This window comes from Solanum verrucosum, unplaced genomic scaffold (genome assembly GCF_900185275.1).
Source record: "Solanum verrucosum unplaced genomic scaffold, falcon-dt-bn FXZP01000022.1, whole genome shotgun sequence".
Lineage (NCBI taxonomy): Eukaryota > Viridiplantae > Streptophyta > Magnoliopsida > Solanales > Solanaceae > Solanum > Solanum verrucosum.
In genome coordinates this window covers 771-72,859 of record NW_026020086.1, presented here as the reverse complement: position 1 = coordinate 72,859, position 72,089 = coordinate 771, and the positions used below count along the sequence as shown (strand labels likewise).

At 34.8% G+C, this 72,089-nt stretch overlaps 3 pseudogenes; all 3 read left to right on the top strand.

Moving 5' to 3' along the window:
* Nucleotides 1–1,321: 1,321 nt before the first annotated feature.
* Nucleotides 1,322–2,248, top strand: LOC125824610 (uncharacterized; annotated as a pseudogene).
* A 36-nt stretch (nt 2,249–2,284) lies between these two features.
* Nucleotides 2,285–3,081, top strand: LOC125824688 (uncharacterized; annotated as a pseudogene).
* Nucleotides 3,082–14,320: 11,239 nt separating this feature from the next.
* On the top strand, nt 14,321–64,503 carry LOC125824391 (histone-lysine N-methyltransferase ASHH1-like; annotated as a pseudogene).
* The last annotated feature ends 7,586 nt before the right edge of the window (nt 64,504–72,089 follow it).

Genomic DNA, 72,089 nt, shown 5'->3' with positions numbered 1-72,089 from the left:
AAGCCTTGAAACCCTAGCTTGAAGGTAAACAATCAAGAAAACCTTTCTTGAGATTCTCGAGTTAGTTTCTTGAAATCTCTATGGCCAAAAAATATGATTTTCATGAGTGAAGATGAAAATCTGATTGTTTTGAGCTTTTTATTTGTCAAGAAATTCGTTGATGGTTTTCTTGGAGGTAAAAAGACAAACGATTATTTTCAATATATTCCCGTCGGCTAATACGTAACCGCACTGTATAGGTTACTAAAATAGTCATAACTTTTTACTCAAATATTGGATTGACGTGAAATTGGTGGGATTAGAAAGTAGATTCAATTACCTTTAATTGGATAGGTTATGGCTGACGTAAATCTTAATATTCTAAGAGATATGGTCGTTTAAAGTTGACCTAAGTAGAATCTTACATCAAAACTTAATGAAACTTCAAGAACACTTGTCAAGAACTCATCAAGAACTTAAATCCTTAAATTTCAAGAACGAAATTACGCTGAATAAATCATGATTGGCATGTGGGTGAAAGAACCCAACACTATGGAAGCTTACATACCTCTTAGGGATTAAACCCATGGCGAAATTCCGCAACAAGATGCAAGAATCTCGACGAACGCTTCGACCCTTTCTCTTTTCTCCTCTTTTCTCTTCTTCTTTTCTCTTCTTCTTTCTCTTCTTGTACTCTCAAAACCCTAGGTGTAAACTAGGATTATAAAACTGAACCTAATAGGATTAGACCCTTAAGACTTTACTAAAAATGAATTAAATCTGATTGGGTAAGGAAAAGACCAAAATACCCCTCTCTATTTTCGGCTAACCTTCCTTAACTGGGCAGCCTATCTTCAAAAGCCATATCTCACTCATCCGACCTTGAAACTTAGCAAACTCGGCTGCGTTGGAAAGATAATTCAAATATCTTCGCTACGGTATCTGGTAGCACACCTAAATCATTGTGATCTAGGAGTTATGGTCGTTTGAAGTCGACCCAAAACTCATACTTAAGCATAACTTGCAAAATTTCAGATTTTGCTATTTCCAATTTAATTCTTTTTGAAACTCAAGGTGCTGCATAGTGACCTTAACACTTAAGAAATTTTAAATTCCTTTCAAAATCTCACTCACTATGAAGAACGGTTCGAGTCTTAGCTCAAAAAAATTTTCTGGGGTGTTACAGTAGGACAATGAGGTCAAATGCAATCAAGTAAATAGTTTGTACATACAAATACATAACTGTATATTTTTTTTAAACTATTCCTATATTGATGTGTTATGCTCTATATGCTGATGTAGTTATACGCTGGAATGTATTTATGATGAATGTGAGTGGTTAATGAAAGCATCAAATATCAACAAGTCTGGAATGTTTAGGATCTGAGCATTTAATACAGATCATACTTGTCCTTTGAAGGATAAAGTATATTCACAAAAACATACAACAAGCATGCTGATTGGTGGGATTTTTAAGCCTAAGCTTGTTGATCACAAGAGAAAATATACACCTTCTGATATTCAGAGTGATGTGAAAATATATTTGGGAGTTGATATTACTTACTCGTTGGCTTGGAGAGCTAAAGAGAAGGTTTTGATATCCTTGAGGGGAACCACTTCTGCCTCTTACAACAAACTTCCTGCATACTTGTATATGATGGATCTTACATATAGAAAACTGAAAAAAATGAGTTCTTATATCTTTTTGATGCGTTGAATAGTTTCATACAAGGCTTTGATCATTGCATGCCTCTAATCGTTGTTGATGGAAGTCACCTAAGAGGACCGTATAATGGGACGTTTGTGGCTGCTAGTACAATGGATGGAGAAAGTATGTTTCATTGTGTTTTTGAATGTATATTTTTGATTTTTTGTTAACTTGTATATAAATAAAAATGTAGGACATATTTTTCCACTGGCCTATGGTATCATTGATTCGAAAAATGACGCCGCTTGGACTTGGTTCTTTGTACAACTAAGGGAGGCTTATGGGGAAAAGAGTAATATGTTTGTTGTCTCTGATAGAAATGAGAGCATTATAAAGGCAGTGACAAGAGTGTATAATAATGTGCCGCATTATGTTTGTATGTGGCATTTGTGGGGTAATGTTGAAAAGAAATTTAGAAAGTCCTCCAAGGAGCTAAGTCCTGTATTTTATACAATGGCAAAGACATGCAATATACTTGAGTTTGATAGGCTACTTGATATTGTAGAAAAGGTTGATGTAGGTGTTAAAGAATATTTGGAGCTAGATGGATATGATAAGTAGTCTAGGTGTCATGCAGAAACTCATCAGGGATGGGCTATGACATCTAATAATGCAGAGAGTATAAATGCTGCACGAGTGTCTGCGAGGGAATTAGCAGTTTTTTAATTATCTAGAAGAGGTTAGACTGATGTTTGGGAGATGGAATCATGACTACAAACACGAGGCAGCATGCACATTTACTCCGTTGATTGGAAAATTTCAGAATATACTGGTAGAAAATGAAGCAATGAGCAAACAAATAGGGGTATGTTTTATGTATATCTAATATTGATAAATCAGTACTTAATTGTTTTAAAATTGTATAAAGACAGTTATGCACACAGTTAGAATTAATACATATACAATTGCATAAACTTATATATATACATAAATCTATTTGTATGAAACAGGCTGTGCCGTCGACTGAATATATACACAATGTGACTGATGATGGTAGGAGTTTTGTGGTCTGTTTAAAGAATAAAACATGCAACTGTGGAAAGTTTTAATACGAAGAAATACCATGTGAACATGCTTGGGCTGTACTGAAGCGGAAAATTCTAGTAGCTGATGGATATTGCTCGGATTTGTATAAACCAATGACAGTTTTGAAGATTTATGAGATACCGATTTATCCATTGCCTGATGTAGCAGAATCGGTGATACCTAAATACATAATGTATGATGAAGTTCAGCCTCCGAAATTCAAAAGACCTCCAGGAAGGCCAGAAAAGAAACCTCGTACAAAAACAACACGTGAATTGCTTGGTCTCAAAGGGAAACATACATGTAGCACATGTGGAGTTGCAGGTCACAATAGGTGTTTATGTAGAAATAGCCCTCAAGAAGTTTAATGAGCTCTTTCGATTATATTGGAGTGTAATATTGGATTTTATAGACACTTGAATGTTATTCGCAACTGGTTTTGTGTTTAAAACTATATGAGTTGGAATGGTGATGATGGAATAAATTTGTTATGTCCTATTAACAGTAAGCATTTTTGTTCTTCTTTTTGTATTCATGCTCTTGTATATAGTATGAGTTATCGTTGTATATATTGTCCATCATATACAGAAATTGTATATGTATAAGTTATATTGAACTTATTATTCTCTTTGTATTTATGCTAGTACAAATAATTCTATGTGTATTTGTTCTATTGAAATATTTTCTTTTTGAACAGAAAATGTATATGTACACTCTATATTTATACTTTATGAACGATTGTATAAGTTGGCTAAATTTATACATTTAATGTATAAATATATTTTGTTATTTAAGTGGTTTGTATATTTATACTTTATGAATGATTGTATAAGCCTAACAATGTATATGTATATACTCAACATAAAACATACTCCTAGATTTATACAGTTAATTTATAAATATACGTTGTTATTTAATTGGTTTGTATATTTATACTTTATGAACGATTGTATAAGTCTAACAATGTATATTTATATACTCAACATAAAGCATACTCCTAGATTTATAAAGTTAATGTATAAATATACGTTGTTATTTAAGTGGTTTGTATATTTATACTTTATGAACGACTGTATAAGCCTAACAATGTATATATATATATATACTCAACATAAAACACACTTCTAGATTTATACAGTTAATGTATAAATATCAAACGAGTATATTACAACCAAAAAACTGGAAAGTTCAAAACATTCAAGGTTATTATGCATGCCATTTGCATATACAAAAGAAAACAAAAATTTAGTACTACTGTTCTAATTAATTGTGATCCTTTCACTGCTATCGCAATTTCTGTGAATCCTGATTGACCTTTCTGGTGCCTCACTATGACTAGTGGCATCGACTTGGATCTTTTGCATTCCATAATTCCACAATAATGCAGCATATCGAATACGTGTGAACTCTGAATCGAAGGAATTTAGAAACCCATTTCCATTACTGATATGGTCTGCATAAGAAGCAACATATAGTCCACAATTGCTAAAAATAAAACACATCAAATTTTATGGTCAGTATAAAATTAACAATAACAATAGAAATAAAAGTAACCATAATAAAACTTACAGGCTTATTTCAGTTTGTTATGGTATATCCTTGACATAAAACATTTCAAACAAGTCAAATTCAGAGTGGGACTTGTATTTCGGGTGTGAAGATATGTCAATGTCTTTCTTCCCGTAAAAACCAGACTTAGATAGATACATGGGAATAAGCTGTGCATATTTCTTGATCTCATTTTCAACTTTTGAATCGTGTAGTGCACCACAACTAAGAGAATCATAGATCTGTATACATCTATCATTAAAGGACACAACGATCAAAATTCAGTGAAAGATCTCCTTGACGTTAACAGGAATGAGAATGTTATCAACTGTGTGCCAAGGTGCAACAACATGCATTCTGTATCCATTAATGTACTCAAGAATCGACTCCTCCATACTATCCTTATTGATATTACTTTCAAAGTTATAATAAGCATCCCAGATGTTGTGAATCAAATTATTGAAATTGCAATCGACAGTGATAAATTTGATCAATGTGTTGTTGTCAGAGTACTTGTCTCTTTTGTGTATGTAATACAAAATGACATCTATGTGCTGTAAAAATAAGTAGTTATAATTTGTATAAAATTGTCATTTATACAGAATATATCAATTGTATAATGAAATAAATAATATCACACTTATCGAGTCATCAAACAATTGATCTTTGTATGCAAGCTTATAGAACCAGTTCTTATTTTGGACAGTGACAGTTCCAAAATGAAACCACATTTGTTAGGCAACCTTTTTCTTTTTGTATAGCTCTTCTTTGTCCTTCCTAACAAAATCAAAATCAAAGTAGAGCTTTATACAAATATACTTATATATAATTAAATCTGTATATTTAGTAAGTACAAAGCAATTTACTTTGTGTTATGCTTAACAAGCAGACTTTCATTTAACTATTTCCAGAAATGCATATACAAAGTTGTAAGATCCACATCTGACATTGAAACAAATAGATGTTTCAAATCAAACGTGAAAGTAAACCTTGATGAACTACCTGAAATGTATAAAGTCATAAATAATCATTATAAGACTAACATTTATTGGTATGTCTGTATTATTGTGTAAACAATAAATTTTCTTGTACCAGACTCTGATCCGAATGATGTCACATAAGGCGATATGTTGATTGGGCCTGGACGCCTTTCCCTAGGAATTGGTAATGGTGTGTGCTCGTCCACAACTAACAAAGGATGTAACACCATGCTTCTTTCTGGATTACAATTTGATTGGTCATCATGTACCATCTGAAGAGGTGCTGGACACATGAAAACTTCTTCAACAACTAATTTATTGGCATCAGATGATCCTGATTTGTTTGTGTCTAAAAATTCTTCTTTTTCCATCTTTTCAGTTTGGTCATATATAACATTCAATAAATCCTGCTGTTATAAAATAATAAACAAAAAAGAATTCAAATGATCAGATTATATACAATTATAAAGTCAAATTTATGAAGATAAAAATTGAGAACTACATACAAATGGTGAATTGTTGAAGTCTGCTCGATCATTCATGAATTGGGACCCCTCTTTGTTAACTTTAATTGGAACATCTTGACAATCCTCCTTCTAAATATATAATAGATGTAATATAAACAAATATTTATATATTATAAAAAAAAAAAAATAGTTGTTGACAAATTCAAACCTCAGAAGTGTTTTGAACCTCAGAAATGTTTGGAAACTTTGAAGTGTTCTGAACCTCAAAAGTGATTGGAACCTTAGAATTGTTGTGAACCTGCAGCAAATATTACTTGGTTTATTAATAATAGTTATGTCTACATAATTATACAATTTGTTATACAAATTGAATGTTGATATTAAATTATACAACTGACAATTATACATGTGTTGGATAGTTAGTTAATTGTATATGTATACTGACCATATCTGTATACGTATATGTATATGTATGTTATTTATTTGAAAAAAATTAAACTGTATATGTATGTTTAGTTTATTTGTATATAGCAATTGATAATGTTGTTTATAACACAAAATTAATAAATTACCTGTGGCTTAGGAGTATTGAATTGTTGACATAAAGGGCTAAATCCTGAGTGTCCAGCTGGAGACTGTAAATGTGACTGATGAATACTAACTTATGGATTAAATGATGGGACTGTTACTCACATAACCTTCTGCAGAAGATTTAAGAAAATATACATTATATACAAAACTCCATAAAAGTTTGAATGATCAACAAGATAAATAAGTATAATACCTCTTGATCATTTAGATCATTATAAACAGATTGACAGTTCAATTCAAAAGGTAAATGTCGAGAAGGTTCTTCGGACTGATCGACACTGACTGTTGGCACTTTACATGTAACTTCTACACCATCGCCCTGAAGTGAAAACATTAATTGTATATTTGTTTTTTATGTATAAAATCTATGTATTGATTTCTATTAACAAATCTTATCCTCCGCATTCTTGGTTTTGATAGAATCCAACACAACTTTGAAGTTCTTTTCAATTAAGTTCCTTAAATTAGTAAACTGTTTCTCCATCTGAAATTGGACATATATAAGTAACTTTAATGTTAAATATACAAATTAAGTAGTAGTTGAATAAAAATAGAATTAAAAAATCAATATCGATATTTTGAATTGATCAAACTCATCACGCGATATACTAAAATCATGTGACTTGCTGGTGGATGGTATTTCAGAAGCAACACTTGATTTAATCTCAACATTTTGCTTAATGCCTGTATAGGAATCAACATTAGCACGTTGTTTAGCTTGCCCCTTCGGAAGTGGTGACTTGGGTCTTTTTGGAACATTGGCATGTCGAGGAAACTTTCTTAAATAAGGATGCTTTGAAATAACCGTGGGTGGTGTCTTCTTCTGAATAAGAGTGACTGTCTGCCTTGATTTCTTCTTAGGAGGAGACGAACAAATATCAACTTTTTCTTTTCCTTTGTTATTTTTTGGACGTGGAGGATCCTGAAAATCATCGTCCGAATCATTTGCAGCTGATATTTCTGTTGGAGATTGATCTGATTGAACATACTCAAGAGGCAATTCAAGAATCTTAAGTTCCATTGAAGTTGGAGTTAGATTCTGAAAAACAAGCTGCAAATAATAGACACGTTCATATTGACATATTTATTTATAAACCATTCAAATATGATGTATGCATTTGTATAATTTTGTGCAATTGTATATGTCTAAATGAACATTATACAAAAGGTTTCCTTATACAAATGCAAAAACTTATACATAAACAATACACAAAATTATACCGTGAACAACTTAGACATACATATATACATTGCACAAACTTATATGCGTACTTATACAATGTATAAGCTTCTAGATATTTTGATGGGATCTCAATATTTATATAGTTCACAAACTTATAGGTATATTTATACGTTGGCAAAAACTTATATATATTAATACATGGAACATATTTATACATATATTTTCCTGGAGCACAAAATGATACATATATTTATACAATTATATATTTATACAGTTATAGATATACTATATTTATACAGAGCATAAACTTATACATATATTTTTACAGTGCATACCTGATTGTTGTCGTCTCTGAACATGCCCTTCGCAAAGTACTCTAGACGAGGGAAATCCTTTTTGGTCTTCCAGTTGAGGATCCTAGGGATGTGGTCAGATACTATAACAACAATTTCCTCATCAAAATTCGAACAACATTCATAAAACCATACTTGCAAAGCAAGTGGGAAACCATATAACCTGTAATACTTCCCATCATGTTTAATCTTGTTGTGCAAATGTAGAATCAGAAGGTCAAAAGCCTTTTTGCCCCATGGGTAGTCAATGTATATGCCCGATTCAACTAAATCAAAGTCTTTCCTATCAATTACAGTAGTTGTTGGTTCTTCAGAAAGGATGAATGAGTGTATGTAGAACAATATAGCAAACTTCACAGCATCATCACATTATCCCCCCAAACCTTGTTAGAAAAATTGTCAACCAATTGTTTCTTGGTGATGACTCTTCCGACACCAAAATACTGAGAATAATCCTATTTGGTTCTTCAGTATTAAAGACAAAATCATTCTCATTGTCTGAACATTTTAACCCATATATGATAGCAAAGTCACGAATGGTGAATCAGAGAGCGGTGTCATTTACATGTATCATGATTGCATTTTTTGAGCTACCCTCAATCTCTCTAAAAAACATGCACCTAATAAGTTGTGTTTGAACATAACACCTACGGATGCTAGACAATTGGGCAAAACATGTGGTTCCACAAAATCGATTATACTGAGTTTCAGAAAGCTTTTCAGCTAACACATTCATTCCTTCAATATTTGTGTAACACTGCATGTGGGGTGTGCGTGTTGGTTCTCTTTTGCCTAAAAACTTAACAGACTGAAAAAAATGCATATACAGTTTTACTAAAATATACATGTATACATAACTAAGATACAAATACAAATATCAAAATGTATGAAATAGATTTTAAATGAAAATAACCTATACAAATTTTCTAAAGAAAAAATACATTATACAAACTGATTTCAATTGTATAAATGTTTATATTGTATATATAGATAAATTGTTGTACCGCTACTAATACAATAACTATTGATATTATACTTATACAAACAAATTTAGATGTATAATTGTTTACATTGTATGTATAGTGAAATACAAACAATTTATGTATGTGTATAAGTTTGTGCAATTGTATATATCTAAATAAACATTATACAAAAAAAAGTATCTTATACAAATGCAAAAACTTATACATAAAACAATGCACAAAATTGTATCAAATGTATAAATGTTTATACTGTATATATAGAGAAGTTTGTTGTGACACTACTAATACAATAACTATTAATATTATACATTATACAACCAATTTCAAATGTATAATTGTTTACCTTGTATGTATAATTCTATTTTATACATTTAGTTTGGATATTAACATAGTGACTATACACAACTATATAAACAAACAGATACAAGACATAAATCAACAGAGAAAATATAAGAATAATATAAATCATAACATATTCAAAAATAATGATTATACAAATACCTCATCATGCTCCAATGAGCCAGAAACAATCACTTCCTTTCTTTTGCGTTGTCATCTGTATAATTAGTTATTTTTTCTTTCCTTTTTTTACTTGACCCAGCATCAGACTGATCTTTCTTACCTCCCTCCACAATTCTGATGTTGAATTGCTTTGATTTTGTACTCATTTCCTTCAATCTGATTGGGTCATTTTTCAATTTGGATCTGATCTCTTGCATGGCGTTAGATTTGGACATTGAACCTGCAACCTCCCCAAAATCTTGAGTTAGACCTAAGGAAAATGATGGTTGTTCAACACTATTTTCGCCATGCAAGTGTATACCTCTTGTGAATCTTTTAGATGGAGACTGAGCATCCATTGTTTGAATGAAAACTCTGTATGGATGATGAACTGATGTGAAAAATAGCTTGAAAAAACTGGAAAAAAATAAACAAAAATCTAAATTAATCAATTGAGATAAGTTTTGGTGGTACCTGAAATTTTTGAAACCGCAATTGAGAACGTGGTGATGAAGATTTGAATTTTTAAACTGATTTTGGGGAGAAAATTTGGGAGAAAGTGAAGGAAATAGGAGATATAAACGAGAAGAAGAGATTGTATAAAAGGGAATAACGTCAGTTTTTTTATTTTTTTACTTATACAAATCGGTGGGGCCCATTAATAGCAAACTGACCGAGACCTTTGCTCCTCAAAGGAAATAAATGAAACGGTAGCTACTTTATTTATTTTACATTAATAGTTTGCCATTATGTACACTTGATTAATTACTCTCTCCATTCACTATTCTATAAAATCTGATTTTGAAAAAGAAATCTCAACAAACAAATTAAAAATAAAAGATGAAGAAAAATTCAAAAATAATCTTAAAAGTTGAAGCTTAATTTTTTTAAATAGTCATCCAAATGCATTTCAATTTTATTAATTACACAAAATATTTAGGAAAATTGAGGTGGGAAAATTTTAATTTTTAAATTTTTTGGATCAATTGGTGAAAAAATTTGGCTCCAAAATAAATTAATTTTTTTTAATAGTAATCCAAATGCACTTTAATTTTTGAAATCTAGCATATTCATTATTTAATGAAAAGTTGACTAAAGAAAACATTAAATAAGGGTAGAAGGGTAAAATCACTTAGTTTCTTAATGCAAGTGCAATCTAAAAAGGTAACATATAAAAAGGAACGGAGGAAGTATCAATTGTCATAGTTGGGCTATATTTGTCCTTTCCCCTATTAAATTATTACATATAGTTTTCATCACTATTAATATATGTATTTTTAATTCTACTTATTTATTTCATTATAAAACACTATTGCCTTATATACTCCGTTAACACTATTTCTTTTCACGAAAATGATATTTTTCATAGGAAATTTGCTACATAGATTATAAATTATAAAATAAAAATATGATGATTTTAAAGAAGTAAAATACAAAGGCAAAAATTGCTAATGCAAGGGTAGAATAAATTAATTAGAAAAAAGAGAGGAGGGAATATCTATTATTTTAAAATTGGAGTACTAGTTAACAAAAATAAACAAATAAATAAATATGGAACGACGTCGTAGAGGTATTCAAAATTTCGTTGTTAAAACTTCAAACAAAACCCATCTTTTGTCCTCTACCTTAAACCCCTTGAGAAAATCTGTTTTCTTTCTTCACAATAAATACAGATTGTGATAATCTCAGTTTGTTTGTTTGTGTATATATACGAAGACATGAATGGCAATTCAGTTTTTCGGAGAAACCTATTTTCAGAAAACATTGAGTCAAAGGTATGCTCAATTTTACATTTTTTTTCATGATTTTTGGTGTTTCTAGCACTTCCCAGTTGTGATGTTGGATTAATTGAATGAAGCAACTTTTGAAAAATTTGATTTATGCAAAAAAAAAAGAAGGATTTTTATGGGTTTAGTTTTTTTTTTTTTTTTTAATCTTTTTGTTGTTCAAGGGTTAATTCTAGTTTGATCTAAAAAGTTTTGTTGTTCCCTGCTTTTGAGAAATTTGATTTATGCAAAAAAAAAGAAAGGATTTTTATGGGTTTAGGATTTTTTGTTGTTGTTCAAGGGTTAATTCTAGTTTGATCTGAAAAGTTTTGTTGTTCGCTGCTTTTGAGAAATTTGATTTATGCAAAAAAAGAAAAGAAAGGATTTTTATGGGTTTAGGGTTTTTTTTTCATTTTTTTTTGTTGTTCAAGGGTTAATTCTAGTTTGATCTAAAAAGTTTTGTTGTTCACGGGTTAATTCTAGACATATACCTAGTTTTAAAGAGTTTTTTTTTATGGTTTACAGGCATTGGTAATTCTGTATATGAGATATTTTTACTTTTAAATTATTTTATTTTTTGAAGCTCTTTTGTTGGTTCAGATTCTTGGTTGAAGGGAATTCATACTTTTCGAATTTTTATTAATTCGTCGGTCTCATTTTTCATTTCTAGAATATGAAGCACAAAATGGACTATTTTTAGTTGATATATAGGAATGCACACCCAATAATGGCTACTTTTTTTTTTTTTGGTTGTGTGTGTGATATTGTGCTTGGATATGAAACTGATGAAAACCTTTTACTTTGTTGAGTTTTTGGAGTTTCCAGATTTCCGCAAGAGGTTGGATAGATGTCGCATTCAGGCAAAGACAACAATGTGGTACGCTTAAGTTCATGTTATTTGTTACTATTTCTCAAGCCTGTTGTAAAATTCAAAAAATGTGATGTTGCATGGGCTTACTGTGTGTTCTTGAGGAACTATTGTATTTCTAAGCTACTTGCTCCAAGCGGCAATAAGCTAACGAGGGAAAGAGAGAGATAAAAGAAGATCCATTCAAGGAGATCTTAAAAGTAGAAAGAAAGATGCAGTGGTCGTACTTTCTTTACATCATGTGAAACTTGGAGGCACATGAAATATTTAATACAAGAGGATGTAAACTTAGAAAGAATGAAGAACGACACACTTTTTGTTTCCCGCTTGTGCACGTTAGAAAATGACTAAAGATACCTCTAACTTTAACTTCTTGAGAACAACATATATGTTTGCCTGTATCATTCTCATGGAATGAAAGCTTTTATTTGATATTTGTATTATTAGATTAACACTTTGAGGTTGCATATGTGGTTTATGGAGAAATTAAAACCAGAAGTGGTAGCATACTCGTATTGCTTCCCACCTCTGCCGAAAGAGAGACAATTGTGGAAGAGAGTCGTAACTCTAACATGTGTGTAAGGCGATGTTATCAAATGCAATTGTGCAAAAAAGTAATGAGGTCTATTGGAGCTTTAAGCTTAATTATATTACGATTTTAATAAGGAAGCAAACAAAAAAAATTGAAGTCGAAGAATAATAACTATATGTACAAAGGAATTAATTGTTTTTCACATTTAAGTGAATTTTATCTTCTAGTGTTGCCTATTAAGGACCACACCCATTTGTAGTAAGGTATACACCTTAGTGTCTTGATGACTGCATTGATGCACCAACTAAGCAAAATGCGGCGCTCAACCTATTTTTTGCTCAACTTTAGAGCTTAACTGCACCTTAAATAAGTCTTTGACAACACATGCATGTGCATACAATTTGCTTTAGCTAATGCTTAAAGTAATTTTAGTCATTTGCTCTTTAGGGTAAACTTGATGCTTCCAACTAGAGAATTCAAGTGCTTATTTTCATTAACAGAGAATCAAATTGAATTGGAAGTCATAAGTCATGTTAAGAATCTAAGTAACACGCTAGTAGTGGTGGCTCTCAAATGTTGAGTAATCTTCTAGATTATGGAAAAACATTTTACAAATTGTCCATACATACCAAACCATCCATTTTTATATAGAATTCCACTTTGAATATAATATGTTTGATATTTCTTAAATATCATATATGAATTTTAGAGTCAAGATATGCGTAAGCTAATTGGGTACCATCATTATTAATCTATCAAAAGGAAAAGAAAACATAATATCTAACTTTTGGCGTTTGTTAAGTGTCCTATGGGTAAAAGAAATGGACTAGTTTTGGACAATCCTCACCTCATGACGTAGATATTGGGGTTGAGTTATGTTTAGGTTCATTTTGTTGATGTGATAGTAGAGTCAGGTCTATCCCTATTTTTGATTTATCTACTAGCTCTCAAATTATATTGTTTACGTTAAAAAATGTGGTATAATTTTCTAGTTTTGGACACCATAAGTGAATAAGTTTTGGGAACCACCAACAAATTAGAAGGTATGACAAGCGAAGAGGAGAGGAGAAAAAAAGAAAAAGGAAAAGGAAAGAAGGAAAAATGTGGTAAATTTTTCTTTACCTTTTCTATCATGCTCTTTAAAAGAGTTCATCTCATTCTCTATATCGGGTGGCAATAATACCGCTTCAAAATAGTACAGGGGGTTAATGAGACCCCACTATAGTTAAAGGTCATAATGAGCAAAAACAAACTACTGTTAGGGGAATCTTATGTATATAGTGTCGACGTGTCTAACTCTCTTATGAAAAAACTTAAGCTATTAAAGAGAACAAATTCTATTTACTTAATTATGTTTCAACACCCCTCGTCACGTGCAAGCATGAACCATATGTACAAGCTTTTTGATAATGGGTTGTAGTGAGGCTCGAGTTCACCGCCTCTATATGCGCTAAACCATGTTAAATTGTGTAACCACCTCATCTAAAAGTTTAAGATGTCACATAGATAACACTTTAATTTATTCACTTATTTACGTAAAACATATGATGCAAGAGAAAATAATGATAGGGACAAACACCGGTTCTTTTGAATAGAGTATTAAAATAACTAGAATAAGTGAAAAATATGAAGTATTGCAAAAGTCAAATTAAAAAATCATTTTAAATTTGTGATTGAGATGCAAAGATGGAGTTTAAGCTTCTAGTTCGTGTGTAGTGCCTATACTAAATTGGTAGGTTTTTATTTCCTATTTGACAAAGTTTCCTTAACAATTAATATATCGTATTGACAAAAACAATTTTATTATTTAGTGTGACCGTTTCAACGTAGAGCTCATGCATGATAAGTTACAAGCTTTAGTGGCAATTATTGCCTTGGTGCCTGTACTGAAGTTCCGCCTAAGTGAGACAAAGCGTCCAGTTGCAGTGCACTTAACTTCAAGGTTTAACGTAACAACTATATTTGTTGTGACCTTGGAGTGGAGTTCCAATATTCTTCAGGCAAGTCAAATTAGGAACCTAATTGATGAATAATATTTTTTTATAACCAATTAGAGTTGACCTTGAATTTTGAATCTTGAAAATGCAAGCATGATTAATGACTCCATGCTACTGATCCTCTTTAGGAGAATTGATTTAATCATAATTTGACCAAATTCTACTACAAAAATGATGATTTGGATGTTTGTCTAGCTTCTTTGAACATTTCTCTCTCATTTTCTTCTTTCTGCCATTCTTGTTAATTTTCTTTGTCATTGTTCCTCGATTAGGTGAACATTGGTTAAGAAAAGGTTTTACACCCCCATCAATTTTTAGACCTGGACCAATGATTTTGCAATCGGATTTACATCTTAATATGTTTATCTACTTCAGATTAGCAAAGTGATCATTGAATAACTTGGATGTAATTATGTGGTTGTGTTGTTTAAAGAGTAAACAAATTTGTAGCTTTCTCATATGGGATTCAAGATGTTGTTTCCTTAAATGTTTCTCTTACTAGTTCAACAGATAGAAGCTAATTCTAGTAATCTCAAATGATCTTCTCAAGTATGGAGAACTTATCTTGGTAGACCTAGTTATTAGTGGCTTTGACTAAATTTGGACTTACGAATTTTCTCCACAGAAAAAGTGTAGTTTCAAATTTGGTGATAACTAAATAAAAAGAGAATAATTGACAATCCTACGAAAAAATGGTATACTATGACCAACACAGTCAAAATAAAGCATTTGAATAGTTCATTATATTAAGTTGATAAAAAGCTTTTTATAAAATAGTTTTTTAATAAGTTTTTAGATTAATAGTTTTAAGTACGAAATGGTGGAGAGAACTTTTGAAGGTGTAGAGATGATGAATTTTATTAAGTTGAGGAGAAGCCTCCTATCCATTATTTTCTCTTGGTGCAACCATGAAGTCTCATGTAGAAGATTAGGTGATTTTCGGAGATAAGCATATATTTTATAGGGTTTTCCTTTTGGTATACTTCTTGTATTCAAATGCCTTTTGACCCAAACATTAATGAAAGTATTTACCTTGCGAAAAAAAAGTGTAAATATAGAAAATTTAGTAAGGCATTACATCACATATGAGATATGAACGTAAGTGAACTTATTAACTTGAATGCTTGTATAGATAATTTTCCATTCTAGGAAAGCCCTTTTTAGATGGATACAAAAGAAAATAGATAAATATTATTAGAGAAAAGAGGGTGCAAGAATCAACTTTTATTATTGATGAGTTAGATCCTAGCATTTCTTACTTGGTTCACAAATTATTTTTCCTATTTAAGTCTTGCAAGTCTCAGCAACAGTTTCCTTGAGTGAAACTGGAAAAGATTGAAGGGTTTAGATCTAAAGGTTATCGTTCCTGTATGATGTATTCTTCATTCCAAATGTGTTAGATCATTTATGTGTCGCCTGTAGTGATGATGACATGTAACAATGTGGATATGATTTTGTGTGACTCTATAGACTTCTGAAATCATGAGAAGACAATACCCAAAGAACTGATACAACAATATACCTAGAGAACTAATGATAAAAAAATTCTTTTTTTGATATGACATCAGAACTGGTGGTAAGATTAGTGCAATAATTTGATCCTGAGAATGTCTCACTGGGTAATGTTGTTGTTGGATCCGGAGAATATTGGTTGATAGCTGTACTAGTATAAAAAGACTAGTAAGTGAAGATATTAGTGTCTTCTGTTGAGTACATATATGAGTTTCATCATTTTTAGTAGACTCAGGTGCTGTAAATGGTATAGAATTATTTAAACAAGTGATATTGAGTCAACACATGTCTAGACTAGACTACTTTTATTATTGCCCTTCATAACTAACTAGTTCGAAGCTGTAGTTCCTCAATAACTGATCTTTCTCAACAAAATCTAGTTTGTCCTCTCAACAAACGTGGCTTATTGAAAGATGTAGATGAAATATGTAAATCATTTCGACACTCTTTTGGACTATATTGACTCCTTGCAGCTGGAAAGAGCTATAGTCATACACGTTCTACTATTCTAGCACCATATTAGTGCTGCTATTTTTATTAATAAAATTTACGTATAAAAAAAGTGGGCTTATTTAATACCCTTCTGGTTTGGAATTACAATGTTATGGTTTCTGCATTCAATTGTGCCTTTTCTTATCAAGTTACTTCACCTGCCTTTCCATCAAAACATGGATGCACACATCGATGACATGGTGTATGTAATCCTGTATGATATTTGATTATATATTTGCTAAAATAATACTGTATAATAAATGTAGACCCTTTGCTTATATACGTGATTTTATATTACAATATGTCATTCTATTAACATTAAGTAATGATGACTGTACTATAATGTTTATGGCTGTATAATAAATGCAGACCCTTTGCTTATATACATGATTTTGCATTACAATATGCCATTCTATTTACATCAAGTAATGATGAATTCTTAACTTTTTTTTTGAAGGTCCAACTTCCTGATGGAGTAACACCATTTATGCATATTAGTCAAAATGAATTTTTATGGCGAAAGTGAGTTCAAAGCCTTTCTTTGTTTCTTTTAATGATGATTTTCCTGCTAGTTAATTGCATTCTTTCTTTTGATAAACCTTGAACTTTGAAGTTCACTTTTATACACTTGTTGCTTATACTTCTGAATTATTGTTACGCTGTCTGCAATTGTGAGTACCACTTGGATGACATATTGATTATGGTCGAAACAGTTAGTTTGCGTATCTAAGATCTGGATACTATAACTATGCAAAAGAGATTGGTTATTGCATTATGTTAACATTACCATTTAAAAAAAAAGAGATTGGTTATTGCCATTGTTTTCACTTCTAAGATAAAGCTTTCAAAAACAACTAATAAAAAAAGAGATTAAACTTCGATAAACATTGTATCTTTTTCCATGTAGTGCCAAGGATGCCGTGGGATTATGAATTCAATGACAAGAAAATGAGTGAAGAAGAAATTTGAACTGCGGATTGTGATTATCTGGTCAAGCTTAAAAGGAAGAACTTTTTGTGAGTTGAAACTAATGTTGAATAATGCTTATGTTTCATTTTTTTTCTTTGTTCTATAAGATGAGACACAAAAAATTAGTTTCTTTTTGTGAAAGAGAAATAAGTTCTTGTTTAATTCCTTGGAAAGTTTTTGTGTCCTACTTCTTATTATGTAGTTTATAGCTTTTTGACTTCCAAAATTGAAGCTTCTAATGTTTTAGCTTGAATCCTAAAAAATCACCAAAAAGAAGACAGAGAAAAGTTGTGTCCTAAATGATGCATACCTTGATTAGTTGACTTTGAGTTGGAGTTGAATGGTTTTCAATTATCATTGATCTTGGCTTTAGGTAGTCTTTTTTAATTGCAATTTTCTTATGTCTTATAGGCATAAGAAATCGAAAGAAGAGGATATTGCTATATGTGAATGCAAGTATGATGCAAGTGATCCTAATAGCGCGCATGTGTAGGAAGATGTTTGAATTTATTAACAAACATTGAATGTACACCGGGATACTATCCGTGTGATGACACTTGCAGAAATCAGGTAAATTAGATAATTCTCTTAATTAGTTGAATGTTACTCTGTTGTTTTCTTTATTAGTATACTTTTACAGTGGTCTTATCGATTTCTAAATTTACAACAAATTTTATGGATAGTGCACCAAATTTGTGTTACAATCATGTGTTGAGAAAGAGTGGAAGTAGTGGTATTTTAGAACTTTTATGATAAGCTCAAAAAAGTCCTGTCATGCTATTACCTTTCCTAATTATTTTTTTTTAACATTTTTTTTCAACTTTGATCATTGATATGGGTAAAAGTACAACTTTAAGTTGGCATCCCAAACTTTGACATGATAAAGGGTAATAATAGTGTAGGACTGTTCTACTAAGTACCACCAAAAAAGGGGGAGGGGGGTGTCCAAATTAGCTCAAAAGCTAACTGAACACATGCATACAATTTAGGAGGGCTCATAAATAATATTGGCAGGTTACATTGATTTAGTGCTAAAGGTTGGGAAATCCCATCTATCCATATTGGAGAGACCTCTAACTCCCTTAGAAAGGATAAAAAAATAGTTGAAGAGAACTCCTAAAAAAGCAATGACTCAAGTTGGCGATTTTTTCAGCAGGTTTATTAGCATCCCTAAAGCAATGACTAATGGTAACCATGCTCTTCAATTAATTTCCTGGTATTGATCTTCCACGGTGGGTCCCATTCTCTTTTAATACATCTAGTTAACAACATGGAGTCTGTTTCAACCCAGACATTAGAGAAGCTTCTATTAGCACACCATTTAAGGCCATAAAGAAGAGCTGCCATTTCTGCGATGTTACTCGTGCCAGGTTCCAATTGATGCAGTAAGCAAACACGAGGTTTCCCAATGAGTTTCTGATCAGACCACCTCCACCACAATGGCCTTGAATGCAACTACCATCACTGTTGAGTTTTACATACATATTAGGAGGTTTTATACACTTAACTATGGTAGTGGTTTTGTGGTGAATTTCGGCATCCAAAATGTAGTGTATATTTCTCCAAGACTCTTCAGTGTTAGCTTTGCCAAATTTCTTCTTAGTAATCTGCACAATGGTAAAAAGAATGTTAGCTTTAGATCTGTATAGATAAGGCTTAATAGCATCAAATTCGTTAGAGCATCTTTCTCTCCATATCTCCCAACAAATTATTGGGGGGGGGGGGGAGAGCATTAACAAAATTAGCAATGGGGTTCTTTGTAATAGTATTCCACTAATTGAGGATGCGGATTTTAAGAGTCCTATGGGTGAGTCTCACTCCCAGTGGACATGCGATCTCACACCACACTTTTCACTTTTCTAGCAAGTTCACCCTAACAGAATATGTGATTCACTGTTTCCAAGTTGTTGTTCTCATTAGTTGCAGCACAACAATGACATCTCAGGATAATATTAATGCCCCACTTAGCCACTTTCTCATCAGTAGGAAGCCTGCTATAAATAGCTCTCCATGTATGGAAAGCCATATTAAATGTAATGCTATTATTCCAGATCTTGTTGGTGGCATTGTTGTGCTTTCTTTTCTTTCTAATAATATCCCAACCAGAGTGGAGAGTGAAGTGGCCAGAATTGGTGTTTTCCCAAATAGCTTTTGTCATTTGTGAGGTCATTGAGAATAATCCCCAAGTTGATGATAGAGATATGCCCTTCATTGTTGGGGTAGAGCAAGTGCAAGGGTCTTAGAGCAGACCATTTATCAAACCAAAAATCAACATCTCCTCTTCCAACCTTCCAGTAAATATGTTGCTCCGCCAATGACTTAACTTCACAGAAGACTTTCCAATTTTGAGAGTTGCTAGAGGACCATTGAGTCTTTATAGGGTGTCGATTCTCGAGGTACTTAGCCTTCATGTAATCTCCCCAAAGAGAAGAAGAGGTTCTTAGGTTCCCCCATAGCTTAGCCTTGAAGTCCATACAAACATCTGGAATTTTCCTAAAATTAGCACCACCTTATTCAAAGGGGTGGCTTAAATTATCCCATGCAATCCAGTGATGTTTTCCCCCAGAATCATTTCCAGACCAAAATATTGTTTTCAATGAGCTCAAGGGTACCTTTAGGAGGGTTGGTAGCACTCAGAAGATGAGTAGGGAGAGCTAGTATAATATGTCTTATTAAGGTAGCTCTTCCTCCAAAAGATTGCAATTTGTTGTGCCAACCTCTAATTTTATTAGTAACCTTATTGACAATGTCTGAGTAAGCCAATTTATTCTTTCCAATGATAAGAGGACACCCAAGTTACTTATGGGAAATTCTTGATATCTCATGCTAGTGTATCTTTTTTAGTCTATTGATGATGATAAGACTGATTTGAATTCTTGATATCTCATGCTAGTGTATCTTTTCAGTCTATTGATGATGATAAAACTAGATTTGGATTTCAAGAAGAAGCTACTCTTGTTCTTGTTGATCTGTTGACCTGATTTTAGTTCATACCTGTCCACAATGTCAGTGATTAGTTTGATAGATCTCTTGCTACCATCGCAAAAAATAATGGTGTTATCAACAGAAGTTAAACGATTAATTTTAGGACTATTATTGCACATATAAAAACTCTTGTTAGTAGTGTTATTATGCAGATTGTTAAGCATTTGAGACAACAATTCAACGCTCAGAACGAAGAGGAAGGGGGAAAGAGGATCTCCTTACCTCAAACCCTTAGAAGAGTTAAAGAAACCATGACGACCTCCATTTACCACTATAGAATACCAGTTGTTGGAGATGTAATTATGGATAAGGTAAAACCAATGCTCAGAGAAACCAAGATGCCTAAGAACAAGGCAGAGGTAAGTCTAGGAGATTTTGTCATAAGCTTTAGTCATATCTAGTTTCATCTCTACATTGCCCCCTCTGTTAGGTTTGCCAATATCACTAATAATTTCTTGGGCAAGAAGAATGTTTCTAGTAATGGCTCTTCCTTTGAGAAAGCTACTTTGATTCCTGCTCCCAAGGCCTAGCTCGAGTGGCAAAAGGTGGAAGATTTGTGACTTAGGTCGCATGTTCAAGTCCCACACCATGCAAAGAGATGCCCGGTATTTGAGTGGAGGGCCCATTATTCACCGAGTTTAGAAGACTGTGATTGGTTCAAAGTGTGACGGGTCACAGACGAATTTTTTGATTATCAAAAAAGCAACTATGATTCCTGGAGATAATTCGAGGAAGGATAGAGGTCAATTTGTTAGTCAATATTTTAGAAATAATTTTACTAAAAACGTTACACAGAAGGATAGATCTCAAATCAAAAAAAGATTGGGGGTGATCAATCTTAGGAATAAGAATAAGACAAGTATGAGTATAGAATTTTTTGGAAGGATATCACCAGCGAATAAAGCAGTGACAACTTTATGGAGATCTGATGCAATGATGTTCCAAGTAGTTTGATAAAAGTACCCACTTAGGCCATCCAGTCTAGGAGCACTATCGAGATCTAGAGAGAATAGACAATCCTGAAGTTCTTTGAGTGTTGGAAGGGTGCAAGACATGTCATTGTTCTCTTTTGTGATGCAATTATGAAGAATATTAAGGGAGCTATAATCAGGGTTAGTATTGTCATAAGTAAAGAGATTCTTGTAAAATCTGATAGCCCCTTCAGCAATTTTGTCATTTCCTTTCAGGCAGTTGTTGTGTTCATCCATAACTTTCCTAATGTTCGACCTTTTTCTCTAGTCTCTGATGATGTTGAGAAAATACGCCGTGTTGGAATCTCCTTCAAGCCATTTTGACCCTAGATTTTTGTTTGAGGATAGACTCTTGAAGTTTGAGAAATCTAGTGAATTCGGCCTTGAGCCTAGAGATCTCTCTATCTTGTTATCTCCGGTGTTTTTGGTTACACTGTTGTCTTCAAGAGCTTGAATTTGGCTTTCAAGTCTCTTAGGTTCTTCGTAGAGGTCCCCAAAAGCCTGTCTAGACCAAGAATTCATAGCTTTGCAAGTCTTGTTGATTTTCTGGTGAAGGATATACAGGGGGTTCCTATTGACTTCTTCAATCCAAGAGTTTTGAACTATATCCAAGAAGTCCGAGTGATCCCCCTATATATTCAAGAATTTAAAGTATTTGATAGTGAGAGGAGTATCATTATTCATCTTAACCAAAAGTAGAGCATGGTCCGAGCACGTTCTGGATAAGTGAGTAAAATTAGTAGCATTATACATATCATACCATAAAGAGTTATAGACAAGTTTATCCAATCTTCCACAAATAGTGTTAGGGGGGTCTTTACTGTCGCACCAAGGATATTTAGAACCTGAGAAACCTGCATCTTGATGACCACACTCATTAAGGCATTCAATGAAATCAAGAGTTTCTTCCATTCTATGAAGTCTTCCTCCAAATTTGTCATAACTGGATACCACCACGTTAAAGTCGCCTGTTGCTCCCTAATGGTCTTGGGTAGTGTTTGCTATAACTCTCAATTCTGCTCATAGGTTTTTCCTCAGCTCCGTGCATTTGGCATAAATAACTGAAAGGAAAAAAATTTGGTCAACATTATGAATAACTTTGAGAAAAACATGTTGCTCCCAATCATGAATAACCTCATCATCAATGTCATTCAACCAAAGGATCCAGATTTTGTTAGAACTGTTGTTGTATGCCTGATGAAAACCAAGTTTTCTTCTAAACTTATCCATTTTATCACAAGCAACCATAGGTTCTTGTAGGCAGAGGAGAGGAAAATGAAATTGTTGTTTAAAAAGGAGTAATATTTCCAAGGAACCGTTGGATCCTATTCCCCTAATATTCCATGATACAAAGCTAACCATTGGAAACATTAGTTGTAGGGGTTATTTGATTTTGAATATTGGTTGTGGCAACTTTGATGGTAATGTTAGAGCATCCTCCCGGATTGGAGGGGTTCCTTGGAGGTAGGTTGTGCTTGGTTGTTGTGTCCAGAGAATCCATAGGGGTATTTAATCGATGAATATCTCTTTTCATGATCCCTGGTAGCCTCACCGTAGCCTCACCGTCCGATTTAGAGGAGGTGAGATCCTCTTCAAAACATTCCACGAACATATCACAGTCTCCACCTCTAATGGTGAGGGACTTGGCGAAGAAATTTAAAAGTTGATTACTTGACTTCACAAATTTTGTAACAATATCGCTTGAGATTATCTTTCTTTGACAAAGTGACAATCAATCTCAATGTGCTTAGTCCTCTCATGAAATATTGGATTTGATGCGAGATGAAGGTGCACTAGATTATTACACACAAGTTCCATCCGATCGATTTCTTCAACTTTTAGTTCTCTCAGCAACTGTTTGATCCAAACTAGCTCACAGATTCCTACAACCATTACTCGCTATTATACTTTTGTACTAGATCGAGCAACTACACTCTGTTTCTTACTCTTCCACGACACCAAATTACCTTGATCTAAAACACAATATTCGGATGTAATATGTCTATCTGATGGTGATCTTGCACAATTAACATCTATATATCCAATGATATGCTTGTAACCTTGATCCTCAAAGAGTAGTCCTTTACTTGAAACTGACTTTATATATCGTAGATTACAAACAACTGCATCCCAATGACTTAAGGTTGAAGTCATAAACTGACTTACAACACTTATAGAAAAGAGATGTCAGCTCTAGTCTTATAAACTTTACCCTACAAGGTAGAAAGATCGTTTCTGATAGACCCTCTGCTCAAGTAAATGCCTCAAATCATTGGTAAGGGTATGAACTAGAGCACATTTGGAATGAACAATTACATCATACACAAACAATAATGTTTAGATCTAAACTCTTCAAACTTTTTCCGTTTTACCTTAGGAAAATGTCACCGAAACTTCCAGGACTAGAATAGAAAAATAATCTCTAAACAAAGAAAAAATGTTACAATAAGGAAAACAAGTTAAGTTCATAGATCTAACTCTTCAATATGTATCTAGATATATCAAATGCAAAAATGAGTGTATTATCAAAATCCAGAATCAAAAAAGTAAAATTGTACCAAAATTGGCTTTCGAAACGCCCTCGTGCAGCGCATCTGATGTTGATTTTGTTTTTGCTTTCTCAAGCTTTTCTTCTCGATCTTCGCTTTTTCGTTATTCATTATTATTATTTTTTACCGTATGCTTAAAAGTCTAGAAGATGCAGTGGAGTTTGTCTAGGAATAAGTTTTTTCAAGAGGTGAGCTTCAAAAATTAGTTTTGCCCTAAAAAATTGGGAAATCAAGTCACTTAGTCGAACTAGAAAACTATAAAGAATGGGAGGCTAATGTTACGAAGTAAGGTCAGCTGGTTAAGGAAAGCTCGGGTTATGCTTAGTGATTTTATAATCTAGGGTGTTAGTTGTTTAGGCTAAGCGAACTTTCCTTAACCAGCTGACCTAACCAGCTAACACCCTAGATTATGAAATCGCTTAGATAAGCGAGCTTTCCTTAACCAGTTGACCTAACCAGCTAACACCCTAGATTATGAAATCACTTAGCTGAACCCGAACTTTCCTTAACCAGTTGACCTTACTTCATAACCTTAGCCTCCCTTTCTTTATAGTTTTCTAGTTCGACTAAGTGACTTGATTTCCCAAATTTTTAGGGCAAAACTGATTTTCGAAGTTCACCTCTCGAAAAAAGTTATTCCTAGCCAAACTCCACTGAGCCTTCTAGCCTTTTAAGCATATGGTAAAAAATAATAATAATGAATAACGAAAAAGTGAAGATCGAGAAGAAAAGCTTGAGAAAGCAAAAGCAAAATCAACATTAGATGCGCTGCACAAGAGCGTTTCGAAAGTCAATTTTGGTACTATTTTACTTTTTTGATTCTGGATTTTGAAAATACACTCGTTTTTGCATTTGATATATCTAGATACATATTGAAGAGTTAGATCTATGAACTTATCTTGTTTTCCTTATTTTAACATTTATTCTTTGTTTAGAGATTATTTTTCTATTCTAGTCCTGGAAGTCTCGGTGACATTTCCCTAGGGTAAAACAGAAAAAGTTTGAAGAGTTTAGATCTAAACTTATTGTTTGTGTATGATGTAATTGTTCATTCCAAATGTGCTCTAGTTCGGTAACGACCCAAACCGTCGTTATTTAGGAAAAGCGAATTTCGGAAAAATACTGGGCCACTGTCCCGCCAGGGCTGGCCAGATGCCGCTAGGGCAGCGGCGCCACGGTGGGGTAAGCTGGCGCTTAAGCGGGATAGGCGAGACAAAATGTAAATAACGCGAAATATTTTTTTCTCCTTCTTCCTAAAATACCCAATTTAGACGTAAACCACCCTAGAAACCCCCAAAAAGCTACTCTCAGCTTGTGAAGGAAGGAGAAGGATATTCCTAGCGTAAGGAGAGCGACGGATTGCGGATTTCCGATCAAGATCACCCTCACGAAGTCCGGAAACAAGAATCGAAGCCAAAAACTCATATGGTTTGTGCAGACCTCATGGACGTGTACATAATTTCTATGGATGGTAATGATTTCATTGACTCCACCCGGAAGGGAAGTTTTGCAAGATTCATAAATCATTCATGGTAACTGCTGGAACTCCGGTTGTCAAATTAATGAAAAGCGAAATAAGATAATTATCTTGGTCAGGTAGTGACTTATTGTTATGGTTAATTGGTCTTTATTGATAGCACTGCTACTGTGTCTTCCTGAAATTCACAACAGTCCAAATTGTGAAACAAGTAAATGGATAGTGTCGGGGGAAACAAGGGTAGGTATATTTGCGAAGCAAGATATATCTGTTGGAATAGAGCTGACATATGAATATAATTTTGAGTGGTACTACGGGGGTGCAGATGTTTGTTGTCTGTGTGGAGCTCCAAACTATTCCTTATTTTTGGGTGCCAAGTCTCGACGATTCCGGGTAACTTAAGTTTCTTATGAATTGTTATATCTGGAATACCCTTTGTAGCATCATATCACATGTTCCTTCTTCCCAGATTTTAGACAACAAACAGAGTAATGGTTTATGCATATAGATTGAATTTGCTAATCACATACTACAATCTGCAAGTCACATGTTATAGTATGGTGTATCCTGGTCAAACTCAGTGTGCTGCATTTGAAGCTGAAAAGGAAAGTCATTCAGGATAAATCTTATTGCTCCGATAAAAAGAAAAAGATAAATGCTTATTGCTTATTAGGTTTGATTTAGAGAACAACAATTGATGTCTTTGTAGTAGATGTCTTCTTCTCTTTTTTCATTTAAAACATAGTTGATCAACGGGACAATAAATTTTGTTTCTCATTGATATTGATAAGCCTCACTGTTGAAGTGTTTTGAATTAGCATGTAAACCGATTGTCACTGTCTTTCAGGATGAGAGCACTGTGTTCTAATCCTGAGACAGTGATACACAATCTTAAGGGGTTTTGAATTATGACACTGGACATAGGTTTCACAATTCATTTGAGATTGTCTGAAGAGGAACGATAATCCCAGCTAACGTAAATAGTAGAAGTTAGTAATTCAAATGAAATTTATTAGAAAGAGTGTGGTAGATGGTGCTCATATTGGTAAACATAACAAAGAAAGGGGAGGAAAGAGCTGACTGTTGGTATATGCTTGTATATTCGATATGAATATGTCAGTCTCATATCTTATTCTTTTGTTCCATTTTTTTTAATCTTTGGTCAGGAGTACAACCATGTCTGGGAAGATGGGGATGACAGGTAATGCTCAACTTTGTTTTTTGTAGTTTGTATAAATCTTAAGACTCATATCCTTCTAATTCTTGGATATTTATTTCAATCGGGATTTCTTACTGCAGATATATCGTGGATGATCTTCCAGTTTATGACTCAACAGATGATGAATCTACTCCAGTGATCTCTGGAACTAGTGGAGGAAATGAGCACACAAAGATATTGAATGACGGTGAGGGGTCAATGTTCAAGTTGGAACCAACTAATAGCGCAACCAAGAAGTCTCAACGCAAACCCAAGCTGAAGGTCAAATATCTCGTTCTTACTTTTATTCCTTGTATTCTCATGTCACGATCCAATTTAGGACCACGACCGGCGGTTAGGAGCAAGTGTTCAAAGCAATGCTTATTGATAATTAATAGAAAATTGGACAGATTTCCTCCACTTTAGGGCTATCCAAAAATTTCCCCTGTCTCAGAATCAACAATAGAACCAATCAATATCAATCAAACAAGTAATATCTTCATCAATAGCCATTCGTACCACAATAATACTAAGTCCATCTCCAAATGCGAAAGTGAAGTTTATGACTAGTCACAAGTCTATAAATGGATATGGAGGGAGTATTACTTTGAGTATTTATAGTAGTGGTTCAAGTCCAAATATATGCCAAAGTTTCTTAATAGGTACTTCGAAGGAGATGAAATTGATCGGTGATCTTTCTTTGCAAATATTTGGTTGATGTGTGTAATGACAGTAGGTAGTCGTGTGTCATTCTCCCCTTCTCATCTTCTCTTCATTTAGTAGTACTTGCATAGTATCTTATTCTTCATTTTTACTACTACTTGTTACTTCAATTACTTTGTTTATCTTGTTGATTATGTTTCTTTGATCTTAACAACGATTAAAAACTGCTGACCCGGGTTGGAAATATGGGAAAAGAGCAAGCGAGACCAATAAGGCCGCAGCTGAGTGTAACTTTTGTAAAAAAGTTACTAATGGTGGAATCTTTCGTCACAAACAACACCTTATTGGTACTTGCAGGGACGTCTCACGGTGTGAACAATGCCCGGATGCTGTAAGGGAAGAAATGAAGAAATATGTTGATGTAGAACAAAAACGTCAGGCTTTACTTCAAGCGGATGTGACTAATACTAGTGATGATAAAGATGAAGATATGGAAGAAGGTGAATCTATTGAATAGTCACTTCCTTCAACAGTCATAGAATGCAACAATTATATCTAGTTGATGAAGCTGAGGAAGATGAAAAATAGATGTTGAACCATTATTAATTTGATTTTGTTTATCCTATGGTCTGTGGAGGATTTTGTGATAGCTACCTTTTATCTTTTAATGTGAACTTTTGCTTATATTTATTGTCTCCATTTATTTTGCAGATCTTTTGTTGCTTCTGAATTATCAGTAGAGCTAATATACCCTTCACTTGGTGGAATTCTCATTTACACAAATTTATTTCCTTGTATTCTCATGTCACGACCCAATTTAGGGTCCTGACCAGCGCTTAGGAGCTAGTGTTCCAAGCAATTCTTATTGGTATTTTAGAGAAAAAGAATACTACTCATGGCACTAAAAAAAATGATTCACGTCACTACTCTAAGAGTTCTAAATTAAAAGGATGTTAGCAAAGTGGTAAACTTGAGGATGCTCACATTTCAAATAAAAGATAAAAGAAGCTTTTTGTAGAGTTTTAATTCGAACACAAGATTTGGTGGGAAACAATGAACCAAACACTTGATATAAAATAAACCTTCCATAGCTAATATCTGCATTACTAACCACTGCGTTATTAATTTTTGTACCAAACGACCCCTAAGTTTTTTCTTCACTTATCCGCATAAGTCTTTTATCTTATTTGAACTGTGAGCATCCTCTGTCTGATTGGCTAGACCTTGTCCAAAGCTTCCTGTACCAAGTCTAGTCCCAATACATTACCCTCACCAACTTCAAACTGTCTGATGAAAGAATGACATTGCCTATCATACAAGGCTTCATATGGAGCCATCTGAATGCTTGACTGAAAGTCATAGTCGTAGGAAAATTTTGCTAATGGTACATAAACATCCGAAATCAAGAATGCAAACTCTTAACATGTCATCTAATAAGTATGCTCAGATTGTCCGTCTGTCTCCGGATGAAATATGGAACTAAGATCTACTCATGTATTGAAAAGATTTCCAAAAGCGTGCAGTAAACAGTCATCCTCTGTTAGATATGAGGGACACTAGAACCTCATGGAGTCGGAAAATTTAATTTATGTATAATTTCTGCATATTTTCTCCATTGTATCCGGTTTTGACCGATAAAAGTGTACTGGGTATCCGGTTTCTACAAATACCCAAACAGAGTCATAACCTCTAAGGGTTCGTGGTAGCCTGGTCATAAAATCTGTAGAAAGATTTCTCATTTCACCTTTGCAAACTCAAAGTGTTGTAGCAGTACTATGGGTTGTTGATAGCTTAAACCTGCTGACAAGCCAAACAACGAGAAACGAAGTTAGAAACTTGGCTTGAACATAAGCCAACAATGTCTTTGAGTTTCTCATAATAAATCTGATACTTATATCCTCAAGTTTATGCATATCTTAGGCCAAAAGTCTCTTGGCAGGAGCTATATGAGCCAAATAGCCCATGGATTTCCTTCTTAATGCATATGCCGCATCATTTTCTTTCCTGAATGACACCGAATGGTAAAATTCTACGTAGTCATTGAGTAATTTTATTGAAGAATCAAATCTTTCGGTTGGATAAAAATTCAGCCTCTTGTGGTCTGTATAAATCTTGTTGGTTGGTTTCATTGTATAAATCCCGTGGGTCTTCGCCATTTTTAAACTGCTACTGTCTTTTTATTATCCAACATAATCCCATCCTTAGATACAACATCCCCCCAAAGTGTCATCAAGTCTAGTAAAAAATTCGCACCTGACGAACTTGGCCTAATGCTACTGTTCTTGCAGTGTTTGAAACACAATTTTGAGGTGATCCTCGTGTTCTTACTGCATACACAAATATACTGGTATTTACATTGATCCCCTTGTACAAAAAGCAAGGGTGATATTCAAAACAGCAACAACTATAGGGGTGTGAAGTTACTATGCCACACTATGAAAGTGTGGGAGATGGTGGTCGAGGTAAAGATGAGGAGGGGTGTGCCTATCTCCGAGAACTAATTTGGATTCAGGTCAGGGTGGTTAACTACAAAAGTCATCCATCTTATAAGGAGATTGTTGGAGCTGTATAGGGATAGGAAGAGGGACCTAAACGTTGTGTTTATTGACCTAGAAAAGGCATGCGATAAAGATCCTAAGGAGGTTCTATGGAGGTGTTTGGAGTCTAGAGGTGTATGTGTGGCTTACATTAGAGTAATTAAGGACATGCACTATGGAGAAAAGACCCAGCCGCCAGGTAAGAACGGTTGGAGGTGACTCAATACACTTCTTGGTCATGATAGGTTGCACTAGAGATCAACCCTTAGACCATTTTTATTTGCCTTAGTGATGAACGAATTGACGCAACATATTCAAGTGGATGTGTCTGGTGTGTGTTATTCACAGATGACATAGTATTGATTGAGAGACTTATGGTGGATTTAATGATAAGTTAGATGTTTGGAGACAGACCCTAGCATCCAAAAGCTTCAGGTTAAGCCAGGCTATAGAGTGGTGGTTAGACCTACATGCGATAGAGTGGTGGTTAGACCTACACAGTTGTATGGGGTGGAGTGCTTGCCTGTCAAGAACGCACACGCTCAGATGGATGTGTAGGCATACTAGGAGTGACATAATTTGGAACGAAGCTATACAAGACAATGTAGGAGTGACCTCCGTGATGGACAAGATGAGGGAAGCAAGGTTGAGATGGTTCGAGCATGTGAATAAGGGGTGCGGGGAAGCTCCAGGTAAGTAGTTGTGCGAGTTTGGCTATAGCAGGTTTTTAGGAGTGGTATAGGTAAGTCGAAGAATATTTGGGGAAGGTGATTAGATGGGACATGACACGTCTTCAACTTACTGAGGACATGACTCTAGATAAGAAGGTTTGGCGGTCGAGGATTACAATATAAGGACAGTAAGTAGCCGTGTGTTGTAGTACTTTTACAAGGAATAAGTAGGGAGTTATCCTTCTCAACTTCTCTTAAGAGTGAATAAAATACTTATTGTTTTTAACCTTTTAAAAGTGCATTTTTGAATGAAAAAACAAGTCGCGATATGTTTAACCTCAGTCCTCGACAGTTCAGTCGCGGTTTTCATATCTGTTGCTTCTTGACTTCAGGTAAGTGTTCTTTCTTTCCTCCTCTTCTTTTCTTCTGTTCTGTTTTACTGTACCAACATTGCTGTTTTTCTGCTCTGTTTTGCTGATTATTTTTCTTAACAGTGATTATGTATTGTTACAGTGATTAAAATATAGTGCTGATTATGTTTCTTTGATCTTAACAACAATTAAAAATGGCTGACCTCGGTTGGAACTATGGGAAAAGAGCAAGTGAGAACAATAGGAACGTAGTTGAATGTAACTTTTGTAAAAAAGTTACTAATGGCGGAATCTTTCGTCACAAACAACATATAGTTGGTACTTACAAGGACGTCTCACGGTGTGAAAAATGCCCGGATGGTGTAAGGGAAGAAATGAAAAAATATGATGAAAAAAGGGAGCTAAAACATCGGGGCTTTATTTCAACGGGATCTGACTAATATTGATGATTAGTACTATCTCTGATCAGCTAGCAACAGTGTTTGGTGAGTCCTCGTCTTTTCAAGGAAACCCCTGTTTGTTCGTATTGTTTCATCACAAATGCTAAAGGAAATAAAGCTTTTGACTATCAAAAAGTTTCTTCCTAACTTAGGAGTCGTTTAGTTAGAAGAACTTAGCAAGTTATCTAGATATAAAATTTAAAACTAAATATATCATGAACTTAGTTGAGGGTATAATTAAAATCAAGATAATTTTTTTTATTATCATCATAAAATTATTTAATCTCATATAGAAAGTAAAATAAATAATCATAATTATAATCTCAAGTTATAATCTTGATTTTGAATCAAACCAGGTAGATTTAATTTTCCTTTCCACATTCACTATTTAAAAAAAAATCAAATTGCTATTATATTCCATAATCCATAAAAAAAATGTTTGTTTATACTATTTAATTTACAAAAATTAGAGAAACGATTAAAAGTTGATCAAAAAAATTCTTCCTATTCTTAAGAGTCGTTTAGTTAAAAAGGATTAACTCATGATTATTCTACTATAAAATTTACAATTAAATATGTCCTGCATTTAGTAGATGATATAACTAAAATTAAGATAAATTTTATATCACAAGCATCTAAAATATCTCATATAAAAAATTATAATTTCAAATTATAATTATGATTTTGAACCTAGCAACTTACTAGATCTAGTCTTCCTTTTCCACATTTACGATTTCTTTTTAAAAAAAAAATAAAATTAAAAGTGTAAATATTGACAGGGACATGAAAATTTATAAAGTTTATCTTAAATCTTAATTACCCTTCTTAACTTGGATATTTATTACTCCCTCCATTCCATTTTATGTGAGGTAGTTTGACTCGGCACAGAGTTTAAGAAAGAAATGAAGACTTTTAAAACTTGTGGTTCAAAATGAATGATATAAATTTGTGTGATGTAAATCATTTCATTAAGGATAAAATAAACATTTTATAGTTAATTAAATTATTACACTGACCAAAAAGAAAAGTAAGTCACGGGACAAAGAGAGTATCATTTATCCTCCCTCAACCAAATTCTTAACTTGCGAGATTATAGTGGTATGTTATTGTTGTTGTATTATAGATAGTACAAATAAGTAAAATTATGATCTAATAGGAGTTAGTGTTCTCATGGTTAGTGCACCATTATTCATCAAACTATTATTTTACATATCATAATATGTAAAAAAATAATTTCTAGAATGTTTATTCATACGGTTTCATTTACAAATATTAAAGAAACAACTAAAAATTTTTGACAATAAAAATGTTTCTTCCTATCTCTGAGTCATTTGATTTGAGGGATTAAGTGAATTATTTCGATATAAAATTTGAAATTAAATACATATTGTATTCAATTGAGAATATAGTTGAAATTAAAATAAAATTTATATTACGATCAAAATATTATCTATCTCATATAGATGGCAAAAATAATTTCAAATTATATTTTTATTTTTGAACGAAACAATTTAGTAGATATTAATCTTTCTTTCAACTTTCAGGATTTTTTAAATTAAATTATTACATTACATACTTCGTTGAATATGAGTTAGTGTGCTCTTGACTAGTTCACTATCATCTATTCAATTATTATTACATTTCATATTTTTTCAAAATGTTATTTTTAGAATACTTGTTCATAGTCGAAATGCAATTTCTAGAATCTCTGTTTACACATTTTCATTTGCAAATATTAAAAGAACTACCAAAAGCCTAGAAACTAATATATCCTACATTATGTTAAGGGTATAGTTAGAGTTGAGAAAAAATTTCATATCATAATTATAATATTAACTATATCATATAAAAGGTATAATAAGTAATTATAATTATGATTTGAGCCAACCAACTTAGTATTCCTTTCTGTTGGGGTTTTGCCCTGATTTTCTTACCTTATTTGAAGTTTATTTTTTCCTTAAAGAAAAGTCAAAGTATTACCATAAATGCTTGAACTTTTTCTAAAAGGAAAATATAATTTTCTTCCATATTTGGTTTATTCTTTCCTTAGAGGAATAGTTTGGAGATCTATAAATTGAAGATCCTTATTCTCATAGCGTAATATAATAGAATCCACAATGTAGTCGTTTAGTGAGTTTTGTTTATGGGGAGATTTAATCACTCAACAGTTTTAACATTTTTTTTTATATTAGTTTTCATATAATAATATTAGTTTTTAGTATAAGTTTTTGTCATCTAATTTATCAATCATATTATTTGCAATTGTACGCTTCTGCATGGCACCCTAATCACCCTTCAGAACCCAACACTTTCTATATCTATAACTTTGTTTATCAAATTATTATGTAAAGAAATTAGGAATTCCATAGTGTAAGGAGCAAATTACATATTTCTATCCCTACCTTTTTTCAATTTACAAAAATTCCCTAAAATTAGTTTCATTTGGATACATAAACCGGATACAATACATCTAATACATGAAAAAAAAATCAGTTACGATTTAAAAGGAAAGGAAATGTAAAACTGAATGTGATTGATTTCCCCAAATCAAGTTAATGTCGATCTCCACCAAATCGTAACAACTTCAAAAAAATCAAATTTTGTTCTCTCAAATCTCTCCCAACAAATTAAAAAAAAGTTGAAAACAACAGCTGATACATGATGAATATCTCTATTTTGTTGAGACGTTCAGGAGTCTGGAAAGCGAGTGAGTTATAAACAATACAAAAGTGATGGAATAGTTATTGGACAAATAATTTATTTTGTGAATCTTTCAGTTCATCGGAGATCTTTTTGATTTTGATTCAAATTTGACAAAAAAATTGACATTCAAAATTATTCTCGCAATTCATCATTCTTTTCCCGATTCATCGTAGATCCTTTCAATTTTGATTCAAAATTATCAGAAAATTTGAGATTCAAAATACTTCTCCAAGTTCATCAAAGATCCTTTCAATTTTGATTCAAAATTATCAAAAACTTTGAGAAGATACATCATAAATATCTTCATTATTAGCCTTATGACTATCATCGTCAGGGGTTTGAAGAAGTTCTTGAGCTTCTCTGAGGGCTCTCAGTCTCTCCCTTCGCGTCGTTATCGTCGCCTCTATGGCGTTTTCCTCCTCCACCGACATTGACTATACATTACTATTTATGTATCATGACCATAAAATTATGCATTATACATTATTATTTATGTATCTTATTCTAATTGAAAAAATGTTGTAGTTTATAAGAGATATAATATACATGTAATTGTTCTCAATAGCATTTTTTTTGTGATTGCTACATAACACTGTGGTTAGTTGATATGTATCTGATACATACAATAAAGTCTGAAATTTGTTGAATTTGATATACACGTGTTAAACAATTGTTGCAACTATGTCTTAAAATGTTACTCGAGGACTGCAGATGCATAACAACATCTAATACATAGTCAATTCGACAAATTTATGTATCATATACAAAAAAAATTATAAATATGATATACACTGATTCAGTTATAAAACAGTGTTGCATATAACAACATATGTGTAACATCCGATAATTTGAAATACCTATGAATAGGCTTAGAATTGGAAATAGTCATTTTTGAAAGGAATTAAAAATCTGGAAAATTTGGTTAAGTATGGGAAAAAGTGAGTTTTTGGCCAACTTTGAACAGTTATAACTCCTAGCTCAGGATGATTTAGGTGTAGTTAAAGTTATGTTTGCAAAGTTCGTGGAATGGTCTTTCCAGCGCCGCCGAGTTTGCTCAATTCTGAGTTCGTATGAGGGAGTTATGCCCTTTGGAAGTTGGGGAGTTGACAGGGAAGTCCGTCCGGAATTTTGTAAGGGTATTTTGGTCTTTTCCCTAGCTTTTTCTTTTGGATATATATATTAGTGCGTTAGACTGATTTTGATAAGTTTTTTCTCATTTTAAAGAGTGAGAGTGAGGGTTTGTGAGTGAAGAGGAGAAAAAGAGGAGCAAGAGAAGATCAAGCAAGGTTTCGTCAAGGATCGTCGTGGATATCGTCGGGGGTGATCCCTATTAGGTATGCGAGCTCATAGTGTTGGGTTGGTTCTTTCCCCCACACGCCAAACTCGTTTAATTTCGAGAAAGATTTAATTGTGGTTGTTGAAATCTTGTAGTGATGGTTATTGAAGTTGTAGTTGTGTTGTGTTGAAGTTCTTGTTGGTTTGGTGGATGTTTCCGGTGGTGTTTTGAGTTGAATCTATTGTATGTTGAGGGTTTTAATGATTCTAAGTGTTTGGGGCTGGAACCTTTGAAGTTTAGAAGGTTTAGAGTTGGAAAAAGGAAGGAGAAAAGTTGAGTTTTCGGGAAAAGGGCTGGGGCGACGCGCCAGCCAGCGCTCCCCAAAAGGGGCTCTGAAGCCAAGCCCTTGGGGCGGCGCGCCAAGCAGAGTGCCAGCAGGCCCCTTCTGAGCTTCGAGGGCTGGCGCTCAGGACTCCAAGTTTTCCTATTCTTTTCACACTTTCTCATGCATGTTCCTTGGTATTGTACCTATGTTTTATAGTTGTTTTCAACACTACAAGGTACGTCTAAACGTCAAGAACTCGTCCATAACATGTGATCAAACACCTTGAATCCATAATTCCAATTCAAGGAGAGTTAGTTTTCAAGTCAAGTGAAGTTAAGAGTTAAGTCTAGAAGTTAAAGAAGTGAGTCAAAACAAGTTTTTAAAGTTGTTCAAGAGTCTTTATTGAATGTTTTAACTTCATTTTAAGGCTCAAGTTTCAAGTCAAGTAAAGAGTAAAGAGTCAAGAGTTTCAAGTTGAGCAAAGAGTATAGAGTTGAGTTTATTTCTCAAAAGTTATTAGGGAACTATGTATTCCCAAAGAAGTTTCTAAATGTTTTTACATTTGAGTAAGAAAGGAACTATGATTCCAAAAGAGCCTTTGGGCTAGTTTTCAAGAAAAAGGAACATCATTTCCAAGTGAGCCTTTGGGCTAAGTTTTGAGTAATTATCTCAACTAAAGAAAGATGTGTTTAAAACACTTATGAGCTAAAGTATATTTTTGGTAGTAGTCTTGAGCACCGAGTGGGGACACGAGTTCATATTAACTCAACTCTCCATAAGAACCATGCGGCCAACATGGGGTTTATGGGTCATACTTTTTAGATGATCCCGTAAGATTAAGCTAGTGGATCCACTTGGTAAAGTTAGCTTCCTATATCACGGCAAGGTATAGGATGGTCCTTGGGCAACGTGAGGTAAAACGTTGTATCATCACTAGGGCTCATAGTGGTGGTTGTCGGTTAAAGAATCTCCCACTAAAGTTATATTACTTTTATATAAGTAAAGTTGAGTTTGTTATTGTTTTATCTTAACGAACTAAGTTGTTTACACTATTTTACAAGCTCTATATATATGTATTGCATGTGTCTTATTGCTTTACATTCGAGTTCAGTTATTCATGAGTTGAACAGAGCCAAGGTAAGTGTTCTCCTGTACTCCCTTCAAGCTTAAGTTGTGGTTTAGCTTTCTGGCTCGCATACTCGTACATTCAATGTACTGATGCCAGTTGGCCTGCATCTTATTATGATGCAGACACAGGTACCTAGGGCTAGCATCCGGTTCGCCGTTGATCCAGTTGAGTACTTCAGAGTCAGTGGTGAGCCTTTTTGCATTCCGGAGGACTCGGTTATTTTGTTCTCTTAGTTTTGTTTTATTAGGATGTTGTGGGGTCTGTCCCAACATCCATCTCAGTAATTTAGAGGCTTTATAGACAGTCAGTCAGTTAGTTTGGAGTCTCTCATCTATGTATATATGTAAATATTCTATTTTGAGACTCGAGTTACCTTTTTAGCAAGATTTTTATCAGTTAGGTTGTCTTATGACCTTGCTTTGCATGAAGTTATTCTGTTGAGTCAGGTTTCCGCTGAGTTAAGTAAGCCAGACCAAGGGTTCTCTTAGGGGCCAGCAATGGTCTTCGAGTGCCGGCCACGTCCAGGGTGTAGGCTTGGGGCGTTACAATATGATACATAACGATGTTATATACATAACAAAGTTATGTGTCATATACATAATTATGATTATGATACAAACTGGTAGTAAAAGATTACAAAATTTGTAATAGTTATGTATCAAATACATAATTATGAACATGATATACACTAATTTGTGTTTTAATAAATTAGGATTATGTATCAAAACTAATATTTGAACACGGTACATTGTACATGATGAAATTGTAATGTATCATAAAGTTGAAACGAAGGCATTTGTCACACCCCAAACTCAAAGGGCGCAACTGACTCCTAAAGCCAAAACTCAGGCCCGAGCCGACCCTGCTGAACCATTTGCTATTAGCGCATGGCAGTCACATGCAATTAAGAAAACAAACAAGTATATCTCGGCTTAAAACTAAGCCCTCGGTCGGCAAGGCCCCTGTCAACAGATCTACAAAAGAACCAGCTACTCCCAAGAGTTCATATAAAGAAATATCTAACTAGCACAGAAGTCCTGATTGGGTCGTCGAGGCCACCATGATATCTATACCAAAACTAAAAACAGGTAAATATCAGTACAATACATCAAACAGCTCACAAGCTTCAGCAAACCAAAAACATAGGCCAGCATGGCCATAACGTAGCTATAAACCCCACACACTAGTCTGCAAGCCTCTAAGAGTAGTAAAAATTGGTGGGACAGGGCCCCAACCTACCCATGAGAATATATACAACAAAATGTAACAAACCTCCCAACTCTGGCAGCTCCGGAGGAAAGGGGCTGACCAATCGGATAAAAGTCAAGTCTGCTGATATGGAGGTCTACTCGGTCATCTGTCAGGACCTGCATGCATGAATGCAGCGCCCCCAAGGCAATGGGGCGTCAGTACAAAATAATGTACAGAGTATGAAAGGCAATAGACTATGATGAGGTATCCTGATATACTGGAATAATCTGATAAATAAATTAAGGATAAGATAATTGTACTGACCTGCTTCTAAATCTAAATTTATCAAAAATAATAAAAACAACAACCTAACCAAGCCCCCATAAGCTCGGTAGGTACAAACAGCACACAAGACCACCTACTCAGGCCCCCATAAGCCCGGAAGGTGCCAATCAACCTGTATACCCCTATCGGTAGTCCCCTAGCCCTGCAGGCAGTCACATAGCCCTCTTAGGCAACAACATAGCCCTCTTAGGCAACACCATGGCCCTGTAGGAAGCACATAACCTTCTTAGGCGTCAATATATATCCCTGTAGGCAACTCATAGCCCTTCTAGGCATCAATATAGCCCCGTAGGCAACTCATAGCCCTTCTAGGCATCAATATAGCCCCGTAGGTAACTCATAGCCCTTCTAGGCATCAATATAGCCCCGTAGGCAACTCATAGCCCTTTTAGGCATCAATATAGCCCCGTAGGCAACTCATAGCCCTTTTAGGCATCCATATAGCCCTGTAGGCAGAACATAACCCTGCTAGGCATAGATCACATTCCTGCAGCTAACAACAATAGCCCAAAGGCAACAATAACAATCCAACAGCTAAAAGTGAGCAATTTAGTTATAGACAACCTATACAAATAGCCTCTAAGTCGTGTCTAACATACGAATGTTACTACTGAATAAGAATCTCGATAAGAGAGGATTATACGCACTCGAGCAGCCAACAATCAACAATAATAGCTATAAGTATAACAACGATAACAACTCAATTACATTGCTCCTGAGCTTTAAGGAAACATGCCATAGGAAGAGAATAGCCTTAACATACCTTTTTCGCTAAATTCACGTGGCCTAAAGACTTTAACTCATAACTCCCTCGATACTACAACAAGGTAGGACCATAATCAACACATAAAATAAAAGATACCATGACAATACAATAAAAGATATGTATTTCCGTCGCAAATTGCTATTTGCTGTTTATAAAAGCTAGAGTCGATGAAAGAAGGGTCTTACCTCGATCTTAGGTTCATAATTCACCTCAAAACCTTCAAATATATTCAAACCCCTGCTGTCCCAACTCTAAAATGTGATATGCTACGCAATTGATAAAACAAATTATACCACGATGATGAGCCCAACGCGTAGAACAACTTTCGTCAAGGACTTATGTCGAGAAAATCTATATTTCACTTGATCCTAAAAATGGGTTTCTATGTTTTCTCTGTATATTTAGCTTAAAATGAAGACAAAACTCGAAGAAGAAGATATATACACTTTCCACCGACCTAGGGCCCCACCTCACGCGCTTGCTTGTGCAGTCCCACGAAAATACGAATATCTCTCTATTCTGAAGTCGTATGAATGAACGGTTTGATGCGTTGGAAACTAGACTCATAGACCTTCGATTCAATAGTTTGTGGGCCCCATAACTCTTTATAAATTGGGAGAAAACCTCCAAGACATTTGACCCAAATTTCAGAGAAATCTTTAAGAAGGAAATTACGATAACTTCCGCCAACTTTTATTTTGCCACTTACCTAACTTGAGATGCAACACTTGAACACTTAAAATAGGACATACCACATCATTCTTAATTTATTACTCACCCTCCTTGTCTTTCCACGAATATACGAGTTAATTTAGATGTTTTGAAAAGTCGGGGTGTTACATTATGCATAAATTTATGAATCAAAGTCAACTACATACCTTAGAAATATGAACCTTGGGTAGAGAATGGTATTTATTAACATGCTATACTTTCCCCCCTTTTTCTGTATTAGTAAAATATGAACAATAAAAATTGGAAAAAAATGTACCGTAAGATGAGATATTATAGATCCAACTTTTCTACCTTTTTTTTGAGAGGAGGGGGGGGGGGGTGGGCGGGTTCACAGTCACTTTAGAAGATGAAGTACATCCTTCTTTGACTTCTCAACATTATGATTCGTCATTGATAATGGATCATGCAACCGTTTGGATCTGTTTCAGCCCAATCATCATCGTAAAAATCATAAATATGATCCATATTAGGTGAGATTAATTGGATAATTTCAATACTAAAATAAGGAGCATCATCTATATGTATTGTAACACCCCAAATTTTTTTTTTTAACTAAGACTCGAACCGTTCTTCGTTGTGAGTGAGATTTTTACAAGGAATTAAAAATTTCTTAAGTATTAAGGTTAGGTCACTAGATGTAGCACATTGAGTTCCAAAAAGAACTAAATTGGAAATAGCAAAATCTGAAATTTTGCAAGTTAAGCTAAGTATGAGTTTTAGGTCGACTTCAAATGACCATAACTCTCATATCAGCAAGATTTAGGTGTTCTAGCAGATACCTTAGGAAATTTCTTCGAATTATCTTTCCAACGCCACCGAGTTTGCTCATTTTCGAGTTCGGATGAGTGAGATATGACCTTTTGAAGTTAGGTTGTCCAGTTAAGGAAAGTTAGCCGAAAATAGTGAGGGGTATTTTGGTCTTTTCCTTAACCAATCAGATTTAATTCATTTTTAGTAATATTTTAGGGGTCTAATCCTATTAGGTTCAGTTTTGTAATCCTAATATACACCTAGGGTTTTAGTTGAGAGTTCAAGAAGAGAAAAGAAGAGAAAAGAGGAGAAAAGTGGAGAGGGTCAAGCGTTCGTCGAGATTCTTGCGTGTTGTTGCAGATTTTCGCCATGATTTTGATCCCTAAGAGGTATGTAAGCTTCCATAGTTCTGGGTTTATTCACCCACACGCTAATCATGTTATTTTCAGCGCAAATTTCATTCTTGAAGTTCATTCTAAATCTTGTTGTGTTGGGGTTTTGATGATTTCTTGAGATGTAAGTGAGTGTTTGAGGGCTATATTGAGTAGATTAGAGTGTACTTATGTTAAGTAATCGAATCCAAGTGATTGGGGAAGAAACCATTCGATTCTAGGCGAATTGGGGTTAGAAAGCGAGGAAGAAAAAGTCGGACAAGGAACAGGTACCAGGTCCGCATCGTGGACCTGTTCCTTCAGGGTGAAAATTTGCTCTTCGCGTCGCAGAGAGGTCGCAGACTCCACTGTTTAAAGAATTATTTCGAGCAAACATTTTAAATCATCTCCGCGTCGCGGACTTGCTCCCTAGACAGTGTTTTTCAACCGTTTTTCATGTTTAGCTATCTAAAATCATTCCTAAAAATCATGAGACCTTTCCTATCACAAATCACAACCTTGAATTCATAAATCACATTCAAGGTAGAGTTGAGAGTTAAGTCTTGAGAATTCTTTCGAACATTTTTCAAAAAATCCCTTTTTGTCTTTTTGAGGAGTCTTCTACAAATTCTAATAACTTGTTTCAAGACTCGAGCAAGTGAGTATGAGAGTGAGAATAATGTATTCATGAGTCTACACTATCACCTAGATCCTTCGTATCATAAACCATAACTCTTGAATTCATAATTCACATTCAAGAGAGAGTTAATAGTAGAGTTCAAGAAAGTCGTTGAGTTCAATTGTTAATCCTTTGATATCCACCATAGATTTGAGTTAAGTTTTGAGAAGTAAGTATGAGAATGAGAAGAGTCGTATACCTGAGTTCCTTATTGATATTTTGACCCTTGAGTCAAGTCGTTCATCCCCATAACTTACGCATGAACTCCATCAGTTTAGTATCTTTGAAAGGAGTAGTATCTTCAAGTTCTAAGTCTTGAGTATCGAATTCCTAACCCTTCCAAGATTATAATCCTAATCATGGGACTATTACCTATTACCCATGAAGTCTATGATTTAAGTTGTTCATCCCCATAATTCCTCATGAACATTATAAGTCAATCAATCTTGAGAGGAGAAGTAGCTTTGAGTCCTTGAGTTGAGTAGTTCATGCTCATAATTCTACATGAACCCTCTGAGTTGAGCATTCTTGAAACTAGTAGTATCAATGAAGTTCTTGAGTTCCAAGTATTAAGATCTATCTATGGTTATTGAAAACCTTGCATCGAGTCGTTCACGTCCATATTCAGCATGAACCATATTTTAAGAAGTCCTTTACAAATGTTTTAACTTTGTTTTAAGACTTAAGTTTTAAGTTCAGTAAAGAGTAAAAGTTGAAGTTCATTTCTTCAAATGTATATGAGGACTAAGTATTCCCAAAGAGATTTAAAATGTTTTCACATTTAAACAAGAAAGGAAAACCTTGATTTCCAAGATAGCCTTTGAGCACTAATCTCAAATCACAGAAAGAGTATGTTTTCAAAACATAAAGAGCTAGTATATTTTGGGAGTAGTATTGAGAACCGATATGGGGAAGAGTTCATACAACTATTAGCCCCCATAAACCATGTAGCCATCTTGGGTAGAAAAGGATCATACTTTTGAGATGAATCCTTTTCACATAGACTAGTAGATCCACTAAGTTCAGTTAGGTCCTATACTGATGGCAAGGTATATGATAGTCCTTGGCAAGGTGAGGTAAAGTGTTGTATCATCACTATTGTCACGGCCCGAGCCTACACCCTGGGCGGGACCGGCACTCGGAGACCATTGCTGGCCCCAAGCGAACCCTTGGCCTGGCTTTCTTAACTCAGCGGAAACCTGACTTAACAGAATAACTTCATGCAATACAAACCATAAGACAACTTAACTGATAAAAATCTGGCCACCAGGGCAAACTCGAATCTCAAAATAGGATATTTACATATATACATAGATGAGAGACTCAAAACTAACTGACTGACTGTCTATGAAGCCTCTACAAATACTGAGATGGATGTTGGGACAGACCCCGCAACATCCTAACAGAACAAAACTAAGAACACAAAATAATTGAGTCCTCCGGAATGCAAGGAGGCTCACCACGGACTCTGGAGCGCTCAGCTGGATCAACGGCGTGCAGGATGCTGATCCAGGGTACGTGTATCTGCATCGTTATAAGATGCAGGCCAATTGGCATCAATACATGGAATGTACGAGTATGCGAGCTGGAAACTAAGCAACAAAGGCTAGAAGGAGATCTGGAAGAAACTGAAATAGCTTACCTGGCTCAACTCAACTCAACCTGACTGATTTCTTTCAATATAAGGCAATTTAAAACAAGTGTGATATAAAGAAAGACTGCTTAAAACATGCTATAAACTCTGCATGTGTACAAAGACACAATAAGCATGAGATGTATATATAGAAATACAATGAACTGATGTATATAAAAATACAATACTTTATGTGTATGAAAATACAATAACTGCTGTGTGAGTTTCTCTAACCGACAACCATCACATGAGAGCTATAGTGATGATACAACGATCGACCTCATGCTGCCAGAGCATCTTATACCCGGCCAAAGGTATAAGACCTGAACTGCCTAATTGATCCACTAGTCTAACTGGAAAATGATTCATCTAAAAACTATGATCCTTTTCTACCCATGGTGGCTAACATGGTTCTATGGGGGCTGTGAGTTCTTTGAACGCTCCCCCAATTCGGTGCTCGATACTACTCCCAAAAATGTACTGGCTCTTATGTTTTTAAAACATATATCTTCCTGCTGATATGAGATAATTACTCAAAAACTAGCCCGAAGGCTCTTTTGGAAATCTCAGTTTCCAACCTTGTTTAAATGTAAAAACATTTCTTTAAAACTTCTTTGGGAATACATAGTTCCCTAATAACTTTGAGAATGAACTCAACTTGGAACTCTTGACTCATTACTCTTTACTTGACTTGCAACTTGAGCCTTAGAATGAAGTGAAAACGTTCAATAAAGACTCTTGAACAACTTTGAAAACTTACTTGAACTAACTTCTTAACTTTGCTTGACTTGACTCTAACTTCTCTTTAACTTGATACTAACTTGCCTTGAATTGATCTATGGATTCAAGGTATAGGATCACACGTATTTAGATGAGTTCGGGATGTTTAGAAACAGTTTGGGGTGTTGGAAACAACTAGGGAACATAGGTATAACACCTAGGAACATGCATGAGAAAGCATGGAAAGAAAGGGAAAACATGGCGCTCTTGGCGCTCTGAGAGGCGCGGAGAGCCAGACCATAAACTTCAAAGAGGGACTGCTGGCGTACTGAGAGTCGCGCCGCCCAAGGGGAAAACCTCAGAGCCCCTTTTGGGGCGCGCTGGCAGGCGCGACGCGCCGACCCCTTGCCTAGAAAACTCGACTTTTCTCCCTTTTTTCTTCAACTCTAAACCACCCTAACTTCAAGGGTTCCAATCCCAACCACTAAGGATCATAAATTCCCTCAACATACAATAGATTATAACTCAAATACACAACCCAATCATGTCCCACAACCAACAATAACTTCAACAACACAACTAACAACATCAACAACAACTAACAACTTCAACAACAATTCCAATATTTTCTCAAGTCATAAAAATGAGCTTGGTGTGTGGGGGAAAGGATAAACCCACACAAAGAACTCACATACCTAGTAGGGATCACCCCCGACGATTTCCACGATGATCTTTGACGGAAACTCCTTGATCTCCTCTTCTTCTTCTCTTCTTTCTCTCTTCTTCTCTTCTTCACTCAAGAACCCTAACTCTTTCTCTTTTAAAATGGGATAAAAATGATCCAAATTCAGCCTAACACACAATATATCCCAAAAGAAATGGCTAGGGAAAAGACCAAAATGCCCTTAAATTTCCGGACGGATTCTCTGCCAACTGCCCAACTTTCAATGGCCATAACTCGCTCATACAAACTCGGAATCGAGCAAACTCGGTGGCATTGGAAATATCATTCCACAAGCTTCACAATCATAACTGGAAATACTCCTAACTCATCCTGATCTAGGAGGTACGACTGCTCAAAGTTGGCCAAAAACTTACTGATTTCCACACTTAGCCAAATTTCCAAATTTTAAATTTTTCCAAAAAATGACTATTTCCAATTTCAAGCTTTTTCATAGTTATTTCTAATTGCCGGATGTTACAACTATAACTCTTAAGTGATAGTTGTCGGTTAGAGAAACTCCCACAACAGTAATTGCATGGTTTCTCAAGGGGTTCTGCTTAGTATGAATGGGGGTATGAGACTTCATTCATGCATCGCACAAGTAGACTTTGAGAGGGAGCATGGTATGTCTTTTACGAATTTATAATTATGAGTTGACATCATGTTTTAAACAATTTTCCTTTTCTTTATATTGCACTTGTTTTAAACTACTTTATAATGAAATGAGTTCAATTAAGTATTCATGAGTTGAGTATTTCAAGTCGAGTATCATATCTTATACTTGAGTACTTCTGAGTTGAGTAAGTTTGAGTCGTTTTGAGTATCCTTGAGTATTTCTTGAGTTGAGTAAGTTTGAGAAGAGGTAAGTATGTTTCCTTTTTATTAAGTTTCAAGCTTATGTTATGCTTTAGAATTCCTCTTACATGCTCGTACATTCCATGTACTGAGCCATTTGGCTTGCATCTTCTCATGATGCAGACACAAGTGTTCAGGATCATCAACAGGAGCTTCATTGATACATCTGAGAGTTCGAGTTAGCTAGGGTGAGCCTCCTTGCTTCCAGAGGATTTTATTTACTTTTCAGTTCAGTTAGGATGTCGTGGGTCTTGTCCCGACTTCCATCGTTATCAGTTAGAGGCTGCATAGATGGTCAGTATAGTTGCGAAGTCTGTATTATTCATTTATTTTATTAAATGTTTTAAAGACTTAAGTTGCCTATTTTATGGTGAGTTGAATATATTATTTTATTCTAAGTTGTTCATTTGAGTTGAAGTTTTGAAAAGTTGAGTTTATTGAATTTTATTTAGTTTTAAGCTTTTACATACTTAAGTTAGTTTTCGCTTGTAGTCAGCCAGGATGAGGGTTTGCTTGGGGACCAGCAAAGGTTCTTGAGTGCCGGTGTAACATCGTGCATTTTGAAATAGCTATGGAAATAGTCATTTTTGGAAAGAATTCAAAATCTGGAAATTTGGTTAAGTATGGAAAAAAAAATTGAATTGAGTTTTTGGTCAACTTTGAACAGTCATAGCTCCTAGCTCAGGATGATTTAGGTGTATTTCCAATTATGTTTGGAAATCCCTTGGAATGATCTTTCCAACGCCGTCGAGTTTACTTGATTCCGAGTTCGTATGAGTGATTTATGCCTTTTCGAAGTTGGGCTGTTGGTAAGGGAAGTTCATCCGAAATTTTAAGGGTAGTTTGATCTTTTCCCTCACCTTTTCTTTTGGTTGTATATCAAGGGTCTAAGCTGATTTTACATCAGTTTTCCCTTTTAAAAGTGAGAGTTAGGGCTTTTGAAAGAAGAGAGAAAGAAGAGGAGAAAAAGAAGAAAAGGCAAGGATTTGTCAAGATCGTCGTGTTTTTCGTCGGGGGTGATCCCTATTATGGTATGTAAGATCATAGTGTTGGGTTGGTTCATTCCCCCACATGCCAAACTCGTTTAATTCCGAGAAAAGATTGGTTGTGTTTGTTGAAGTTTGTGGTTGTGTTTGTGGAATTCTTGTGGTTGTGTTGTTGCAGTTTCTTGTTGATTTGGTACATATTTCCGGTTGTGTTTTCGAGTTGAATCTATTGTATGTTGAGGGGTTTTATGAGTCTAAGTGTTTGGGGCTGAAACCTTTGAAGTTAAGGTGGTTTAGAGTTGGAAAAATGAAGGAAAAAAGTCAGGTTTTCTGGGGAAAAGGCTGGGGTGTCGCGCCAGCCAGCGCACCCCAAAAGGGGCTCTAAAGTTTCCCCCTTGGGGCGGCGCGCCTTGCAGAGCGCCCAGCAGGTCCCTCTGAAGTCTGAAGGCTGGCACCCTGCGCCTCTCAGAGCGCCAAGGACGCCAATCCTTCCCATTCCTTCCCCACTTTTTCATACATGTTCCTTGGTAATGTACCTATGTTTTATAGTTGTTTTCAAAACTCCAAGGTACGTCTAAACATCAAGAACTCATCCATAAACATGAGATCATTACCCTTGAATTCATAATCCAATTCGAGGAAAGTTCGGATCAAAGTCAAGTGAAGTTAGAGTCAAGCTTAGAAGTTAAGAAGTAAGTCAAGGCAAGTCTTTAAAGTTTTTCAAGAGTCCTTATTGAACGTTTTAACTTCATTTTAAGGCTCAAGTTTCAAGTTGAGTAAAGAGTATAGAGTTGAGTTCATTTCTCCAAAGTTATTAGGGAACTAAGAATTCCCAAAGAAGTTTATAAATGTTTTTACATTTGAGTAAGAAAGGAACTTTGTTTTCCAAGAGAGCCTTTGGGCTAAGCTTTGAGCAATTATCTCAAACTAAAGAAAGGTGTGTTTAAAACACTTATGAGCTAAAGTATATTTTGGGAGTAGTATTGAGCACCGAATTGGGGACACGAGTTCATATTAACTCAACTCTCCATAAGAACCATGCAGCCAAACATGGGATTTAACGGGTCATACTTTTTAGATGATCACGTAAGTTAAGCTAGTGGATCCACTAAGTTAAGTAAGGTCCTATATCACGGCAAGGTATAGGATGGTCCTTGGGAAACGTGAGGTAAAATGTTGTATCATCACTAGGGCTCATAGTGGTGGTTGTCGGTTAAAGAATCTCCCACTAAAGTTATATTACTTTTATATAAGTAAAGTTGAGTTTGTTATTGTTTTATCTTAACGAACTAAGTTGTTTACACTATTTTACAAGCTCTATATATATGTATTGCATGTGTCTTATTGCTTTACATTCGAGTTCAGTTATTCATGAGTTGAACAGAGCCAAGGTAAGTGTTCTCCTGTACTCCCTTCAAGCTTAAGTTGTGGTTTAGCTTTCTGGCTCGCATACTCGTACATTCAATGTACTGATGCCAGTTGGCCTGCATCTTATTATGATGCAGACACAGGTACCTAGGGCTAGCATCCGGTTCGCCGTTGATCCAGTTGAGTACTTCAGAGTCAGTGGTGAGCCTTTTTGCATTCCGGAGGACTCGGTTATTTTGTTCTCTTAGTTTTGTTTTATTAGGATGTTGTGGGGTCTGTCCCAACATCCATCTCAGTAATTTAGAGGCTTTATAGACAGTCAGTCAGTTAGTTTGGAGTCTCTCATCTATGTATATATATATGTAAATATTCTATTTTGATACTCGAGTTGCCTTTTTGGCCAAAGATTTTATCAGTTGGGTTGTTTTATGAACTTTCATTGCATGAAGTTATTCTGTTGAGTTAAGTTTCCGCTAAGTTAAGTAAGCCAAGCCAAGGGTTCATTTGGGGCCATCAATGGTCTTCGAGTGCCGGTCCCGCCCAGGGTGTAGGCTCGGGGCGTGACAGCCGGCCACGACCAGGGTGTAGATTCGGGTCGTGACATGTATCAAGACTTTGAAGATGAAAAAAAAAATGATGAACTGTAAGTCTGAGAAGAAGAAAAACTACATATTGAAGAATTTGAAATCGATTGACTGGAGTGTGAAAAAAATTGAAATTCAAAATTGTAATGAAGGAAGTAACTGTTGAGATTGAGGGAGTGAATATTGGAAAAGATTGAAGGAGTTGAAAATAGGAAGAGAGAAATGACCTTTGTGAGATGAGAAGCTATGTATCCGGAAGAGTGGGGTTTTGGAGGAAAAAGAAGGATTTTCATAATATTTTGAAATGGTAGGGAATAATATATATGGTAAATAATATGTATTCTAAGTGAATTATGTATGCAATATATATTTATTATAACTGTTTTAAAATATAATATGCTTGTTTGGTATGAAATTGACACATTATATTATAAGTGTATTAAAATCTGTGATAAATGTATTATCTATCAATAAAACATGTATTATATGTGTTTTATAAATTGTTCTCTGTAATATGTATTAAAACTGTATTATAAATGTATTAAAAGTGATCAAGTGAAAAAAAAATGTTGTTGCTATAAATGATAAATATTTTCTTAACATAGTATATTTATGTAAGTTTTCCTAATTAATATTCATTGCAGTACTTGATTAATTACTCTCTCCATTCACTATTCTATAAAATCTGATTTTGAAAAAGAAATCTCAACAGACAAATTAAAAATAAAAGATGAAGAAAAATTCTAAAATAATCTTGAAAGTTGAAGCTTAATTTTTTCAAATAGCCATCCAAATGCATTTTAATTTTATAAATTACAAAAAATATACAGGAAAATTGAGGTGGGAAAATTTTAATTTTTTTAAATTTTTGGATCAATTGGTGAAAAAATTTGGCTCTAAAAATAAACTCAAAAATTTAAATAGTCATCCAAATGCATTTTAATTTTTGAAATCTAGCATATTCATTATTTATTGAAAAGTTGACTTATGAAAACACTAAATAAGGGTAGAAGGGTAAAATTACTTAATTTCTTAATGCAAGTGCAATCCAAAAAGGTGACATATAAAAAGAAACAAATGGAGTATCATTTGTCATAGTTGGGGTATATTTGTCCTTTCCCCCTGTTAAATTATTACTTATAGTTTTCATCATTTAATAAAAATATTTCTAATTCTATTTATTTATTTCATTATACAACACTATTGCCTTATATACTCCGTTAACATTTTCCACTATTTCTTTTCATGAAAATAATATTTTTCATAGGAAATTTGCTACATAAGTTATAAATTATAAAATGAAAATATGATAATTTTAAAGAAGTAAAATACAAAGGCAAAAATTGATGATGTAATAGTAGAATAAATACTTTAGAAAAATCAATTAGAAAAAAAAGAGGAGGGAATATCTATTATTTAAAAATTGGAGTACTAGTTAACAAAATTAAACAAATAAATAAATATGGAATGTCGTAGTAGAGGTATTCAAAATCTCTTCGTTAAAACTTCAAACAAAACCCATCTTTTTTCTTCTAGCTTAAACCCCTTGAGAAAATCTGTTTTCTTTCTTCACAATAAATACAAATTGTGATAATCTCTGTTTGTTTGTTTGTGTATATATACGAAGACATGAATGGCGTTTCAGTTTTTTGGAGAAACCTATTTTCTGCAAACGTTGCGTCAAAGGTATGCTTAATTTTACATTTTTTTTCTCATGATTTTTGGTGTTTCTATCTCTGCCCAGTTGTGATGTTGGATTAATTGAATGAAGCTGCTTTTGAAATATTTGATTTAGGCTAAAAAAAAAAGAAAGATTTTTATGGGTTTAGTTTTTTTTTTAAATTTTTTTGTTCTTCAAGGGTTAATTCTAGTTTGATCTAAAAAGTTTTGTTGTTCACTGCTTTTGAGAAATTTGATTTATGCAAAATAAAGGATTTTTATGGGTTTAGGGTTTTTTTTTAATTTCTTTTTGTTGTTCAAGGGTTAATTCTAGTTTGATCTAAGAAGTTTTGTTGTTCACTGCTTTTGAGAAATTTGATTGATGCAAAAAAAAGAAAGGATTTTTATGGGTTTAGGTTTTTTTTGTTTGTTTATTTTGTTGTTCAAGGGTTAATTCTAGTTTGATCTAAAAGTTTTGTTGATCGCGGGTTAATTCTAGACATATACCTAGTTTTAAAGAGATTTTTTATGGTTTACAGGCATTGGTAATTTTGTATATGAGAGATTTTTACTTTTGAATTATTTTGTTTTTTGAAGCTCTTTTGTTGGTTCAGATTCTTGGTTGAAGGGAATTCAAACTTTTTGTAATTTTTATTAATTTGTCGGTCACATTTTCATTTCTAGAACAGGAAGCACAAAATGGACTATTTTTAGTTGATATATAGGAATGCACACCCATTAATGGCTACTTTTTTTTTTGGTTGTGTTTGTGATCGCTTGGATATGAAACTGATGAAAACCTTTTACTTTGTTGAGTTTTTGGAGTTTCCAGATGCCGCAAGAGGTTGGATAGATGTCGCATTCAGGCAAAGACAACAATGTGGTACGCCTAAGTTCATGTTATTTGTTACTATTTCTCAAGCCTGTTGTAAAATTTTAAAAATGTGATGTTGCATGGACTTACTGTGTGTTCTTGAGGAACTATTGTATTTCTAAGCTACTTGCTCCAAGCGGCAATAAGATTACGAGGGAAAGAGAGATAAAAGAAGATCCATTCAAGGAGATCTTAGAAGTAGAAAGAAAGATGCAGTGGTCGTACTTTCTTTACATCATGTGATGCTTGGAAGCACATGAAATAATTAACACAAGAGGATGTAAACTTAGAAAGAATGAAGAACGACATGCTTTTTGTTTCCCGCTTGTGCACAACTGCACGTTAGAAAATGACTAATGCTACCTCTAACTTTAACTTCTTGAGAGCAACATATATGTTTGCATGTATCATTCTCATGGAATGAAAGCTTTTATTTGATGTTTGTATTACTAGATTAACACTTTGAGGTTGAATATATAGTTTCTTGGAGAAATTAAAACCAAAAGTGGTAGCATACTGGTATTGCTTCCCACCTCTGCGGAAATAGAGACAATTGTGGAAGAGAATTGTAACTCTAACATGTGTGTAAGGTGATGTTATCAAAGGCAATTGTGCAAGAAGTAATGAGGTCTATTGGAGCTTTAAGCGTAAATATATTACGATTTTAATAAGGAAGCAAACAAAAAAAATTAAAATCAAAGAATATTAACTATATGTACAAAGGAATTAATTGTTTTTCACATTTAAGTGAATTTTATCTAGTGTTGCCTATTAAGGACCACACCATTTGTAGTAAGGTATACACCTTAGTGTCTTGATGACTGCATCGATGTACCAACTAAACAAAATGCGGCGCTCAACTTTAGAGCTTAACCGCACCTTTAATAAGTCTTTGGCAACACATGTATGTGCCTACAATTTGCTTTAGCTAATGTTTAAAGTAATTTTAGTCTTTCGCTCTTTAGGGTAAACTTGATGTTTCCAACTCGAGAATTCAAGTGCTTATTTTCATTAATAGAAAGTCAAATTGAATTGGAAGTCAAAAGTTTTGTTAAGAATCTAAGTAACACGTTTAATAGTGGTGGCTCTCATCTAAAAGTTTAAGATGTTAGATAAATAACACTTTATTTACTTATTTACGTATAACATATGATGCAAGAGAAAATAATGATAGGGACAAACAACGGTTCTTTTGAATATAGTATTAAAATAACTAGAATAAGTGAAAAATATGAAGTATTGCGAAAGTCAAATTAAAAAATCATTTTAAATTTGTGATTCAGATGCAAAGATGAAGTTTAAGCTTCTAGTTCGAGTGTAGTGCCTATACTGAATTGGTAGGTTTTTATTTCTTATTTGACAAAGTTTCCATAACAATTAATATATCGTATTGACAACAACAATTTTATTATTTATTGTGACTGTTTCGACGTTGAGCTCATGCATGATAAGTTACAAGCTTTAGTGGCAATTATTGCCTTGGTGCTTGTACTGAAGTTCTGCCTAAGCGAGACAAAGTGTCCAGTTGCACTGCACTTAACTTCAAGGTTTAACGTAACAACTATATTTGTTGTAACCTTGGAGTGGAGTTCCAATATTGTTCAGGAAAGTCAAATTAGGAACCTAATTGAAGAATAATATTTTTTATAACCAACCCAGTGGTTTGGGCTTGGGACTTCCATATTGGAGGTCTCAAGTTCAAAACCCCTTGCCAACGAAAGCAAGGGTTTGCCTTCTGCCACACTTAGCACATGCAGGAGCCCAGTTACCTCTTTGTGCCACACTACCTTAAGACTGTGCAGGTCTAGTTCTGAAGTTCTGTGAATTCTGGCCATTATACTCATCTCTGTTTCTGGGTGCAGGTGCACTAGCAGATGATGGAGCAGGCCTCTTTTGCCTTTGCTGAAAGGACGAACGGTTCACATTACCTTTCTGCAGCCCGTACTCATTTCTTGTCTTAGCTTTCTTGTTTCTGAATTCTTCCTTGTCCCTTAGCTTCTCTTCCTCCACCTGCTGCACATAAAATATCAACCTTGATATGTCCATGTCCCTAATAAGCATTGCAGCCCTTCCTTCCTTATCAACCTTGATATGTCCATGTCCCTAATAAGCATTGCAGCCCTTCCTTCCTTACTCGACAGGCGAGACAACCCAACAACAAACAAGCTCATTCTACTCCTCATGCCCGCAACCATTTTTGGAGCATAACAGGATAGTTGGGTGAACTTCAACCCATATTCATGAACACTTAAAGATTCCTGCTTAAGTGTGAGGAACTCACATACCTTGGCCTCTTTCAATTCTCGAGGAAAGAAACGCCCCAAAAAAGCTTTCTCAAAACAGGCCCAAATCGCAGGTGGTGCATCCTCAGCTCTACCCCCTTTCCACTGATCAAACCAAGTCATAGCAACAATCTTCAGTTGATATGCAACTAGCTCAACTCTCACAGTATCAGTAACATGCATTACATCGAACACCTTCTTCATTTCCTCAATGAAGTTCTCTGGATCCACTGCAGTTCTCGAACCAGTGAAACTTGGAGGGTTCATCCTCAAGAACTCATGAATCCTTGAAGTGTCAGCCTCTTCTTGTCGAGCTCCTCTTTGCTGCCCGACTTGGTTAGTAACAGCTTGGCTCAACATCCGGATAGCCTCACGAAACGCAACATTAGTGACTTCTCCTTGCGGTTACACTTCAGGTGCATTCGGTAACTCTTGTTCATCAATATTGCGACTAGCAGGACGACCTCTGACTGCTCTTAGTGGAGACATGATTATCTGAAACACGCGCAAGCACAAATTAGAAGGAAACTTTTATAGAGATTAACTCTATCACACGAAATGAATGTGAAAGAAGTGAGATAGTTCCTAAATGTTGCAGTATCCTAATTATAGATGTGGCGCGCTTCACACCGATAAATAAGACTCTACAGACATGGCTTCATAGACTCCCTAGGACTCTTGAACTCTGGGCTTTGATACCAAGTTTGTCACTCCCCGTGCCTACACCCTGGATGTGGCCGGCACTCGGAGACCATTGCTAGCCCCAAGCGAACCCTTGGCCTGGCTTACTTAACTCAGCGGAAGACTTAACTCAACAAAATAAACTCATGTAATAGTTTAAATGATAACATCTTAGCCAAATTGGCAACTTCTGTCTCAAAACAAAGTATCTGCAATTACATAGATGAGAGACTCATAACTATTGCCTGACTGCCTACGAAGCCTCTATAATACTAAGATGGATGTTGGGACAGACCCCACAACATCCTAATAATGAAAGACTAAAAGCAAATAAAAGAGTCCTTCGGAACGCAAAGAGGCTCACCACTGACTCTGAGTGTTCAACTGGATCAACGAGGCGCTTGATGCTGACCCTGGTTACCTGCGTCTGCATTATAAGACGATGCAGGCCAACTGATATCAGTACATTAAATGTACGAGTATGCGAGTTGGAATGCTAAACAATAACTTAAGCTTGAAAAGAGTAAGAAGGAACAGTTACCTTGGCTCTGTACAACTCATGAATAACTGAACTCAATATAAAGCAATAAGACACATGCAATATATATATATATATATATATATATATATATATATATATAAAGCTTGTAAAACAGTATAAACAACTTAGTTCGTTAAAGATAAAGCAATAACAAACTCAACTTTACTTATATATAAAAGTAATATAACTTTTGTGGGAGATTCTCTAACCGACAACCACCACTATGAGCCTAAGTGGTGATACAACGTCTTGCCCACGCTGCCAGAACTGTTCTATACTTTGTCGTCATATAGAACGCTTAACTTAGTGGATCCACTAGTCTATGCTAAAAGCATCTTAAGGAGTCATCTAAAAAGTATGATCATTTACTACCCATGATGACTACATGGTTTATAGAGACTTGAGTTAATATGAACTCGCATCCCCATATCGGTGCTCAATACTACTCCCAAAATATACTTAGCTCATATGTTTGTAAAAATAAAACTCTTTCTTTGAATTAATATAATTACTCAAAACTTAGCTTAAAAGCTCTCTTGGAATCGATGTTCCTTTGTCTTGCTCAAATGTGTAAAAACATTTATAAACTCTTATAACTTTTGAGAAATGAACTCAACTCTTTACTCCTTGCTTAACTTAAAAACTTGAGTCTTAAAACGAAGTTAGAACATTGTTAAAGACTATTGAAAACTTTAAGAAACTTTGCTTTGACTTTCTTCTTAACTACTAGACCTCACTCTTAACTTCTTTGACTTTGATCTTAACTTTCCTTGAATTGGATTATGGATTCAAGGTTCATGATCTCATGTTTATGGATGATTTAATGATTTTTAGATGTACCTTAGAGTGTTAGAATCAACTAGGAAACATAGGTACATCACTTAGGAACTAGTATGAAAAGATGGGGGAGGGATGGGGTGCACTGGTGTCCTTGGCGCTCTGAGAGGCGTGGGGCGTCAGAGCACAAACTTCAGAGCTGAAGTTGTAGCGCTCTGGATGGCGCGTCGCCCCAGAGCCCAAACTTCAGACTCTGAAGTGGGGCGCTCTGAGAGGCGCGGCGCCCCCAAGCCCTTGCCCAGAAAACTCCGACTTTTCTCCTTCGTTTTTCATCTCTAAACCCTCCAATATTCCCTAGTTATTTCCCCAAACACTTAGGGTCATTAGTGCCCTAAATACCCAATAGATTTAACTCGAAAAACAACCCAGAAACACGAATCAAATCAACACTTGGCATTCAACAATCAACCAACAAGAATTCAACAATGTTCTTCAAGAACTTCACTTTTTAACATGTAAACAACCCAAAATCGCTGAATTGAAACAAGTTGGTGTGTGGGTGAACTAACCCATCACTAAAATATCTCACATACCTTAATAGGGATCACCCCCGACGAATTCCACTCCAAACGCTTGACGTTCTTGGCGAAATCTTGGCTTTTCTCCCTTTCTTTCTTCTTTTCTCTTTTCTCCAAGCCCTAAGTGTATTCTAATTTTTCAAAACTGAATTAAGTTCTGTTTTTTACCCCAATAAACCCCTAAAAATGAATTAGGAAATTAATTATAGAGAAAAGACTAGTTTGCCCTTCCTTAAATCCGGATTTGGACTTTCCTCAATCAAACAGCCCAACTTCCGAAAGGTATAACTCACTCATACGTTGTCAAAATTGTGCAAACTTGGCAGCGTTGGAAAGATCTATCCAAGGGATTTCCAACCATATCAAGAGCTTCTCCTAACTCATCCCGAGCTAGGAGTTATGGCCGTTTGAAATGGCCAAAACTCACTTTCTTAACTTAGACAAAAATTCCAGATTTCCTTATTTTTTCCAAAAATAAATATTTTCATATTTTAAACTCTTTATAGTCATTTCTAGGTGCGAGATGTTACAGTTCTTTAGATAATTCGGGAGCTCTACTTGGAGCGAATTCCAGATCCATTCACCATTACTAGTAAGAACAATATTTAGCTTGATAGAGATATGCCCTTCATTGTTAGGGTAGAGCAAGTGCAAGGGTCCTAGAGCTGACCATTTATCAAACCAAAAATCAACATCTCCCCTTCCAACCTTCTAGTAAATATGTTGCTCCGCTAATGACTTAACTTCACAGATGACTTTCCAATTTTAAGAGTTTCTAGAGGACCATTGAGTCTTTATAGGGTGTTGATTCTCGAGGTACATAGCCTTCATGTAATCTCCCCAAAGAGAAGAAGAGGTTCTTAGGTTCCACCATAGCTTAGCCTTGAAGTCCATACAAACATCTGGAATTTTCCTAAAATTAACACCACCTTATTCAAAGGGGTAGCTCAAATTATCCCATGCAATCCAGTGATGCTTTCCCCCAGAATCATTTCCAGACCAAAATATTTTTTACAATGAGCTCAAGGGTACCTTTAGGAGGGTTGGTAGCACTCAGAAGATGATGTCCACAATGTCAGTGATTAGTTTGATAGATCTCTTGCTACCATCGCAAAAAATAATGGTGTTATCAACATAAGTTAAATGATTAATTTTAGGACTATTATTGCACATATAAAAACTCTTGTAAGCAGTGTGATTATGCAGATTGTTAAGCATTTGAGACAACAATTCAATGCTCAAAATGAAGAGGAAGAGGGGAAGAGGATCTCTTTACCTCAATCCCTAAGAAGAGTTAAAGAAACCATGACGACCTCCATTTACCACTATAGAATACCAGTTGTTGGAGATAAATTATGGAAAAGGTAAAACCAATGCTCAGAGAAACCAAGATGCCTAAGAACAAGGCAGAGGTAAGTCTAGGAGACTTTGTCATAAGCATTAGTCATATCTAGTTTCATCACTACATTGCCCCCTCTGTTAGGTTTGCCAATATCTTGGGCAAGAAGAATGTTTCCAGTAATGGCTCTGCCTTTGAGAAATCTACTTTGACTCCTTCTCCCAAGGCCTAGCTCGAGTGGCAAAAGGTGGAGGATTTGTGACTTAGGTCGCAGGTTCAAGCCCCACAAGATGCAAAGAGATGCACGGTATTTGAGTGGAGAAGGGTAGAGGGGAGGGCCCATTATTCACCGAGTTTAGAAGACTGTGATTGGTTCAAAGTGTGAGGGATCGTAGATGAATTTCTTGGTTATCAAAAAAGCTACTTTGATTCCAAGCTACTTTGATTCCTGGAGATAATTCGATGAAGGATAGAGGTCAATTTGTTAGTCAATATTTTAGAAATAATTTTACTAAAAATGTTACACAGACTGATAGATCTCAAATCAAAAAAAGATTGGGGGTGATCAATCTTAGGAATAAGAACAAGACAAGTATGAGTATAGAATTTTTTGGAAGGATATCACCTGCGAAAAAAGTAGTAACAGCTTTATGGAGATCTGATGCAATGATGCTCCAAGTACTTTGATAAAAGTACCCATTAGGCCATCCAGTCTAGGAGCACTATCGAGATCTAGAGAGAATACACAATCCTGAAGTTCTTTGAGTGTTGGAAGGGTGCAAAACATGTCATTGTCCTCTTTTGTGAAGCACAAACAATAATGTTTAGATCTAAAATCTTCAAACTTTTTCCATTTTACCCTATGAAAATGTCACCGAGACTTCCAAGACTAGAATAGAAAAATAATCTCTAAACTAAGAAAAATGTTAAAAAAAAGAAAACAAGATAAGTTCATAGATCTAACTCTTCAATATGTATCTAGATATATCAAATGCAAAAACGAGTGTATTTTCAAAATCCAAAATCAAAAAAGTAAAATTGTACCAAAATTGGGTTACAAAACGCCCTCGTGCAGCGCATCTGATGTTGATTTTGCTTTGGATTTCTCGAGCTTTTCTTCTCGATCTTTGCTTTTTCGTTATTCATTGCTATTCTTTTTTACCGTATGCTTAAAAGGCTAGAAGGCATAGTGGAGTTTGTCTAGGAATAAATTTTTTCGAGAGGTGAACTTTGAAAATCAGTTTTACCCTATAAATTTGGGAAATCAAGTAACTTAGTCGAACTAGAAAACTATAAAGAAAGGAAGGCTAAGGTTATGAAGTAAGGTCAGCTGGTTAAGGAAAGCTCGGGTTATGCTAAGCGATTTCATAATCTAGGGTGTTAGTTGGTTAGGCTAAGCGAGTTTTCCTTAACCAGCTAACACCCTAGATTATGAAATCGCAGCTAAGCGAGCTTTCCTTAACCAGCTGACCTAACCAGCTAACACCCTAGATTATGAAATCGCTTAGCATAATCCGAACTTTCCCTAACCAACTGACCTTACTTCAAAACCTTAGCCTCCCTTTCTTTATAGTTTTCTAGTTCAGCTAAGTGACTTGATTTCCCAAATTTTTAGGGTAAAACTGATTTTCGAAGTTCACCTCTTGAAAAAAGTTATTCCTAAACAAACTCCACTGCGCCTTCTAGCCTTTTAAGCATACGGTAAAAAAGAATAACAATGTATAACGAAAAAGCGAAGATCGAGAAGAAAAGCTCGAGAAAGCAAAAAGCAAAATCAAAATCAGATGCGCTGCACGAGGGAGTTTCGGAAGCCAATTTTGGTACGATTTTACTTTTTTGATTTTGGATTTTGAAAATACACTCATTTTTGCATTTGATATATCTAGATACATATTGAAGAGTTAGATCTATGAACTTATCTTGTTTTCTTTATTTAACATTTTTTCTTAGTTTAAAGATTATTTTTCTGTTCTAGTCTTGGAAGTCTCGGTGACATTTCCCTAGGGTAAAACGGAAAAAGTTTGAAGAGTTTAGATCTAAACCTTATTGTTTGTGTATGATGTAATTGTTCATTCCAAATGTGCTCTAGTTCTGTAATGACCCGAACCGTCATTATTTAGGAAAAACAAATTTTAGAAAAATACTAGGCCACTGTCCTGCTAGGGCGGGCCAGATGCCGCTAGGGAAGCAGCGCCACAGCGGGGTAAGCTGGCGCCAGAGCGGGATAGGCGAGACAGAATGTAAATAACGTGAAATCTTATTTCCTCCTTCATCCTAAAATACCTAATTTAGACGTAAACCACCCTAGAAACCCCCAAAAAGTTGCTCTAAGCTTGGGAAGGATGGAGAAGGAGATTCATAGAGTAATGAGAGCAGTGGATTGCGGATTTCCGATCAAGATCACTCTCACGAAGTACGGAAACAAGAATCGAAGCCAAAAACTCTGGGCAGCTGCTTGGCGCCCAGGTAGGCTAGGTTTATTAATTGAGTAGTTATAAATTTATGCTCACTGTGTAATATAATGTAAATCAATGGTAGGATTTATGCGTAGGACCTCGTGCACCGAATAAGAGATAATTAAATCCTAGGAAGAAGCCTAAGACGATGAACTAGGGGTAGGTGATGGTTGTGATTTCATGATTGTGTGATATATGTTTGCTCTTGCTTCATTATAATACCTGTATGTATGTGAATGTTGCAATTATTGATCACACTAGTAGTAAATGAGATAGGTGAATGATGAACGCCATGAATCATGACTTGATTGTATAATTTTGAGAATATACTTGTGATTGTGATTGTGGCTCGTTGAGTGGATCGGGTGTTGCGTTCCGACACACTAACTTGGATCGGTTGTCAAGTTCCGGCATAAACATTGGATCGGGTACCACGTTTCGGTATGCTAATAGTTTGGGTTTGGGTTCCATGAGAGGGCCAATGACTTGACATAATTACATATCTATTAATTGTGAAGTTGTACGTTGTTCTTAAGTGATAATTGATGTTGTATTGCTCCTGAAGGGTTAAAAGAAGGTGATGACCTATATTTGTTTGTTCTACTATATTGATTTAATTCGTTATGTATCTCGTTGTTGAATGATCCGGGGAGAGCCAAGGGTTCAAGAGTTGTTAATATTGAGAGGAAAGTTGTCCGGTTGTTGCAAGGGATTCATGGTTTAAGGTTAGGAAGCCTTGATAAGAGGCGTTAAGTGGCAAGGATTGGGTAAGATGAAGAGAAGGCAAGGGTCTGTTGTGTGGGATTAATGGTTCAAGGAAATGTTGGTAGTTGTAATTGTGAACTCTTCTATGGGTTAGAATGGTTAGGCCATGACTAAGAACCTAGTAAGGTGAGTTGACTAAAACGGAAGTAGTAGTAAGGGTGCTAGTGTAATTCTGAGGTATTCGAGAGAGAGTAGAGGTGGAGGAACGAGTGGTTTTTATTGCATGATCATGCTAATTAAATTCTTATAGTATGCGGTGGGCGCCGGGTTAACCGATGATGCCTATAAGTACGTGTGGTTTGTATTGATACTACTCTTGCTAAGTCTTATTGGGCATAGTCTGGATATCTAAGAGCCTTTGATTGACCGTGTTATCCGGTATTTATGGAAGTGAGAGGTAGTAGGTACCCCATGGAATTAGTCTAGGTCTGCGCAAGTGGCCCAAATGCCACGGTTATAAAAAATAATACTTTTAATGGTTGTATTATAAGTACAATTAGGCATCCTTGTGACTAGGAAATCTTCCTTATTTTGTGTAGACTATACTCCTATAAAGGAGCTCCATCGTATGTTGCAAACCACCAACCAGTGAACATCTAGAGATTTATGTGATATGAGGAAGCCGAGCTCTATAAAATTTGATTCTATGGCCGATCAACAAAGTGTGTCATCGTTGCAAAAGTGATACCCCAGGGAGGTCATGTGCTCTCTATAACTGTAAATGGTGATTCATTTGCTTAATAAATTTGGTTGCGTCTAGAAGGTTTTCCGAGAAGGTGTGATATTTGGGTTTGACTGATATTTTGTGAGAAAATGCAACTATGATCTTTATATTTGTACAGAAGGTTTCCTATTTCATTGGGGTGTGATTAAATGCTGCTTCAGAATTAGTGGTTTATCTATCATATATTCTGAGGAACTGGAAATCTCTGTTTCATTGAACTCGCTTTGTTCCAAGCAGTTGTTGTATGACATAATTGCTCCTAGTTATTCCTTTATAAACAAAAAAATGAAATTAAAAATAATTGCTGCTTGTTATTTAGTTCTTTTCGTGTTGAGAATCTTTCTTCACTTAAATTTATCCTTTCATCTAGTGTTTGGAGGAGTTTGTAGTTCCCTATATGTGATTGACTGCTTCAATAACGAATAGGAGATTCTACTCAGTGCCGTATTTGAAAAAAGACAATGAGTGTCATTTGGATTGTTTTGAAGTATTTTCTTGCTGTCCACAGAGATTCCAGAAATGTGAATATGCAAAAACTAAGTTGTTCAGGACTAAAGGGTGTGGTTGGGGTCTTTTAGCTGATGATAATATAAAGGTAATTCTGCTGAAGCAACTCCCTATTTAAATTCTTTTTGGCCATTAGTTTGTATAGCACAATTTCGGTATATATAAAAAGAGTTTTCTTTTTTTGATCATCAGGTGAAGAAAATATTCCAGAACTGAGCCTATCAAATTCGAGGTTTCTGTCGAATATCTTAGAGGCCTTTGTGCAGTAACTGTATTTATGGCTGGACAGTTCATCATTGAATGCTGTGGAGAAGTGATATCATTTGAAGAAGTAAAGAAAAGATCCCAGGCTTATGAATCTCATGATAAGTTATCAACATTAGAGATGGTTGGTAATACATAAACAGATCACTGCTATAATTTCATATGATTTGTGCAGACCTCAAGGACGTGTACATAATTTCTGTGGATGGTAATGGTTTCATTGACTCCACCCGGAAGGGATGTTTTGCAAGATTCATAAATCATTCATGGTAAGTGCTGGAACTCCGGTTGTCAAATTGAGGAAAAGAGAAATACGATACATATCTTGGTCAGGCAGTGACATATTGTTATGGTTAATTGGTGTTTATTGATAGCACTGATACTGTGTCTTCCTGAATTTCACAGCAGTCCAAATTGTGAAACAAGTAAATGGATAGTGTCGGGGGAAACAAGGGTAGGTATATTTGCGAAGCAAGATATATCTGTTGGAATGGAGCTGACATATGAATATAATTTTGAGTGGTACTACGGGGGTGCAAATGTTCATTGTCTGTGTGGAGCTGCAAACTGTTCCTTATTTTTGGGTGCCAAGTCTCGACAATTCCGGGTAACTTAAGTTTCTTATGAATTGTTATATCTGGAATACCCTTTGTAGCATCATATCACATGCTCCTTCTTCCCAGATTTTAGACAACAAACAGAGTAATGATTTATGCATATAGATTGAATTTGCTAATCACATACTACAATCTGCAAGTCACATGTTATAGTATGGTGTATCCTTGTCAAACTCAGTGTGCTGCATTTGAAGCTGAAAATGAAAGTCGTTCAGGATAAATCTTGTTGCTCTGATAAAAAGAAAAAGATAAATGCTTATTGCTTATTATGTTTGAATTTAGAGCACAACAATTGATGTCTTTGTAGTAAATGTCTTCTTCTCTTTTTTCATTTAAAACATAGTTGATCAACGGGACAATATATTTTGTTTCTCGTTGATATTGATAAGCCTCACTGTTGAAGTGTTTTGAATTAGTATGTAAACCGATTGTCACTGTCTTTCAGGATGAGAGCACTCTGTTCTAATCCTAAGACAGTGATACACAATCTTAAGGGGTTTTTAATTATGACACTGGACATAGATTTCACAGTTCATTTGAGATTGTCTGAAGAGGAACGATAATCCCAACTAACGTAAATAGTAGAAGTTAGTAATTCAAATGAAATTTATTAGAAAGAGTGTGGTAGATGTGCTCATATTGGTAAACATAACAAAGAAAGGGGAGGAAAGAGCTGACTGTTGGTATATGCTTGTAAATTCGATATGAATATGTCAGTCTCATAGCTTATTCTTTTGTTCCATTTTTTATCTTTGGTCAGGAGTACAACCATGTCTGGGAAGATGGGGATGACAGGTAATGCTCAACTTTGTTTTTTGTAGTTTGTACAAATCTTAAGACTCATATCCTTCTAATTCTTGGATATTTATTTCAATCGGGCTTTCTTACTGCAGATATATCGTGGATGATCTTCCAGTTTATGACTCAACAGATGATGAATCTACTCCAGTGATCTCTGGAACTAGTGGAGGAAATGAGCACACAAAGATGTTGAATGACGGTGAGGGGTCTACGTTCAAGTTGGAACCAACTAATAGCACAACCAAGAAGTCTCAACGCAAACCCAAGCTGAAGGTCAAATATCTCGTTACTTTTATTCCTTGTATTCTCATGTCACGATCCAATATTGGACCACGACCAGTGCTTAGGAGCTAGTGTTCAAAGCAATGCTTATTGATGATTAATAGAAAATCGGACAGATTTCCTCCACTTTAGGGCTATCCAAAAATTTCCCCCGTCTCAGAATCAACAATAGAACCAATCAATATCAACCAAACAAGTAATATCTTTATCAATAGCCATTCGCAACACAATAATACTAAGTCCATCTCCAAATGCAAAAGACCATCTCCAAATGCAAAAGTGAAGTCTAAGACTAGTCACAAGTCTATAAATGGATACGAAGGGAGTATTACCTTGAGTATTTAGAGTAGTGGTTCAAGTCCAAATATATGCCAAAGTTTCTTAACAAGTACTTCGAAGGTTGAAATTGATCAGTGATCTTTCTTTGCAAATATTTGGTTGATGTGTGGATAGTAGGTAGTCGTGTGTTATTCTCACCTTCTCATCTTCTGTTCATTTAGTAGTACTTGCATAGTATCTTATTCTTCATTTTTACTACTACTTGTTACTTCAATTACTTTGTTTATCTTGTTGATTATGTTTCTTTGATCTTAACAGCGATTAAAAACTGCTGACCCTGGTTGGAAATATGGGAAAAGAGCAAGCGAGACCAATAAGGCCACAGTTGAGTGTAACTTTTGTAAAAAGTTACTAATGGCGGAATCTTTCACAAACAACACCTTATTGGTACTTGCAGGGACGTCTCACGGTGTGAACAATGCCCGGATGCTGTAAGGGAAGAAATGAAGAAATATGTTGATGTAAAGAAGGAACAAAAACGTCAGGCTTTACTTCAAGCGGATGTGACTAATACTAGTGATGATAAAGATGAAGATATGGAAGAAGGTGAATCTATTGAATAGTCACTTCCTTCAACAGTCATAGAATGCAACAATTATATCTAGTTGATGAAGCTGAGGAAGATGAGAAATAGATGTTGAACCATTATAAATTTGATTTTGTTTGTCCTATGGGATTTTGTGATAACTACCTTTTTGCTTTTAATGTGAACTTTTGCTTATATTTATTGTCTCCATTTATTTTGCAGATTTTTTGTTGCTTCTGAATTATCAGTAGAGCTAATATACCCTTCACTTGGTGGAATTCTCATTTACACAAATTTATTTCCTTGTATTCTCATGTCACAACCCAATTTAGGATCATGACCAGCGCTTAGGAGCTAGTGTTCCAAGCAATTCTTATTGGTAGTTTAGAGAAAATGAATACTACTCATGACACTAATAAAAATGATTAACTTCGCTACTCTTAGAGTTCTAAATTAAAAGGATGTTAGCAAAGAGCTAAACTTGAGGATGCTCACAGTTCAAATAAAAGATAAAAGAAGCTTTTTGTAGAGTTTTAATCAGAACACAAGATTTGGTGGGAAACAATGAACCAAACACTTGATATAAAATAAACCCTCCATTGCTAATCCCTGCATTACTAATTCATGCATTACTAACCACTGCGTTATTAATTTTTGTACCAAACGACCCCTAAGTTTTTTCTTTACTTATCCGCATAAGTCTTTTATCTTATTTGAACTGTGAGCATCCTCTATCTGATTGGCTAGACCTTGTCCAGAGCTTCCTGTACCAAGTCTAATGAAAGAATGACATTGCCTATCATACAAGACTTCATATTGAGCCAATACATTTGCCACACCAACTTCAAACTGTCTGATGAAAGAATGACATTGCCTATCATACAAGACTTCATATTGAGCCATCTGAATGCTTGACTCAAAGTCATAGTCGTAGGTAAATTTTGCTAATGGTACATAAACATCCGAAATCAAGAATGCAAACTCTTAACATGTCATCTAATAAGTATGCTCAGATTGTCCGTCTGTCTCCGGATGAAATATGGAACTAAGATCCACTCATGTATTGAAAAGATTTCCAAAAGTGTGCAGTAAACAGTCATCCTCTGTCAGATATGATGGACACTGGAACCTCATGAAGTCGGAAAATTTAATTCATGTATAATTTCTGCAGATTTTCTCCATTGTATCCGGTTTTGACCGATAAAAGTGTACTGGGTATCCGGTTTCTACACACAGAGTCATAACCTCTGAGGGTTCGTGGTAGCCTGGTCATAAAATCTGTAGAAAAGATTTCTCATTTCACCTTTGGAAACTGAAAGTGTTGTAGCAGTCCTATGGGTTGTTGATAGCTTAAACCTGCTGACAAGCCAAGCAACTAGAAACGAAGTTAGAAACTTGGCCTGAACATAAGCCAACAATGTCTTTGAGTTTCTCATATTAAATTTGATACTTATATCCTCAAGTTTATGCATATCTTAGGCCGTCTCTTTGCAGGAGCTATATGAGCCAAATAGCCCATGGATTTCCTTCTTAATGCATCTGCCGCATCATTTTCTTTCCTGAATGACACCTAATGGTAAAATTCTACATAGTCATTGAGTAAGGAAAGAAATGAAAAAATATGTTGATGAAAAAAGGGAGCTAAAACATCGAGGATTTATTTCAATGGAATGTGACTAATATTGATTAAAAGTGTAAATATTGGCATTTACGATCTAGTCTTCCTTTTCCACATTTACGATTTCATTTTTAAAAAAATAAATTAAAAGTGTAAATATTGACAGGGACATGAAAATTTATAAAGTTTATCTTAAATCTTAATTAACCTTCTTAACTTGGATATTTATTACTCCCTCCGTTCCATTTTATGTGAGGTAGTTTGACTCGACTCAGAGTTTAAGAAAGAAATGAAGACTTTTAAAACTTGTGGTTCAAAATAAATTATAGAAATTTGTGTGACTGTAAATCATTTCATTAAGGGTAAAATAGACATTTTATAATTTAATTATTACTTAATATAGAAATGTGTCATATTTTTTGGGACAGAAAGTATCATTTATCCTCCCTTAACCAAATTCTTAACTTGCGAGATTATAGTGGTATGTTATTGTTGTTGTATTATGGATAGTACAAATAAGTAAAATTATGATCTAATAGGAGTTAGTGTTCTCATGGTTAGTGCACCATTATTCATCAAACTATTATTTTACATATCATAATTTGTAAAAAAATAATTTCTAGAATGTTCATTCATACGGTTTCATTTACAAATATTAAAGAAACAATTAAAAACTTTTGAAAATCAAAATGTTTCTTCCTATCTCTATGAGTCATTTGGTTGGAGGGATTAAGTGAATTATTTCGATATAAAATTTGAAATTAAATACATATTGTATTCAATTGAGAATATAGTTGAAATTAAAATAAAATTTATATTACGATCAAACTATTATCTATCTCATATAGATGGCAAAAATAATTTCAAATTATAATTTTTATTTTTGAACGAAACAATTTAGTAGATAATAATCTTTCTTTCAACTTTCGGGATTTTTAAAATTAAATTATTACATTACGTACATACTTCGTTGAATATGAGTTAGTGTGCTCTTGACTAGTTCACTATCATCTATTCAATTATTATTACATTTCATATTTGTCAAAATGTTATTTTTAGAATACTTGTTCATAGTCGAAATGCAATTTCTAGAATCTCTGTTTACACATTTTCATTTGCAAATATTAAAAGAACTACCAAAAGCCTAGAAACTAATATATCCTACATTATGTTAAGGGTATAGTTAGAGTTGAGAAAAAAATTCATATAATAATTATAATATTAACTATATCATATAAAAGGTATAATAAGTTATTATAATTATGATTTTGAGCCAAACAACTTAGTATTCCTTTCTACATCTATAACTTTGTTTATCAAATTATTATGTAAAAAAATTAGGAATTCCATAGTGTAAGGAGCAAATTACATATTTCTATCCCTACTTTTTTTCAATTTACAAAAAATCCCTAAAATTAGTTTCATTTGGATACATAAGCCGGATACAATATATTTAATACATTAAAAAAATCAGCTACGATTTAAAAGGAAAGGAAATGTTGAACTAAATGTGATTGATTTCCCCAAATCACGTAAATCAAGTTAATGTCAATCTCCACCAAATCGTAACAACTTCAAAAAAATCAAATTTTGTTCTCTCAAATCTCTCCTAGATCGTAACAATTTTTTTAAAAAAAGTCAAAAACAGCAGTTGATACATGATGAATATCTCTATTTTGTTGAGACGTTCAGGAGTCTGGAAAGCGAGTGAGTTATAAACAATACAAAAGTGATGGAATAGTTGTTGGACAAATAATTTCTTTTGTGAATCTCCCAGTTCATCGAAGATCTTTTTGATTTTGATTCAAAATTGACGAAAATTTTGACATTCAAAAATCTTCTCCCAGTTCATCATTCTTTTCCCGATTCATCGAAGATCCTTTCAATTTTGATTCAAAATTATCAAAAAATTTGAAATTCAAAATACTTCTTCAAGTTCATCAAAGATCCTTTCAATTTTGATTCAAAATTATAAAAAACTTTGAGAAGATACATCATAAATATCTTCGTTATTAGCCTTATGACTATCATCGTCAGGGGTTTGAAGAAGTTCTTGAGCTTCTCTGAGGGCTCTCAGTCTCTCCCTTCGCGTCGTTATCGTCTCCTCTATGGCGTTTTCCTCCTCCACCGAAATTGACTATACATTACTATTTATGTATCATGACCATAAAATTATGCATTATACATTATTATTTATGTATCTTATTCTAATTGAAAAAATGTTGTAGTTTATAAGAGATAATATACATGTAGTTGTTCTCAATAGCATTTTTATTGTGATTGCTACATAACACTGTGGTTAGTTGATTTATAGCTGATACATAAAATAAAGTCTGAAATTTGTTGAATTTGATATACATGTGTTAAACAATTGGTGCAACTATGTCTTAAAATGTTACTCAAGGACTGCAGATACATAACAACATCTAATACATAGTCAATTCGACAAATTTATGTATCATATACAAAAACATTTATAAATATGATATAAATTGATTTAGTTATAAAATAGTGTTGCATATAACAACATATGATACATAACTATGTTATATACATAACAAAGTTTTGTGTCATATATATAATTATGATTATGATACAAACTGGTATTGTTATAAAACATTAGTGTTTATATATCAACAATAATATTTGATAATGTCTACAGATACATAGCCTTCTAGTTGAATAAGTATGGGTGTATGTATCTGGTAGTAAAAGATACGAAATTTGTAATAGTTATGTATCAAATACATAATTATGAACATGATATATACAAATTTGTGTTTTAATAAATCAGGATAATGTATCAAAACTAATATTTGAACACGGTACATTGTACATGATGAAATTGTAATGCATCATAAAGTTGAAACGAAGGCATTATACATAGATTTATGAATCAAAGTCAACTACATACATTAGAAATATGAACCTTGGGTAGAGAATGGTATTTATCAACATGTACTACTTTTCCCCCTTTTTCTGTATTAGAAAAATATGAACAACAAAAATGTCACTCCCCGAGATACCCCCGAGACGCGGACACGGGACCTAGGACCACAAGTGATCCCAAGCTAACCCTGCTGGCATGATCATGAGCATACTAAAGATAATAAACTGATACAGAAGCTAATTCATAAATAAATCTGAAAAGATGGGGAATACCCATATACTATAATTGAATATATCAAATTTGATAGTTTAATACAAAAGAAATATCAAACTCAAAACACTAAGCTGAATCTAACTATGTCTGAATTAAGCCTCTAAACTGACTAGAAATGTTGGGACATGCCCCAACTAGATCTAGCAAAACTGAAACTAAAGACTAAAAGCAGTAAGGATAAACATGTCACTAGTCGTCGAAGAATGATGACTCACCACTGATGTTGCTGAACTGGAGATCGGGAACCGATCTAAGCGTGATCTGGATGCTGAGAACCTGAACCTACATCACGAGAAGCTGTAGCGCACGTGTGCGTCAATACTTGAGAGGTACTGAGCATGCAGATAGAGTAAAGCTGAAATAACATATACCTGAACAAAGCAATAAACCAATGAAATCATTTAAACATGATATAGATACTGAAATACTGAATACTGAGCTAAATGATACAATGATCAAATTTATAACATGCTGAGACTGAATACTGACTGTACTGAAATATGGTCAATGCAAAAGAGTTTGACTGAACTATGGGAGCTACTAATAACCGACATAAAACCACATGAGCTAAATGTGGAGTCTGATGTATACGCCCCATCGAGAGGACCCAATATACCCTGCCAGAGGTATAGAGGCATGCTGGTGTGATCACTAAACTGATGTTGCCCACAGAGGGGACTTACACCTACGTGGCTCGTAGTTCTGGGACTATATGGGTACGCTGAACCCTAGTCCAACTCGGTATTATGCTACTCCCAATGAATTAATTGGTTAACTGGTTATGACTGAATTTCTGTAAATATTGGATAGCTCAAACTGAACATGCAAACTGAGAATGCAATAATTAATCTGATAATGATGCATCATAAACTGAGGTATGTATAACTAAATATTGCAATATCGTACCTAGCATGTGTAATTCAAGAACTAAAGAAATACATAGCTAGGGTTCTGAAATTCATGTGATAAACTGAGCAATAACATGATAATCTGATTTGGAACATTCAAATAACTAATTCATGATGATCTGCTGTAATTCTAGAAACCCTAGGTCTGTTCATAATCATGGAATCAAGAAACTGACTGAATTCTAGGGACCTAATGGGCGAAAGGAACCCACTAGTGAAATCCCACATACCTGGTGACGAATTCCATGGAGAAATCTTTTGATTTCGGGGCTGGAACTGAAGGAACCTTGCTTTGTTCTTGAACTAGGGTTCTTGACCTTCTTCTCCTTCTTGATTCTAATTTTCTAAGTTTTGACTAATGATTTTGTCTAAGGTAAGTTCTAATTATGTTTCTAGGTTTAAACTGACTAAAACCTCATGATTTAGGGTCAAAAAGACGTATCTTAGGGGTTGAACGAAATAGGAAAAGACCAAAAGACCCCTGAATTAGCTGCTGTCGGAGTGACTGACGGACGGGACTGACGGGCCGTCATTCAATCGATGGTCCGTCGATTGGATCCGTAGGTCGAGTTTGCCCGACAGGGCTTCACTAAAACGAGCATAACTCTTTACTCGGAGGTAAGAATTTAGCAAACTCAGTGGCGTTGGAAAGATAGTTCAATTTTATATCATATCTCAGGTCATGGGACACCTAATTCATTTTGTGCTAAAAGTTATGACCATCTGAAGTTGATCAATCAACAATTTTCAGCTAACTGGCTGTTAATCCTCACCTATGGTCAGACCTACGGACCGCGGATCGATTGACGGTCCATATTGGTCGACCGTAGTTTGTGTCATAGGCTGGGTAAGGGAAGTCTCGATCCACGGACACAAACCACAGACCGTGGTCTGATTTACGGACCGTGGGTCTGTCCGTGAGTCGGGACTAAGCCAAATTTTCTGACTGAGTTCTGGGGAAGTTTTCTGTCACGAACCACGGACCTACAGGATGGACCGTGAGTTCATCTACGGCCCGTGGATGGTGTCTGTGAGTGCCACCTGTAACACCAGAAATCTAAAATCTCTATTTTTGGATATGGGGTGTTACATTATCGCCCCCTTGGGACCATTCGTCCTTGAATGAAGACTAATCTAGCTGAAATAGAGGGAGAGGGCTGCAATCCCTACCACTAAACACTGAGAACTGAATTTCTAATTGAACTGAGTTCCAAGAACATACAAATACGCTGAAAATGCAAGTACAAATTGAAGGAACATGATTCTAAGACTGGATTTTCGCATGAATGACTGAAAAACTGAAGAGGAACTATTACCTCAAGCTGGAATGGAATCGGAAGGAAAAAGGTGAGGATTCTTGGACTTCATGGCTGCTTCTGCTTCCAAAGTAGCTCCCTCTACGGACTGACTCCTCCACAAAACCTTGACTGAAGCGACTTTTTTATTCCTTAACCTTCTAACCTGACGATCGAGAATCTTAACTGGTACATCCTCATATGAAAGACTATCTTTCACGGCCACACTCTCTAATGGTACTATGGATGATGGATCACCCACACACTTCTTCAAAAGAGAAATGTGAAAGACTGGATGTACTGCTGCTAAGTCTGCTGGCAACTCTAACTCATAAGCCACTTTACCAATCCTTTTCAAGATCCGATAAGGGCCTACATATCTGGGACTAAGCTTCCCTTTCTTGCCAAATATCATCACCCCCTTCATGGGTTACACTTTCAGGAAAACCCAATCATCAACTTAGAACTCTAGTTCCTTTCTTCTCACATCTGCATAAGACTTCTGGCGACTCTGAGCAGTATTAAGTCTCTCTCTAATCAGTTGCACTTTTTCCATAGCATTAAGGACTGAATCTGGTCCTATCAAGGCTGCTTCACCTACTTCAAACCAACCAACTGGAGATCTACATCTACGCCTCA